The 72,089-nt window shown below is 37.5% G+C and overlaps 2 protein-coding genes across 2 annotated transcripts; both read left to right on the top strand.

The window, feature by feature from the left end:
- The first annotated feature begins 39,483 nt into the window (after positions 1 to 39,483).
- Positions 39,484 to 40,059, top strand: LOC132277562 (protein FAR1-RELATED SEQUENCE 5-like). Its single transcript, XM_059779409.1, has one exon. It carries the CDS (start codon positions 39,484 to 39,486, stop codon positions 40,057 to 40,059), a length of 576 nt encoding a protein of 191 aa, XP_059635392.1.
- Positions 40,060 to 40,345: 286 nt separating this feature from the next.
- LOC132277563 (protein FAR-RED IMPAIRED RESPONSE 1-like) lies at positions 40,346 to 45,186 on the top strand. Its single transcript, XM_059779410.1, has 5 exons — positions 40,346 to 41,329; positions 41,472 to 41,549; positions 41,662 to 41,775; positions 43,245 to 43,340; positions 45,061 to 45,186. Exons 1-5 carry the CDS (start codon positions 40,346 to 40,348, stop codon positions 45,184 to 45,186), a joined length of 1,398 nt encoding a protein of 465 aa, XP_059635393.1.
- The last annotated feature ends 26,903 nt before the right edge of the window (positions 45,187 to 72,089 follow it).

Below are 72,089 nucleotides of genomic sequence, written 5' to 3' on the forward strand. Positions count from 1 at the left end.
GAGAAGTATCAATAATGATCTAACAATAATGTCTTTTCCAAGACTATTCCTATTACCACTTATTAAAGCAATACGTACATGTACATTTATTAATAGGAAATATCAGAAACACATTTAATGAGCGCAAAATGTCAAATATATATAAGCATTGTTAAGCAATCCAGAATTAAAAAATAATCAATATTGACTACATTCAAGACCCATTCTTTCAACATGTTCCATAAATGTCTTGGGCGTTCGTTAATGGATTGCAATCATAAGTTGTGTGCTTATATATTCAATAGACATTTGTTGTTTCTAAACATCTTTTTTAATGATAAAGTATTTCAACTTTAGAATACCTATTATTTTTCATACAAGAAGATCAACAGTTACAGTATAAATTTCCAGCAATCTGAAATGGTCCCCATAACTGCAAGTCTTGAAATAAATTCTGCAACAATAAATTATAGTCTCAAAGCATGTTACAAATTAAAAATTCATAATAGACAAAGTAATAATAAAATACTTTACATTTTTTTTTTTTCCATAATATTGTTCCTCTAGCCAAAAGAAACAAATAACCAATTAAAAAAAAAAATTTGTTTTCGTAAGTATGAGCATATAATCTTTTATTCCATACAAATTTATATATACATCATACTCCACAATATATGCATAAGGAATATTTTTCGTTTCTTTACCTTCTAACTAACTCATTCTTTGGGATTGCATTAGGCTGAATTTATCCCCTTTTCTACATGGAACTATACTAGTTGAATAATGTTCTATATCAAATCTTTCTAGAACTCTTTCAATATATGCTTTCTGAGACAATTTTAAAAATCCATGTGATCTATCATGAAATATTTCTATTTCTATCACGTAGGATATCTCATCCATATATTTCATTTCAAAGTTCTTAAAGATAACTTTTAGTTTCATATAATAAACTAAGATCACTACTAGCAAATAAAATATCATCAATATATAGAATCAGAAATATAAACTTACTCCCACTAACCTTCTAGTATATACACTGATTAACAGTATTTTCCTTAAAATCAAGATAAATAATGGTATTATTAAACTTAATATACCATTGATAGAAAGCTTGTTTAAATCTATATATTGGCATCTTAAATTTACAGATCATGAATTCTTTACCCTCTAATGTGTAGCCTTCAGGTTGTTCCATATGGACTTTCTCTTATAAACTCCCATTCATAAAAGTTATATTCACATTCATTTAATGTAACTCTAAATCATAATAAGTTACTGATGCCATGATATTTTAAAAGATTCCTTCTTAGATCTTGGAGAGAATGTTTCTTTATAATATCTTCTTTCATGGCACTAATCCATTTAGTAAAATCATTACTGTTAATGGCTTGTGAATATGTAACCGGATCCGTATATATCTCACTATATATCAAAATCAGATTCTTGCAGATATATCACATAGTCATTCGGAATAGCAGATCTCCTTTCTCTTTGAGATCGTCTTAATGTTATTCCTTATGATTCTTCTACAATCTATTCATTGGTGATAATCTCATTATAGAGTTGTTGATCATTCAATTGTTTTTCGTTATTATACGGTTCAACAACTAAATGAACAATTATTTCCTTAGAAGTTATGGGTAAAGAGATTTGTTCCCTAACTTCTGGAATGATCAAATTCTTATTTTTATCACTCCCACTGATTTCACCATTCTTAATGAATCTGTCATTATCGGTTTCAATAATTATCGTACTATGTTTAGGATAGTAAAACTTGTACCCTTTAGATTACTTAACATCCACAACATTATGGATAACGAAGAATTACTTAACATACTCCTAACCATATCCAAAAGAGTACGATTATGCCTTTCAGCTACACGCTTCTGCTGTGGCATGCCTAACATAGTGTATTGAGCACAAATGCCATACATTTCAAGAAATTTAGCAAACGGTTAAAGTTTTAACCCGTTTCATTATAGTTTCCATAATATTCACCACCTCTATATGACCTTATGATTTTCACTTGTTTATCTAGTTACCTTTCAACCTTAATTATGTGTACTTCAAGAGTATCTACTACTTGAGATTTTTCATGCAACAAATAGATATATCCATAGCGTAAAAAAATTAACTATAAAGGCAATAAAATACTTTTCTCCACCAAAAAATGGAACATCAGAAGGTCTACAAATGTCTGTATAAATAATTTCAAGAAGCTCTATACTTATTGTGGCTCATTTCTTTATGTGTTTGGTTTGTTTACCTTTAATATAATTTACACACACACCAAAATTAGTAAAGTTTAGATTCAGAAGAATTACATCATTTACTAATTTTCCTAACATTTCACTAGATATTGACCTACTCTTTTATGCCACAAGAAAGATAAATTTTCTATTAATTGAGTTACACTTAATTCTAACATTATGATGCAAGATCAAAAAGTTTTTAATAAATAAACTATCAAATTTGTATCTGCAGAAATCATCAACAATAATACCATAGCTCACAAATTAGAATTTCTTGAATAAACATTATTATCAAATTTAAATGAAAAAAAGCATTAACAAAAAGTTTTGAAATAAAATCAAATTATATGAAATTGAATAAACATAAAAAGTTTAAAATAATTTAAATAAAATTCACTGTCTAACATTAAACATAATGTCACAATGGTTTCAACAAAACTTTTTTTCAATTATCATAAATAAGAAATTCTTATTTGAATTTATGGTTTAGGCCATAAGAAATTCTTGCATCTATTAGAAAAATAAATATTAGTATTTAAGTCAACCTATCATGTATTAGAAAGAATTTCAATAAGTAATTCGAAATATACAAAAACCAAAAACTTACTATTCTTTTTCAAATCATTCTTTATATTTCATGTAATCTTTCTAAAAGTATTTAATACATTAATAATACTTTTTCATTATTACATTCATTTCTTTTAGTAAATTGACCTAAATCTTTTAATTTTGGATGTTACTCACTTAATGCCTTTTTCAGGCTTATTCCCAAAATTTATTTATAACTTCTTGAGTCATCAGAAGAACATAATGATTACCTTGCTACTTAAATCTTGTCTCCTTCTAAATTAACATAATGGTCAATTAAATTACTTTCCACTTGTCTTAATAATGTTAACTATCTAAATGACCCATACTGAATAGACAAGAAATTGAGAATAAATTGAATAAGAAAATTCTCATTCACAATCATCCATAAGGTTCTCAATTTTGCAGCAACATTAGTCATCTAAAAAAAAAAACATACCCATACATGATAAGAATACCAACAAAATTGCATAGTAGTGATATAAATTAATAATTTTCGTTTTAAATTAAACATTCTTCTAGTCAAAATATTCCTTAGCACTATCACTATGGGAAAACAATTATTCATATAATTATAATGCTTAATCTGTTCGATCTCTTCTAAACTTTATGGAGAATCTTTTCTCCCTCACTGTCTTTATCAGAAATAATAGTAGGTTTCTCAATTTAAAATTTTAAATCAAGATTTAACACATCTAAATTTTAAACTTAACTTACTCAATCCATTATGAGAAGTTAGTCATATTGAGAATCAGAACAGATGTAGCATGTGCATTAAGAAATATAATAAAATAAATATAATAAGATAAAATGTTGACAACAATAATACTTTGACTTAACAACACGTTTATATAACTTAAAAATATAAATACAATGTATGACTATAGTATCCCTTTGGGTGGCAACTATAAAATACTAATAATGATGTTTATTTGTATTTATATGTATACCTTCGGTGATATATTATTTAATTAAACAGATAAGTTACCTTTGGATATCATATATCTACCTAATTAAAATAATACATGCAATCCCTTAATTTTCATTTAATCACTTGAAAATCAATTCCCTTTGGAGAATTATTTCTCATAATTAAATAAATTCAATATTCATGAATATCACAAAAATAATAAGCATCATAATTCATGAAATATTGCAATTATGTTTATTACTAAAATTAATATTCATCAACCATTATGGTTAGACCACTTTGGTAGCTACCAACCTTTACATAATATGAATATTAAATTAAATAATAACTAATTTATGATTAATTATGAATACTACAAAAATTAATATTCATCAATCATTATGATTGGGCCACTTTCGTAGCTACCAATCTTCACATAATTTGAATATTAAATTAGACAGTGATTAATTCATCATTAAGTTATATTTACTACTAAAATTAATATTCATCGACCATTATGGTTAGGCCACTTTGGTAGCTACTAACTCTCACATAATATGAATATTAAATTAGCTAGTAACTAATTAATCATCAATTTACCCATTTAACATTATACACACATACTTATAATTGTTGATTGAAGTTTAAGCAACTTCAATCTCAAAAACTTAATAGTCCGAAATTTTATAGAAAATATCTTTTTGTTTTTATATACATAATAAAATATATTATTTTTATTTTCAGACTTGAAGATCATAACTGAATCAATATAAAATTGATTCTCCATCATGTATGTATGGGTACAAAATAATTATTTATTATTTGCATGTCCATTAAAGTTAAATTAAATTTCTAAATTAACACATTATTCTAGAAATTTAAATTTTTAATAAAATAAATAAATACACGTATTTTGTGTAATCAATAATTTATTAAAATTTTCAAATAATTAATAAAATATAATCTATGTAATCATCAAACTGTAATTGATATAAAGTTTGATTTCATTAAAAAAATAACAAACAAAACAAACACTTTTCAATTCATATCATGTACGGAAATTGAGGCATTAAGCAAAACTAAATTCCTTTACAATAATTTACAGAAAAGATGTAAAAGCATATCAGTCAATCAATGGTGGACAAAACTGTATTAAAGGAATCAACTACATCAGCACATTTGGATACATACATATATATTATACAATAATTTAATTTAATTTTATTTATGCGACTTTAAAGGAAAATAATGATTCCTAAGCATTAGCTCTGATACTACATGTAAACCATGATAATTCGTGTTAAGCCATTAATCACAAATTTACATGAATCCCATATCTTAGAACTTTATGATTTTCACGTATCTATAATGCATAAATAAATGATTAGATATAAATACCTTGATACATGATATCAAACCTTGTTGAGATTAAATCCAACGTCTAGATTCTTTAACCACGAACTAATCTGCAACTCTGATCAACAGGCAAAGATGGAAACTGGTTTCTCTCTCTTGACCTTTTGCACACATAAAACTTTTACGTGTTGTATTATTAATCGTATATAATTGATGGAGTATATGCACTTTTATAAAGGTAGAGAGAGGACCAGTTTTCCTTTTAGTAACATAATTCTACTTTCCATCAAAATAAGGAATAATTTTAATCAAAAAAAAAAAAAAAAAAAAAAAGGGTAGTAAGGAATAGGAAAGGAAAACACTTCTCCAATAAGTAATTACAAAAAAGGTAATTATAAGTTGACCAAAAATAAATAATATTAATTAATATCCATTTACTTAGCCACTAAGTAATATGTCACATGTCCAAATCATGTGGGCCACAATTAAATAAATAATCTTAAAGTCTCTACATTCAAGCCCTAAATTTGTTTGGTCAGGACCCTAGCTCTACTGATTTTCTCTTCCATATGGTTCATCTTCAAAATTTGATTCTCTCATTCTTCTTGCCATGTGAGCTTTAAATAATTGATTTATTTAAATAACTAATTAATTCAATCAAGTTCAATTACATATCTCTCTCTAAATCATGACCTCAAAATCATCCAAAATAAGAACACCCAGCGATGGTAGTGGCATATCTGATTTTGCTCAAAATAGTTTGGTAGGACATTTGCTCCTACACTTAACCTGTGTATTAAGTCTTGTGTGTGCTCAATTTCCTTTTATTGCTTCTCCCATGCTGCATTTTGAGCTTCAATCCATGCTTCCTGTGCAATAATATTCTCAGAATAATTGCCCATGTATGTCCTGGATACACCCATGTTAGTTTCAACAATTTTTGTGCACAGCTGGTCAAGGAAAGCCTTGTCATGAGATATGATGCCATTGGCACATTGACCTTATTAAGATAACCTTCAAGCCACTCAATGGTATCAATATAAAGGTGATTTGTCGGTTCATCTAATAATAGCAAATCTAGGTCCTGCATGTAATCACATATATCAGTAATCAGTCATAGAGAAATTGCATTATTTTTCATAAATATAATCAACCAATATACAAAGTTAATGTATGAGGTAGTTGCCCAAATATTTATAGCATTATTTTCTATTTAACTGTGAAGTTTCCAAATTTCAGGATGTTTGAATTTTTTGAAATTTTGTTACCATAAGGGTATTTTCATCTTTTCACTTATCGACGGGATTGTGGTTGGGTCCAAGTGTAGTCTGTGCATCTTAATTTTCATGGGAGTGTAACATTTAAATTATGGTGTAATTTTATGTGTGTAGTGTAGACAATGGAATAAAGATAAAGTGAAAAGAAAAGAATTTCAAGTGGAGCCCACCACTAACTCAAAATAATAGCCTAGACTCTTTTTTTTCTCTCTCATTTTCTTTCTCTCTCCCCGCTGAACTCTCTCTGCTCTCTAATTTTCTTCATTTTCCATTTCTTTTAGAGACCAACCTTTGAATCAAGGTATCTCACTCATTGTTTGTCGGAATCAGGTGCCGTTTGAGGCAAAACGACGAGTGCGACAAGCTCTACGTACTAGTACCAACAATTTCCAGCTTTGAGCTCTCCTTGTAGTTCGAATTTGAGACCCATTTTCTAGGGTTTTGGTGCAATTTTGAGGTAGGGGCATGTTAATCCACTCCTTTCTTGTTCTATTGTGAATTATGACCCTATTGTGTGATAATATGCTTAATTTGAGAAAATACTTGCTTCCATAATATATAAATTATGTCTAGAGAATTTCATTACTTTGATTATAACTTGTATCATGTGAATAACATGTTTAGATGATGACCTTGTTGTGTTAAATGTGTTGATGATTTAATTCAGGATTTTGAACATGATAAATGCCTAAATGTGTAGTTTTGATGTATTGGAAAGTTTCTAAATGTTAAAATGTTGAATTTTTATGTCTACTTTGTGTTAAAATGCTAGATATGATGTATGAGAGCATGCTTATTTAAATGGTGCCAAATTTTCCCTTTATCATAATATTTTAATCATTTATACATTCATGCACATGTTATTGGGATGCATGAAAAGGGAAGAATTGGTCTTGAAATGAAAATGGGGGATTTGGGAGATGATAGTTTTTGTGAAATGGTTTTGATAAACCTGGTCGCTGCGGAGTTACCAACGGGCCGGAGGTTAATGTAGCCTAGAGGGAACTAGGGAGAGTACCTTAGCGTGGTTGAGCTATTCGGGCCCCTCGACGGCGCTGTGGAGTCACCAAAGGCCTAGGGACGGTAGCCAATCCTTCTCTCGTCGCGGCGGAGTTACCAAAGGGGGTTACATTAACATTTGGAAAGTGATGGTTTTGAGAAAGAAAATGGGGAGTGGCATTAGCATGTATTGCACTTCATTGCATTGCATTGATTGTGTTTGGAGTTGACTAGTATGTTGTATTGATTCCCTACGTTGCATGACCCCCATTTCCTATTGGCCTATACTTTGTTTGAATTCACTAGGACACAAGAATTGTGTCTTAAGTGTCACTTACTGAGCTTTACGCTCACCCTATCATATATATCTTTTTTTCAGGTCTTGGAAAAGAACCGGTGGACAACAACCCACCTCAACCATGAATGTTGCTAGAGGAACATTTTGTTACTTTTGTACTAGACTACACTTTTGTATACTCTCTATTTTTGTAAAACTTTGAGTTCTAGCAAAGTATACCTATTTTGTTAACTAAGGAAATGTACTTTGGATCATGACGATGAATTTCAAATAATGTAAATTGGGACTAAGTGAATTTCCTTTGATAAATGGACACGAACTTATCTTTTGTTTGATGTAAATGAAACTAATGGAATCATGGTATATATTTCCACGCAATTGTATTATGTAACGTTGCAAGACATGGACCTTAGATCTTAACCATGTATTTTGGGACTGTAATCATGATAATTTGGATTAATTAGTGTGTGGATGTTCCACCATAAGAGGAACTATCTTGAGATATAATGAACGGATGAATGGGATGCTGGAGTATATTATTTGTTTTGTGTATTGGGACAGGTTGTTGAAGGACCATTTTTAGGGGAGGTCATGTCGAAATTTTTGTGTAAATGGTTTCAGTTTAGGGTCGTTACATTAACAGCCTTTAACAATTTTCATTCAAATGGGTACATCCAACAAACTTGATTGCTACCATGGCTACAATGTTTAATCTCTACTAAGAAGGGAATTTGCATTAAGTTAAATGACAAGGGGATTAATCTCATTCGATTTTGCTTTGAAAACTTTGAAGACCTTTAAACCCTAACTCTCCATGTAGATTCAATCATTTGTCTGTATAGTTGCCTTCGAGATCGATTGATTTCGCCTCCGTCAATCGCCTCTATGTGTCGTCATCTTCTTCATGATTGCCTTCAATATGTTGTTCTTCGTCATCATAATTTCAATACCTCCGCTTATGCGCCTCTCACAGTTCGAACCCCTCCAAAAAGGTGTCGAACATTGAGGAAGTAGTTTGTAATGTATTTGATCTAAAAGCTTTTTGTGTTTTGTTGTATATATTAGGGTTTATAGGGAGTTATGGAATTCTGTTTTTGCGTGTTTAGTGTCCTAGTTTTGTTTTGTAATATATATATGTATATTAGTTATATATAGGTGATTCTGAATGAGTGGCTGTACTAGTAATTCGTATTCAAGTTCAATAATACTAGATTCAAGTAATGACTGAACATTGTTCTGGTGAACCTTAGGTGAGCTTAATCAAAAGTAAAGTTAAGGAATAGAACTGAATTTGAAGGAATTGCTTTTTATTTGCAAAATTTCAGGGGATTTTTATTGTACACTCTAATTTGAACTTATCTGAATAGCCCGATTCACTTATTATTTTGGACATGCATATGTTTTCAAGATTTAGAGTTAGTTTATCTTTCTCAAATTTCTATTTGACTTTCAGAATTTTCATTTGAACTTCAATTGAATTGATTAAAAGCGAGAATAATTACATTTGCTGATTCTATTCATAATAGTTTTCTATAATCAACCAAATTGAAATAGAAATTGTTGCTGAGGACGGGTAGTGACATTTCTCAAATTGTGTCGAGTGGTGGGGATTTTCATGTTCCAAAAAGTTGTCCGTTTTCTTTCACTACGTGCTATGTATATTATTTTAAATCCATACATTGTGTTGAGTGGTGGAGATTTTCATGTTCCAAGAAGTTGTCCCATGTTTTCTTTAGCAGACCATTTTAATTGACTCAACATTATAAATTTTTTTGTTTAGCAGTTGAAAGTGAATTAAGGAAATCAGAGACTATCTTTGGATCTACAAGATGGCAATGAACTAATTCTAATTGGTTTGAAACTTGGGACCAAAGTCACAACGACACTCTCGGACAGTATCTTGCTCTCCTCGATCAGCCTCCAGGTGAACTCGGAGTTCACACTCTCACTCTATTTCTTTAATTTTGATTTGGTGTTAGATTTGGCTGTTTGTCTTGCTTTGGTGTTCATGTCTGTTTGTCTTTCGACTTTGTGTTAATTTTCCTGTTCAATCACCTCAATCAGCTAATTAATCCTCTCTCTATATATAATATATATATGTATATTATCACCATGAGTTCTTTAAATCATTCAGAAATTATGCCAGCTGCTGTAGACCTAAGTGGAATAAATTCTGCCTGTTATTAGGAACATTGAGACAGGAATCCGCCCTTCCTCTCTCTCTATCTATATAACCGTAAGTATATAATATATAAATAGATTTTGGGTACATACTAATATAAATAGAAAATTAGTATGTACCCACAGTATTGGACAATTTTAGGGCAAATGTGGCTGTGGATGGGAACATTGTTAACTTGGGACTATGAGACACTGCAAGTTTTATTCTTACTCTGTATACTAATTTTATGAGTTTTTTCAAACTATGATTCTAATAAAATTGTTGTTGTTGTTGTTGTTGTTGTTTTTTTTTTTTTTTTTTTCAGATTTTCTAACTGGATTATGTCAATTTTGATATTTTTAAAGTAAGCTTACTGTTAAATGTGGTTTGCTGGTAGTGTGGCCTCTGACATCAATTAAGTTTTGTTGAGTTAAAGATAAAACTTGTCATGAATACCCCATCACATGCCTTTGAGCCTATATTAAGCATTCTTGGTAGTGTTTGTTCCGTCATATATCTCTATTATGATGAAATTTAATAGGACATGTATGTTTTAACTTGTCAAGCAAGGTTTTGCTAAGGCACTTTCAAGTTTCAATGAGTTCAAAAGAGTTCTGCAGAAAACAAAAGGACTTTAATGGATCACTTTTAATTTATTGGATTGATCATTCATTTTAGGTTTTGGGTAAAGCGTATTATTTAAACAACAGTATTTCTTTTTTCAGTAAGTAACAATAGCATTTCTTCCCACACTGGTATAATGATTATTCTCAGTATGTCGAAATTGCTTTTTTTATTCTCAAAATCATAAATTGCTTTGATTGCTTGATTTTAAAAGCCACAAATACTCTGAAAATGTTAATTAAACATGCACTTAATATTGCTGTCATTTAGGTTTACTGTTATTTCTAAATCACTCGCTCTTTTACCATTGAAGATTTAATCATTCTCAACTTTCCATATCTTTGGCAAGTAAGATAATACTACTAAGTTATAAATTCTTGGCAAGTAAGATAATACTACTAAGTTATAAATTCTGAGATGTTTTACTGTTGACATTCTATTTCTTTTTCTGATTGTTTTAATAATGTGATTTTCTCTGCTTTCTGTTTATTTTTCTGAATTACTTATCAAAAACTAAAAAGTTTATTATGCTCTCTCTTTTTATTCCTAGTTGATACTCACACACTCCCCTCAAGGAATTGTTTGCACCCAAGAGGATTCGAACCTTAGACTTGATGCTTCATTTTTTTGCTCTCTTTATTTTGGAATTCTTGTGAAAAAAGATGTTAGTTGTTTGGACTAGACATTTAATTCTCTATATAGCAGTTAGTAGTGTTTTAGACGCTAAAATTTAGGTGGCTGTTATAACTGCCTCTATAACCCAAAAAAAACTGTTGCAATGCATTTGTAATTTCATAGTGTTCATGTGCTTTTGCGTCCATTTCAATTGTTATATATCGATGATTCTAATTTCCCCTCCTGGTGCTCTTTCCCACTATTTGCTCTCAATTGGGACTTGCTACGTAAGTTTAAGGTGACGGGTAATGTGATGACCTATTTTAGTAGGTAGATTTTTTTAGTGACGTAATATTGAATATTAATGATACTTTTTCAGTCACAAATGCTCAATTTGTTGTAGCTTACCAATAGAGTAAGAAAAATTTGTAATCATAGTATAGAGATAGTAAAATAAATAAGAGTTCTTAAGAAAAGCATGTATTTTAAACATGTCTTGTATTTTAACAGACAATACTACAAATACATTGCCTAGAATGTGATACTTTGGTTAACCACTTAAAATTTCAATCTAAATGGCCCGCCCATTAACATCTGATGGACTAAAACAAATGATCATCAGATAGTGCTCAATGGTGAAACCACAATAGGACTCCTCACTGTGTGATTTCCATTCTCTTCAACCTAAACAAGCGAGCCAAATTCGACTGTGCCATTCTTTTCCTTTATGTACTTGATTGTCATATTGTAGCTCTGCTTCTCATACTTCTTAACAAAACTGATTTCCTCCGGCCAGACAAAGATGGTGGCATGCTCGGATGTTGTAACCTCAGCCTTGTAAATTGTCGGTCCATCCCCAACATTTGTCACAGCCCTCTGAAATGTTCGAGTGATCATTGTTGTTTTGTTGGTGTACAAAACAATAAATGATGGATAATTCAGATCGTCAGAAGGGTTTGAGCAATTGTAACTTCTTGATTTGACGATGGTTAAGATTTGTGTGCTTGTGAAATTCATGGAGCAGAGGAGATTCACATATTCATGTGGAGTGGTATCAAATATAATATCGGAGTCAAGTGCCTTGTCTGGATCAACCTGCCCTGCCCTGCCCCCATTTGTTAGAGGTGAGGCTATTTGGAGGTGCTGACCAAGGTCTCGAATATGATTCAGAGTGTTATATGGTGGATTCGTCGTGGTTATCATGGCGAACCTTATAGCAGCCGGACTACGTTTTGGATGCGCACCTTTGAGGAGAGCAGCCATGCCAGAAGTGTGAGGACAAGCCATGGATCTCCCTAAGCGAAAATTATAATCACTAGACAAATCGAAATTGAGACCAAGCCGCTAAGACTAGTGGCCTTGGTGCCATTAAATTCGGTTTTAGGATGCCCAGAGAGCTTTGTGCAGGACCCCCTGAAGTGTAGGAAGCAACAACAGGTGCAGGCTTTGTCCCCAAAATGGTTTATTGGAACTTTATGCTTGCCGTAAGCTTCTTAGACCTCTTGGCATAGTTGATCACTATCTCTATAGCTTTTGAGCCAATCACAACTCTTGGATAAGAAAATTCTTCCACCTCGGCTAATTGTGGATCATTGCAGATAAAGATGGCTGAGGTCGTCAAAGGCGCAATGTGACGGAGAGATTTTGCAATTCCCACATCACATACTAGGATGCCGTCATAAGGGGGATTAGACAACCACCCACTTGAATTGCAATGTGACAGTGTCTTGTTGTAAATGAGAGGCTGTTCATGAACCAAGGCACTTGCAGGGAACATAGTCCATCCAGTGATGGTTGACCCATTGCCAAGAGTCACAGTCCCGGCTAAAGAATGGTAAATTGAACTGGCACCGACGGTCAGGACCCAGGGGATTCTATTGTATAATGACCCAAGTGAGGGGCCGCTATTTCCTGCTGTAATAGACACACAGACACCCTTCTTCATGGCTCCATATGAAGATATGGCGAAAGGGTCCATTTCGATCGGTGTTGAGGGTGTTCTTCCTTTATATGAGGACCCTTTCGCCATATCTTCATATGGAGCCATGGAGAAGGGTGTCTGTGTATCTATTGCAATTGAAAATAGCGGCCCTTCACCTGGGTCATTATACAGTAGAATCCCCTTGGTCCTTACCGTTGGTGCCAATTCAATTGACCATTCTTTAGCCGAGACTGTGACTCTTGGCAATGGGCCAACCATCACTGGATGGACCATGCAAGTGCCTTGGGTAATGAACAGCTTCTCATTTACAACAAGACACTGTCACATTGCAATTCAAGTGGGTGGTGGTTTAATCCCCCTTATGATGGCATCCTAGTATGTGATGTGGACACTGCAAAATCTCTCTGTCACATTGCACCTTAGACGACCTCAGCCATCTTTATCTGCGATGATCCACGGTTAGCCGAGGTGGAAGAATTCTTGTCCAGGAGTTGTGATTGGCTCAAAAGCTGCAGAGGTAGTGATCGACGATGCTTAGAGGTCTAAGAAGCCTACGACAAGCATAAAGTTCCAACAAACTATTTTGTGGACAAAACCTGTTCCTTTTGTTGCTTCCTACACTTCAAGGGGTTCTGCACAGAGCTGTCCAGGAATCTTAAAGCCGGATTTAATGGCGCTAGGGCCACTAGTCTTAGCAGATTGGCCTCCTAATAAAATTGCAGCCCCAATTGGTCTCAATTTCGATTTGTCTAGTGATTATAATTTTCGATCTGGGACATCCATGGCTTGTCCTCGTGCTTCTGGTATGGCTGGTCTCCTCAAAGGTGCGCATCCAAAATGGAGTCTGATTGCTATAAGGTCCGCCACGATAACCACGACGAATCCACTATATAACACTCTGAATCATATTCTTGGTCAGCACCTCCAAATAGCCTCACCTCTAGCAATGGGGGCAGGGCAGGTTGATCCAAACAAGGCACTTGACTCCAGTCTTATATATGATGCCACTCCACAAGAATATGTGAATCAACACTACTCCATGAATTTCACAAGCACACAAATCTTAACCATTGTTAGATCAAGAAGTTACAATTGCTCCAACCCTTCTGACGATCTGAATTATCCATCATTTACTGTTTTATACACCAACAAAACAACAATGATCACTCGAACATTTCGGAGGACTGTGATAAATGTTGGGGATGGACCGACAGTTTACAAGGCTGAGGTTACAGCACCCGAGCATTTCACCATCTAGATGGAGGAAATCAGTTTTGTTAAGAAGTATGAGTAGCAGCGCTACAATCTGACAATCAAGTACATGAAAGAAAAGAATGGCACAGTCGAACCACTTGTTTGGGTTGAAGAGAATGGAAATCACACAGTGAGGAGTCCTATTGTGGTTTCACCAATGAGTGTTTGATGATCATTTGTTTTAGTCCTTTAGATGTTAGTGTGCGGGCCATTTAGATTGAAATTTTAAGTGGTTAACCGTGGTATCACATTCTAGGCAATGGATTTGTAGTGTTGTGTGTAAAAATACAAGACATATTTAAAGTACATGCTTTTCTCAAGTACTCTTATTTATTTTACCATCTCTATACTGTGATTACAGAATTTTTCCACTCTAATGGTACGCTACAACAAATTAGAGCATTTGTGACGGAAAAAGAGTCATTAATACTCAATATATTAAATTTGGAATTGAAATTAATTTATACATTGAACTAAATTTTTTCTAATTCCAAATCTTTTCTGATTCTGTGCTCCAAAAGCTAACATATGTCTTTCTCTACCAATGCTATTTTCCTATTGTTATTCTGATTGGGTCTCAATAGTACCCTATCATCACAAAAGCAACATGTCTTTTTCCTCTCTACCAATGCTATTTCCTTATTGCTATTCTCTTTGGGGGTCTCAATAGTAGTACCCTATCATCACAAATCTAAAGGTATTTGTTTCTTACTAAACTCATCATCAGTTGCCCACATTTAAGGATATATAACACAGTAATACAACATATTAACATGATTTATTCATATCAACCAATCAAGTAATAAGCATACAACTCCCCACCATTCTACAGCCTTTAAAATTCATGGAAATAGTTTCATTCAAGTTCTAAAATATCTTTTCATATGATTTTTCAAAAAAGAAAAAAAGAAAAGGAAATGATCTAAAAATCTGATTTGTAAAATATCTTTCCCAATGCATCATGAATTTGGAAAACCCCACCATTCTACAGCCTTTAAAATTCATGGAAATAGTTTCATTCAAGTTCTAAAATATCTTTTCATATGATTTTTCAAAAAAGAAAAAAAGAAAAGGAAATGATCAAAAAATCTGATTTGTAAAATATCTTTCCCAATGCATCATGAATTTGGAATGTTTTTCCCTCACCCTCGTTACCTGCAAAACAATTATGATATGCTGATTTCAACACCATATTTTACTTAAAATTTGGAAACATGAAAGTAGTAGTCTATCATGGCAATGAATTTAGCACCGCTTTCATAGCGTCCATGGGATCACAACAAAAGTTGGGGAAGATCAGTGCTACTCTTAGGGCTAGTTTGGTTCAATAGAATGGGAATGGAATGGTTATGCGTAATTATATATTTTTGATGTATATTTGGAAACCGAGGAGGAAATATCTAGAGAAGTATTTTTGCCTTTTATTGGATCAAGGTGACCTTAAGAAAGACGGAGTGTATTTACCAAAAAATACAAAATGAAAAAACGAAAAAACCATGAGAACATGTGTGCATGTGAGAACAAAATATAAATAGGTGATCCAAAACCAAAAATTGAAGCACCACAACCAAGCCACCTAGGTAATGCCCAAATATTTTATAAGCCCAAAGTACTTGAAGAACATGATAATTGAAGAGCTAGTTCTTATGATGCATCTACTTTTGTCTCCAAAAGTACATATATTTTAATGCCAAATTGATCAATAAGCTAAAATCCCATGTACTAATCTATGGTATTATCACTAGTTCTTGTGTTGTTTCTACTTTTGTCAGTCATAGCTAGTTTAAAGTTAACTGATCATGTGCTTGCTATTTGAAGAATTCTTGGTATGTCACAATTCTTCAAATATTCTGCTTTTATAATTTTTAAGTTAAATTTAAACTTTTAATTCAATTTCTATGTTTGGAAACCCTAGCCCTCTCATCGGGTATTTTTTTTTCTTCTGTGAATTGGCATATTTCCTTTTCACATTGCCGACGACCTATAGAGATGTAAGAGAGTAAAAATTGATTTCACAATGGAGAGATTCCGTTTAATGAATATGTAAATAACATTTCGTCTTCAATAATTGATGAGCACGACAACAATGGAACCATAAACATAACCTGCAGGAATTGTGGATTTTCAGGTCTTCCATTGCTGCTCATAACATCCTCAAGGACTGGGATCTCCCTCCCTCTTGCTATCATCCTCTGCCGCGGCAGCCGGACTGAAGATTCGAAGCCAAGGAGCTTGGATTGCCATAACCGTTATTGTTGGTCTTTTGTTGTCTTGAACCTCGGCCTTGGGCCGCCAAATTGTTGTTCCCCAACTTTGCTTGGGTTTGTTTGGGCCAAAGGCCTTATCTGTACAGTTCTCTTTTTAATTTATATATTAGTTTCACATCTCGAAAAAACAAGAAAAAGAAAAAGACATAAGCCCTATTTGGTAAGTGTTGTGTTATATTAGTTCTCTTTTTAATTTATACATTAGTTTCACATCTTAAAAAAAAAACTCTTTTGTTTTTTCTGGAAACAAAACAAGTTTGTTGTAGAGTGTTCTGAGTTGAAATCAGAAACATGTTTGGCAATGTCTTCCATTTCAAGAAATTTGAAAACAAAACATGTTTGGCAGAGTTCGACTGTTGCAAAAATTGCTGAAACAAAAACAAAAGACGTGTTTGACAAAGATTGTTTTTGATTTGTTTTTGAAAATTTAAAATATATTAATACATTATTATTTATATATAATAGTACATTTATTTCCATGTCTTCTTTTTTTTTTTTTTATCCCTAAAACACTTGAATAAAATTAAAAAATTTGATCTAAAGTTAAAAATGTGAGTATAATTGAATATGTGGTTTAAGACTATAATTGTCATTATTATTTTAAAATTGAATGTTGAATAATGTGGTTTAATACTATCATTGTCAATGTTTATATCAATGTGGTTAATAGCATCAGTTGAAATTGAATTGGACATTAACAATACGTGAAAATTCGACCAAAAATGGAAGTTAAGGGCAACTAAAAAATTTGCTTATTCCTGAAATCTTAAATCCCATTGGAATTGGACATTACAAATCAGTACAAATATAGATCCTGTTTATAACAATGAGTGACAATATAAAATCATGTAATTCTATTAAAATTGATTCCATCCCTATATGAAACCTATAAATAATGATCAATATGGTTTCATTAAAAATCATTCTATTTGAAACTATAGAACTTGTATATAATAATTCAATTAAAATTGAAAGCATTTATTATATTGAACCTGTGTGTAATGAACCATCTATCAATTGAAATTCATTTAACCACAATATACAAACTGTGTATAATGGAACAATCCAAACCAATATTAAAAGTGTACATAAAGTTGTCCCATCCCTCTATACATAGATCTTGAATTTTCTATTTCTCACGGGAGACAAAATGAAAAAATATTCATAACAAAGAGTGCTTTATGGAATAGAATTGACACCATGAAAAGCAACCAAGGCCCAAGTCCAGTCCATTCCAACATTTGTCAGAGCAAGATGGTCAGTACTGGAACACTTGTATGTAAAAACACAAGTGCAGTCCACTCCAAACAGCAATAATGGATATGATCCAAAAAAATGCTCGAATATTCCACTCGATCATAGTTTTTATGGCAGCTCTGCTACTTCCCTTCTTGCTCCCAACAATTTTTGGCTGCAATAATCACACAAAAATAACATTTAACAATATATTAATAAGCTCTATATTGATCTTTTAATGTATTGAGCCTGAACCTATCTTTCATACCAATGGCATGCAACAATCTAATTAATCTAATAGCTATTTGCCATTATCTGCGTTGCATTTGAAGAATGAAACCACGAGAAACACATGGACTCTAATCTATGAGCATTATATGAGAATTAAGCGATTTCAGAAATATGAGTACTTTTGGCCAATTGCTTTTCTTACCAGATTTGTTGTCATATTGGGGATAGATGACAAGAAAGCATTTTCTCTTCAATTAAACAACCAAACAGCTGGAAAGTTTCCCTCTAACAAAACCAAACAACAATCTGCCAAAAAAAGAAAAACCTAAGCCGAAATCAGTTTAATTTACCCTTTCTATCATCATCATCATCATAATTATTATCACAAGTTTATAAAAGTATAAATTATCTCAAAATTATTTTTTCATTCTGAATAGTTTAGAATTTTCAATTATTATTAGAGAATCTCCTGGTAAAGTAGTATAATATATAATTATACAGTAACCTCGCATGTAAAGATTGTTTTCCTCTCTTTTTTTTATTTGTTATTGGTGGAGGTTGGGAGGGAGGGGGAAAGAGGATGTTAAAATTTTGAGCATTATTAGTCATGACCCATCAGGTCCACAAGACAACGAAGACATAAACAAACACAAAAAACCTTTAAAGCCCATTGGGCTTTCTTCAAATCCTTGCTTTGAATTATTGCTCTATAATTTAGTTTTTTTTCTTTCTCGGAAGTTATGGCAACAGAAAAGTTTGAATATGTGCTTCCTAACTAACAAATAATCCAAAACATGTCTTCATGATGTTATTGAAATGAAAAAATACCTCGGCACAATAATTAAGGTGTCTATATTCAACAGAGAAATGAAAATAAAAATTTATGATGTTTCTAATTGATTGAAAATTAATAGCAACATGTGGAAGGGTTTGAAATGTTGGCATATGTAATGTTTGTTTGTGAGATAAATATATATATATATATATATATATATATATATATATATATATTAAAGTTATAAAGTTATTCCTTTTTCTCAAAAGTTGGTGAGCCCCACCAACATATTAACACACAAAAACCCATAAGGCCATTTCATGAGTCAACTGTTTCCTTTCTCTCTCTCTGCTGCATCCTTTCCCCTCTCGGCATCTCACTTTGTTTTTTTTTTTCTTTTTGCAATCTCAAAAGCTTGATCTAGCTTTAATCTTTTGTATTTTGGTAGAACATTGTGAAGCAAAGTTGTTGAGCTCGTCGAGGCCGTCAATTTGATAGGAGCCAATCATTATTTGGTGCACTCTAGAGAGTTCAAAATTCTAGGGTTCTTGGGCTCAAATTGGGGGTTTTCATCAATTTGAGGTAGGGGTGTTCTAATTTACAATTTCTTGGCCTTTGGTGAATTTTTCCCCTTAAATTTGATTCTAAACATGCTAAATTTTAATTACTTAGCTTGTTATTGTTGTAGTTCCTTGTAATTATAATGATAATTGTGCTCCTTGTGTTATTTGAGTTCATATAAATGAGCATGCTTAGTGTTTAATGTGTTGTATGTTTCCATGATTATTTATTTATTTATTGTCTTGAAAAAAAATTAATGCTATGGTTATAAATAAATAAAGGAAAGGAATGTTTAGAAATTTTCATTAAATTGTGACGATAATGTAAATGGAAATGTGTGAAAATATATAGTTAAATTAATGATTTGAAGCATGAAGTATTCATGCATCCATTGGGAAAGAGAAAGGAGGAAAAATAATTGTTAAAACAAATAAAAATTGTTTTGGGGAAAATATCTTCTAAAAGTGTTGTGAAAACCGGACGCCTAGGAGGCACCTAGTGGTCCGTGATGTTGGTGTAGTCTAGAAGGAAATGTAGTTGAGTTAACTAGGCCGGGTGCGACGCCTTGGAGGTGCCTTGTGGTCGTGGATAGTTAATCAACTTTCCTTTCGTGACGCCATGGAGGTGCCTTGGGTCGGACTACACTAACGGTTTGGTTGTTGAAACAGAATTGTTTCGGAAATGGGGAGTGACATTTGCATAACATTGCACATCATGACATCGTGGTAAATTTGTGATTGGTTGATATTTGTTATATACTTGTTATTGTGGTTGAGAATGGGTGTTTTCCGATGGCATGATCCTGTTCACTTTTTATCTATTCATTGTATGGATTCACGGGGACATAAGAAGTGTGTCTTAGACACTTCCTACTGAGCTTATGCTCACCCCCTTATTTTTAACATTTTTTCAGGATATGGAAAAAAGGTGGCGGACGACGGTCCACCATAGGTTTAGATGAGCTTGAAGACCCATTCTATTTTGTTATCTTTTGTATTAGACTCTAATATTTTGTAAATGTAATATTAACTACCTTGTGACACTTTAGTTTAATTAGTATAATGTTGTAAGCTATGGACTTTTAATTCTAGCTACATTTTATGGACTGTAATTTGATGTAACTTAAGTGGGTTCCATGTTTGGATGAGATGGAGGAACGGGACTTTTGTATGTATGTAACTATTTTGGGAATGTAGTATAATATTTGAATTGTGCGTTGGGACAGGATAAGTTAGATTTAAGGCCCAGTGAGGCCATTGCATTTATTTTTTATATTTCTACAGGTTGTTGAGGGACATTTCTGCGGAAGTCATGCCGAAATTTTTATAGATTTTATTATTATTTTAGTATCTTTTCGAGTCGTTACAAATTTGGTATCAGAGTGATGGTTCGAATACCAATAGGACGACGGGTAGAGGCCTACCTAGGATTGCATGGGGAGTTAAGTTATTTGCTTACTTGTTTAATTGCTTACGTAATTGCATGTTTATATGTTTATGTGTTAAGGTGTTTAATTATTTGAAAGGCATGCTTAATTGTTTAAATGCTTATATCATTACGTGTTAAGTGGTTAATGTTGTTGTATATTATTATGATTATGTTTATCCTTAGTTGGGTATTTTGGAAGTATGGAAAGTGTTTATGTGTTTCCATTCTTGTCAAATCATTCGTGTGAGGACTCCGTTCTCGTGCGTATTTTAGTGTCATCGTAATTGATCCGTTTCCTTTTCTTATAGCTTCATGGCAACACAAAGGGATCCCGGGGAAAGTTCTAGCTCCAATCCCGTGGAAAGGGATCAGGAGCAAGTTGAGGAAGATATCTTATTGCGTGATTTGGTCCCACCAAGAGAGGGACAAGCGAGGGGGACCATTGACCCACCTTTTTAGATAAATAGGGAGCAGTTGAGGTTAGCCGTTCAGGAGGCTATTTTTGATGCATATCGATCGACAGGTACGTCATCGTCACAGTTTGTGCCACCACCGGCACCACCACCACCACCTCCAAAGAAAAATGAGTTAGATGATACTCTTTACCACATTGCAAAGTTTGTGAAATTGATGCCAACTCTGTTTGAGGGCGGTCCAGATCCGCTTGTTGCGGATAGATTCATGGATAGGGTGGAGAAGCATATTAATGCTATGAATTTGGCAACGGACAAGTTAAAGATTACATTGGCTACTTACAATTTTGTGGGCGATGCTGAGATTTGGTGGAAGACCGTTTCTCACACCCATAATCTGGATACTATGACATATGCTACATTCAAGAAGTTGTATTATGAGAAGTACTTTCCAGCGCCTAAGCAGAGGGAACTAAAGAAGGAGTTTGATGGGTTAAAGCAAGGAAGTATGACAGTTACAGAGTATGAAAACAAGTTTACATCACTTTTGAGGTTTGCACCGGGAATTGCTAATGATGAAGAAGGAAAGATAGAGAAATTTGTTGATGGCCTTGATCTTTCCATTAGGCCAATTGTAGCTGCTTCAGAACTGACAGAGTATGCAAAAGCAGTGCGAAAGGCTTTAGTAGTTGAGGCTGAGAGTAAGGATAACAAGGCTATCAGGGAGTCCTACAAGCACAACAGGGGTATGAGTACTTTCTCCGAAGGTCAATCAAGTAAGAAGTAGAAGCATGAGCAGTCAGGGTTCAGAGGACAGCAGCCAGTCAGATCTGCACCCACAGCTTTAGTGTCCATGGGGTCTTCTAGACCGAATGTTACTTATTTCAGATGCGGGCAGTTGGGACATTACAAGTCCCAATGCACTCAGACACAAGTAGCTCAGATGATTTGTTTCAAGTGTGGGCAGCCAGGGCATCACAAGTCCGAGTGTACTCAGATTCAGGTGGCGTCTGGTGGATGTTTCAGGTGTGGCCAGCAGGGCCATAGGGTGAAAGATTGTCCACAGCGGGGCAGTAGTTTGGGCAGAGGTGGAGGTTCACAGCAGAGGCAGATGCAATCTGCCACAATTCAGTTTTCGACCACCACCACCACCTCAGCCGTCTCAGCCAACTTTGTCAGCCCAGAGTTCTTGACCTGGTAGGGGAGCTTCTTCGAGTGCACGTACTCAGCAGTCTGGCTATCAGGTAGGCAGTTCTCAGGGGCAGAGGACCCAGGGTCGCGTGTTTGCATTCACTCCAGCCGAGTCACCATCCAGTCCCTCAGTTGTCAGGGGTATGTTTCTTGTGTCCCATTCTTGGGCTCGTGTATTGGTTGATTCTGGTGCTTCTTATTCATTCATTGCTTCATCATTTGCACGGGCATTGGGTTTAGAGGTCAGTCAGTTAGACAGACCGCTTTGTGTTGACACGCCTATCGGGGGTTTAGTTGCTCTTAGTAGAGTTTGTAGGAGTTGTTCCATCACAATTGCTGGACGTGTTCTTGAGTTCGATCTCATCCTTCTCGAGATGACGGGATTTGACGTCATTCTTGGGATGGACTGGTTGTCATCCTTCAGAGCTGTCATTGATTGTTTCAGGGGCAGAGTTTCAGTGTGTACCCCGGATAAGGATTGTTTCTGCTTTGTGGGAGATCGGTGTGATCCTCTCACTCATTCATTTTATGGTGTTAGGGGTTGAGATCGGCAGACATTCTTCTTGGCTAGTCTTTTCGCCGATAATGACGTTGAGTTTTATGGGGTTGATTATCCAGCAGTTGTGCGTGATTTTCTGGATGTGTTTTCGGAGGACTTGACTGAGTTGCCTCCATACCGAGAAGTGGAATTTGCTATTGAATTGATGCCTGGTACCGCGCCAATCTCTATGGCACCGTATCGTATGGCACCGATTGAATTAGAAGAATTGAAGAAACAACTTGATGATTTAAGGATGAAAGGCTTTATCCGACCGAGTGTGTCACCATGGGGTGCACCGGTCTTGTTCGCTAAGAAGAAAGATGATTCTTTGAGGTTGTGCATTGATTACCGAAAGTTGAATCATGCCACCATCAAGAACAAGTATCCTTTACCAAGGATAGATGATTTATTTGATGAGTTGAGGGAGCCAGTTGTTTTTCGAAGATTGACTTGAGGTCAGGCTATTATCAGTTACGGGTTAGAGAGGAGGATATTCCAAAGACCGCGTTCCGTACACGGTATGGACATTATGAGTTTCTTGTTATGCCTTTTGGTTTAACCAATGTGCCGGCGGCATTCATGGATTTAATGAACCGTGTCTTCCACGATTACTTGGATCAGTTTGTGGTAGTTTTTGTGGATGATATTCTTGTGTATTCACGGACTCGGGAAGAGCACGAGGTCCATTTGGGTATAGTGTTGCAGATTCTACGGGAGCACCGTTTGTACGCCAAGTATGAAAAGTGTGAGTTTTGGCTACAAGAGGTGAAATTTTTGGGACATGTTGTCTCGGAAGGTGGGGTTTCAGTTGATCCTTCAAAAATAGAGGCAGTTTTGAGTTGGGAGCAACCCAAGAATGTCTTTGAGATCTGGAGTTTCCTTGGCCTAGCGGGTTATTATCAGAGATTTGTGAAGGATTTTTCCCATTTGGCAGCTCCTATGACCAGATTGACCAGGAAATGGATCAAGTTTGCATGGAATGAGGCATGTGAGTCATCTTTTCAAGAGTTGAAAACAAGGTTGACTACGGCTCCGGTGTTGGTGATACCTGAGCGTGGCTTGGGTTATGTGATCTATTGTGACGCCTCACGTGATGGTTTGGGTTGTGTACTGATGCAAGATGATAGAGTAGTAGCTTATGGGTCTCGACAGTTGAAGACTCACGAGCTTAACTACCCTACTCATGACTTAGAGTTAGCGGCAGTTATATTTGCTTTGAAGTGTTGGAGACGCTATTTGTATGGTGAGAGATTTGAGGTGTTCTCGGACCACAAGAGTCTCAAGTACCTTTTCTCCCAAAAGGACTTGAATAACAGACAGAGGCGATGGGTTGAATTCTTAGAAGATTATAACTTTGATTTGCAGTATCATCCTGGCAAGGCAAATGTGGTAGCTGATGCTTTAAGCCGGAAATCTCGTGGGACTTTGGCTAGTTTAGCCATTCGGAAATGGAAGATACTGGAAAATTTGGCTGAAATGGGATTATATTGTTTTGATGATGATGATGATGGCAGTGAGTCAGCATTCTTGTTTAGTCTCGTGGCTCAACCCACTCTTGTTAGATGGGTGATTGAGTCACAGAGACAGGATTCAGATTTGGATGCCATTTACACTTTGATCTCCAATGGCGAGATCGTGAAGGATTGGACATTACATGCAGATGGAGGTCTACGGTTTAGGGGTTTGTTGGTTGTTCCTACAGTTTGTCGTGAGGACGTCTTACGGGAGTTTCATACTTCCCGCTTTCCAGTTCATCCGGGTGGTACCAAAATATATCACAATTTGAGACGTCAGTATTGATGGAATGGAATGAAGAATGATGTTGCATAGTTTGTAGCTAAGTGCCTTACCTGTCAGCAGGTGAAGGCCGAGTACCAGAGACCAGCTGGTTTATTGCAGCCGTTGCCGGTAGCGCAGTGGAAATGGGAGGAGATTGCAATGGATTTTGTGACAGGTCTTCCAAGGTCACGGAGGGGAAATGAAGCCCTATGGGTCATTATCGATAGATTGACTAAGACGGCTCACTTTTTGCCTATCAAGGCAACAGATGACGCAGAGACACTCGGTGTACTTTATGTGAAAGAGATTGTGAGATTGCATGGAGTTCTAGTGGCTATTGTGTCGGATAGGGATGCTAAGTTCACCTCGAAGTTCTGGGAAGGACTTCAAGCAGCGTTTGGCTCAGCGCTGCACCTTAGTACTGCATTTCATCCACAGACGGATGGCCAGTCGGAGCGTACCATCCAGATCTTGGAGGATATGCTTCGAGCCTGTGTACTTGACTTGGGTGGTAGTTGGGAGGATCACCTTCCACTTATTGAGTTTGCCTACAACAATAGTTATCAGGCGAGTATTCAGATGGCTCCATTTGAGGCGTTGTATGGTAGACCTTGTAGGTCTCCTGTCTGTTGGACTGAGGTGGGCGAGACAACCGCCTTAGGACCCGACATTGTACTCGAGACTACCGAGAAGATTAAGCTGATCAGACAGAGATTGCTTACAGCTCAGAGCCGACAGAAGAGTTATGCAGATACGCGGAGACGACCGCTATCTTTTGAGGTGGGAGACCATGTTTTTCTTCGGGTTTCTCCAAGGAAGGGGTTGATGAGGTTCGGGAAGAGTGGCAAGTTGTCGCCACGATTTATTGGACCTTTTGAGATCTTGGACCGCGTAGGAGAGGTTGCCTACAGACTAGCATTGCCACCACAGATGGACAGGGTTCATAATGTCTTTCATATGTCGATGCTACGGAAGTACGAGCCAGATCTGTCTCATATTTTGAGCTGGGTTGTTGTGGACATTGATGAGGATGTTTCCTACGAAGAGGGACCAGTTCAGATTCTTGACACACAACAGAAGGTGTTGAGGAAAAAGACGATATCGTTGGTAAAGGTTCTTTGGAAGCATCATGGAGTTGAGAAGGCTACTTGGGAGCTTAAACAGGAGATTCGCTCCAAGTATCTAGAGTTGTTTTCTCCCTCAGGTATGGCCTAATTTTGGGGACGAAATCTTTTAAAGTAGGGGAGAATGTAATGTTTGTTTGTGAGATAAATATATATATATATATATATATATATATATATATATTAAAGTTATAAAGTTATTCCTTTTTCTCAAAAGTTGGTGGGCCCCATCAACATATTAACACACCAAAAGGCCATAAGGCCATTTCATGAGTCAACTGTTTCCTTTCTCTCTCTCTGCTGCATCCTTTCCCCTCTCAGCATCTCACTTTGTTTTTTTCCTTTTTGCAATCTCATAAGCTTGATCTAGCTTTAATCTTTTGGATTTTGGTAGAACATTATGAAGCAAAGTTGTTGAGCTCGTCGAGGCCGTCAATTTGATAGGAGCCAATCATCATTTGGTGCACTCTAGGGAGTTCAAAATTCTTGGGTTCTTGGGCTCAAATTGGGGGTTTTCATCAATTTGAGGTAGGGGTGTTCTAATTTACAATTTCTTGGCCTTTGGTGAATTTTTTCCCTTAAATTTGATTCTAAGCATGCTAAATTTTAATTACTTAGCTTGTTATTGTTGTAGTTCCTTATAATTATAATGATAATTGTGCTCCTTGTGTTATTTGAGTTCATATAAATGAGCATGCTTAGTGTTTAATGTATTGTATGTTTCCATAATTATTTATTTATTTATTGTCTTGAAGAAAAATAGATGCTATGGTTATAAATAAATAAAAGAAAGGAATGTTTAGAAATTTTCATTAAATTGTGATGATAATGTAAATGGAAATGTGTGAAAATATATAGTTAAATTAATGATTTGAAGTATGAAGTATTCATACATCCATTGGGAAAGAGAAAGGGGAAAAAATAATTGTTAGAACAAATAAAAATTGTTTTGGGAAAAATATTTTCTAAAAGTGTTGTGAAAATCGGACGCCTAGGAGGCGCCTAGTGGTCCGTGATGTTGGTGTAGTCTAGAAGGGAATGTAGTTGAGTTAACTAGGTCGGGTGGGACGCCTTGGAGGTGCCTTGTGGTCGTGAATAGTTAACCAACCTTCCTTTCGTGACGCCGTGGAGGTGCCTTGGGTCGGACTACACTAACGGTTTGGTTGTTGAAACGGAATTGTTTTGGAAATGGGGAGTGACATTTGCATAACATTGCACTTTATGACATCGTGGTAAATTTGTGATTGGTTGATATTTGTTATATACTTGTTATTGTGGTTGAGAATGGGTGTTTTCCGATGGCATGATCCTGTTCACTTTTTATCTATTCATTGTATGGATTCACGGGGACATAAGAAGTGTGTTTTAGACACTTCCTACTGAGCTTATGCTCACCCCCTTATTTTTAACATTTTTTCAGGATATGGAAAAGAGGTGGAGGACGACGGTCCACCACAGGTTTAGATGAGTTTGAAGACCCATTCTATTTTGTTATCTTTTGTATTAGGCTCTAATATTTTGTAAATGTAATATTAACTACCTTGTGACACTTTAGTTTAATTAGTATAATGTTGTAAGTTATGGACTTTTAATTCTAGCTACATTTTATGGACTGTAATTTGATGTAACTTAAGTGGTTCCATGTTTGGATGAGATGGAGGAACGAGACTTTTGTATGTATGTAACTATTTTGGGAATGTAGTATAATATTTGAATTATGCGTTGGGACATGATAAGTTAGATTTAAGGCCCAGTGAGGCCATTGCATTTATTTTTGTATTTCTATAGGTTGTTGAGGGATATTTTCTGCGGAAGTCATGCCGAAATTTTTTTTTATAGATTTTATTATTATTTTAGTATCTTTTCGAGTCGTTACAGCATATCACTAGCTCCCAAGCTTTAGATTATATCTCCTGCTACACAAATGTGCATTGTTCAAGTCCCACAAGAGGGAGATGAAGGGGAGGGCCACACATACATTATGTTTCTGTTGATAAAAATATTAAAATAAAATTCTAATTTATAGCTTTAATAAATGAGGCAACTCTAAGTATCATGATATATATGAATTTATTGATAATCTTAGAGAATACAACCAATAATAATAACATTGCTTATCCATCTAGGCATAGGATTAGAATAAGTAGCATTGCGCTTGAGACTCGAAGCAAACTGACGAAAAAAAAAAAAATTTAAATTCAATCCAACAATTGCATCGTCAAAGACAAACATAGAGTAATGAAGGGGGTAAAATTAACTTATTCTTTCACCTTACAAACATATTCTACCTTACTATGTCCTGCCTAAGTAGCACATCATGCTGGCAAGAAAGATTGGAAATAAACCTGACTTTTCACATGATTCTGCACACAGTAACATTATTATACATCATGAGATAACAAAATAATGTGTGCATTATTATTTTTATCCAAAATGTGGTAATTTAAAGGAGAGCTCGTGACAACTAGATTGACCTAGCATTAATAACAATATGTATCTAAGAGTGTTTCTGTTGGTGTGCGTGTGTGTATGTATATATGTGGATAATGTAGTTGTGTATAATAATGCGGAGGGACACAATGGCATCATCACATTATTATGTTGCTTGTAAAAAAATATTATATTATCTGAAACTGATCTATGATCTGAGAAGACAAACAACAATATGATTAATTAATTTGGGAATTAATAAGAAGTTAACCTGAAAGCCAAACAAGGAAACCCATCCATTGACTGCAGACTGTAAAAATTAGTCACAACCCCACCTTTTCTAGTATAAAACTTTGTCCAGATCCCAAAAATCCCAGAAGCCAAAGCCACCCATTGAAGACAAAGCTGGCACCGATTTCTTCAAGTTCCTCGAGTCCGGTAACCATCTATGGACAAAAATCGCTGAAATAAAAAAGATCATTAAAAACAATCAACAATCACAACCCATTTTTCAAAATCACTTTAATTCTCTTTTCAATAAGAAAACGGGTCTGGCACAGAAATCACCAAAAAATCAATCACAGCTATGGACCAAATCGAACGAAAACTGGAGTTCGTGGTCATTTTTCAGAAAAAAATGAAAAAAAAAAAAAAATAGTGTAACAAACGAGGCCAAAATTGCTCAAACCTGCCTTGTCCTTTGACGAACACAACAGAATAGCAAAAGGCACGGTGGCTGCGAACAATCGGGTTTATGGGTATGAATTTTACGATTGGGTTTGGCTGCTGTGATTTGTTGTTGCAGAAATTTCCGGCCATTGTCTGCAAATTACAGTCGTTGCCTTCATTTTATTCTCATCCACCTCTGGAATCATCACAGAAACGCCGACGTAATCAGTTGTCGGAACAAACTCATTGCCGGTTATACCAATCAACCTTGGTCACTGTCAACATCACCCTCTCAACTCGATGCTCGCTGAAATATACAGACAAATGCTCTAGGTCTCCACCATGCCAAATCTCCATTGAAGACCAGCAAGAGAGCATCAACAACTCAAAAACGACAAAGCAACATAGAGACTTCAGTCAAACCCAAATGGGAAAAGCTTCAAGCGTTGTCAAACCAACAATGGTCCACTACTCATCGGTGAAGGCGTGCCTGTTTGGATCAACACCGCCGTCGTCCGCGGCGTACGAATCGGAGGAGTGAGGAATTGATGGAGTCACGGTAGTGCAGGGATGGGTTAATTTGTCCATTGATAAGCGATTTAGGTATTGAATTCAAGCATTAACGGGTTTAAAAGAAGAACGAAGGAATGGATGATGAAATCGATTAAGGTAATTTTTCTCTGTCACAATTAACAAATGGATTGTCACAATATATAATCTGAGATGCAGTTTAAGGTGACGGTACTGTTGCTAATGGATTGTCGTAATATAGAATCTGCAACGCAGTTTAAGGTGCTAATGGATTGTCACAATATAGAATCCGCAACGCAGTTTAAGGTGACGGGTAGTGTGATGACCTATTTTCATAGGTAGAACTTTTTAGTGACATAATATTGAGTATTAATAACACTTTTTTCGTTACAATTGCTCTAATTTGTTGTAGCGTATCATTAGAGTAGGAAAATTCTGTAATCACAGTACAGAGATGATAAAATAAATAAGAGTACTTGAGAAAAGCATGTACTTTAAATATGTCTTGTATTTTATTAGATAGCACTACAAATACATTGCCTAGAATGTGATACTTTGGTTAACCACTTAAATTTCAATCTAAATGCCCTGCACATTAACATCTGAGAGACTAAAACAAATGATCATCAAACAGTGCTCATTGGTGAATCCACAATAGGACTCCTCATTGTGTGATTTCCATTCTCTTCTACCCAAACAAGCGAACCAAATTCGACTGTGCCATTCTTTTCCTTCATGTACTTGATTGTAGCTCTGCTTTTCATACTTCTTAACAAAACTAATTTCCTCTGGCTAGACAAAGATGGTGGAATGCTCGGGTGCTGTAACCTTAGCCTTGTAAGTTGTCGGTCCATCCCCAACATTTGTCACAGTCCTCTAGAATGTTCGAGTGATCATTGTTGTTTTGCTGGTGTACAAAACAATAAATGATGGATAATTCAAATCCTCAGAAGGGTTGGAGCAATTGTAACTTCTTGATCAGACAATGGCTCCATATGAAGATATGGCGAAAGGGTCCTCACATAACGGAAGAACACCCTCAACGCCTATCGAAATGGACATCACGGTCAACCCCATCAACCACAACATGGTCCATACCAGCGAGGTAATCGGAAGTGTAGCAGTCTTCAATTTCGTTCAAACCAACCTTGTACATGTCCACCCAAGCACGTGGTGCAATCCCTCTTGCAGTCCCCGAAGCATAACCAAAGTAGGATACGCCTTCGACATAGTTTCCGGCAACTATAGAGGAAGTGTGTCCCATGACCATAGTGTCCCTTGTCGAGTTCATGCTATTGGTAGCGTTAGGATGTGATGCCATGAAGCCCTTGTTGAAGTATCTAACTCCAATAAGCTTGGAGTCGCATAATGAAGAATTGAAATCTCGACCTCCTTGGCACATCCCCTTCCATCTTTTGGGCCCTTTGGTCATTCCATCGTCATTGAAGCTCCGGCTCTCAGGCCACACGCCAGAGTCAATGACATCTTAACCATAACTTGAAGCCGGCCATAGTTCGACCACAGGATCGAGGGAGAGGAAAACAGAGGTGTGAGTGGTGTGAAGAGTCACAGTTTTGTCAGCAAAAGCTGAGACAAAACCGGGATACTTTCTTAGGGAGTTGAGCTCATCTGGGAGAGCAAAGCACTGAAGCCGGTGAAAGCAGTGTCATAGGCGCAGAGGCACAGATAAGCTGATTTTGGGTGTTGGCCGTGTACCAGTGGTGTGGCTAGGAAAGACCTTCGGCATAGACGATGGACACATGGACAATATAAGTCGATCTCTCTATTGCATTTGAGTGAAAAGAAGTAGCAGAAAGAACGAAGATGAAGTGGAGAAGATGAGCACTATTGAGGAGATGAACAAGAGCTGGAAATCCCATTCTTACACTGCTTGGAAGGAGGTGAACAAGAGTTGGAAGACCAATCGCAGTAATGGCATACAAAATGCACTCCTATTTAGCTGTATATATAGTCCCAACAATTGGCTGTAATCGTATCGAGCGGAGCTGAGCTCAGACAACTTGATTGAGCTTGTTTACTTCTCTATATAAAGTGTGTGTCCACAGGTTAAAACAGTCACAAATCACTCCAGATATATTATAGTATTTCAAGGGTTACTTTTACTTCTCTGATTATAATATTTATTTATTTATTATTATGGTTATAGTTTTACCTTCAAAAAATATGTTTTAATGTCCGTTTCTGTACAATTGTATTTTACTCTCTCTTTATTTATTATTTTTTTTTTTCAAGGATTTCAAATATTATAAAACTTGGTAGTTAGAATTGATGGATAGTGAGCTTGACACAATACTAAGAGAAAAAGTTATTGTCAAGGCTGATAATATATTTCGAAAAAAATTACTTATATAATTGAAGGCCATGTGCTATGCAGCAACTTTTTTTTAGGACAGTAGTAGTAGTAGCATTTGTTACTTATTCCCTAAAATAGCTGCTGTCAAGGTAGATTTTTAATTGTATCACAACTGTAGATTGAAGAAGACTCTCCTTCAACAACCCCCTATTAACTTTTGATGTTAAAAAAAGGAAAATCAAATTAATTACTGAAGATTGAAGAAGACTCTCTCAGAGGGGGTTGTTGAAGGAGAGAGTCTTCTTCAATCTTCAGTTGTGAACTTGTGCTACAATTAAAAATCTACCTTGGCAGCAGCTATTTTTTGGAATAAGTAACAAAAGCCATAGAACACGGCCTTCAATTATATAAGTAATTTTTTTCAAAATATATTATCAACCATAACTAGTTGGCAATAACTCTCTCTTAGTATTCTGCCAATTCTATTCCAGCTCACACACTATCCAACAATTCTAACTACCAAGCTTTAAAAGTTTTACAATAGTTGAAATCCTCAAAAAAAAAAAAAAAAATTTAATAAAATAAATAAAATAAGAGAAAGTGAAATACAACTATAGGACATTAAACCATATTTTTTGAAGGTAAAACTATTACCATAATTGAAAAAAAGAAAAAAAAGAAGAAGCTATAATCAGAGAAGTAAAAAAAAACCCTTAAAATACTATATTTCTGGAGTGATTTGCGACTGTTTTAACCCGTGGACACACAAAAACACACTTTATACACATAATCAGAGAAGTAAACGCGCTCAATCGAGCTGTCTGAGCTCGGCTTGGCTCGATACGATTACAGCCAATTGTTTGGACTATATATACAGCTAAGAGTGCATTTTGTATGTCATTTCTAAGATTGGTCTTCCAACTCTTGTTCACCTCCTTCTTCCAAGCACTGTAAGAATGGGATTTCCAGCTCTTATTCATCTCCTCACTAGTGCTCATCTTCTCCACTTGATCTTCTTTCTTTTTGCTACTTCTTTTCACTCAAATGCAATAGATAAATCGACCTATATTGTCCATATGGACAAGTTGTACATGCCTAAACTCTTTCCTAGCCACCACCACTGATACACGTCCATCCTTGACTCCACAGCACCAAAATCCACCTAAAATAAGCTTATCTCCGCCTATAACACTGTTTTCACCGGTTTCAGTGCTTTGCTCTCCCAAGGTGACTTAATTCCCTAAGAAAGTTTCCTGGTTTTGTCTCAGCTTATTGTCACACCCCGCAACCAAGAGGCTATGCCACGCAGGCGCCACGCAGACGCCCAGCAGACGATGACATGGAGCCTGCATGGACTGGAGCTTTCTAGACCTCTCTACACAAGTATGGAACTTTCCAGTCTTCCATGTCAGCATGCTCAAGCCTTATCATGAAGACACGGAAGACCTTACTCGGGGCATATCGCATAGGGCACCCATGGCCGTTGTTACATCTTTTGACAAGGAAGTTAATTGTATCCTTGCAGATCATGTGATGAGCAGGAGAGGCGTGCCCAAATATACAGAGTATTTAGTGAAGTGGAAGAACCTGCCAGATAGTGAGGCGAGCTGGGAGCATGAGGATACACTATGGCAGTTCGCGGAGCATATCCAGCGGTTCAAGCAAGAAGACGCGACGAGGGCGTCGCGAGCTTAGGTGGGGGAGAATGTTACACCCCGCAACCAAGAGGCTATGCCACGTAGGCGCCACGCAGACGCCCAGCAGACGATGATATGGAGCCTGTATGGACTGGAGCTTTCTAGACTTCTCTACACAAGTATGGAACTTTCCAGAATTCTCTAGATTAGTGTGGAGTTGTCTAGCCTTTTCTAGACTTGTCTAGAGTTGTATAGAATTCTCTAGAATTCTCTAGACTTGTCTTGTACATAGTAGATAGTTCTAGAGTTGTGTAGATATTTCTGGAGGATTCTAGACACTAAATCTAGGCCACACATTTGTACACATCTAGAATGTTCTTGTAAGGCCAAAGGCCTATAAATAGGAGGTGGGAGTTCATTTGCTCTTCACCAAGCAACCAAGTTGTAATCTCTCCTCTCAAGCAATACAAGTTCTATACATTTCCAAACTCTCTTGCTCACTTGCCTAACCTCTTCCTACACACCAAAGTAAGCAAAACACTTGTCTAGCCTTAGTCTTCACTAAGCTAGCACACTCGGGTAGGCTGACTTAGCGCTTCAGGGGGGCTTGAAAGTGTCTAAGGCCGCACGGTAGCTTGAAAAGGTTCAAGTCCGTGACATTATGCTGACAAAACTGACTCTTCACACCTCCCACACCGTTGTTTCCTCTCCCCTCAATCCTGTGGCCGAACTATTGCCAGCTTCGAGTTATGGTCAAGATGTCATCGTTGGTGTCATTGACTCGGCGTGTGGCTTGAGAGCCGGAGCTTCAATGACGATGGAATGACCAAAGTGCCCAAAAGACGAAAGGGGACGTGCCAAGGAGGTCGAGATTTCAATTCTTCATTATGTAACACCAAGTTTATTAGAGTTAGATACTTCGAAAAGGGCTTCATAGCATCACATCCTAATGCTACCAATAGCATGAACTCGGCAAGGGGCACTATGGGTCATGGGACACACACTTCCTCTACGACCAAGCTGCATACTTAGAGCCCCTCCACGACCTCCAGACTCATGTAGCTTCAGCTACGATGGGTTCTCCACCGGAATTGTGACTGTAATTAGTCAAGGGCTCTTTTAATTTGGGGCCTTTTTTGGTATGGGTTTATAGTTGTGGTTTAAGCCTAACCTTTGGTTAGTATTGGGTTGGGTCCTTACTTGTTCTCCCATTCACATGGACTTCCATCTTTTGGGCTGAAAATCATATTTACATTAATAGAATTAACATTTACCCTTAAGAAAAAAAAAAAAAAAAAAACAAAAAAAAACATTGTAACCTAATGGTATTTCCTCGCTTTCCGGTCCTCGTAGAGACAAATTAGGTATGTGAGTTTCTTATCAAGTTAAAAAAAGTAAGAGCATTGAATGAAAAATATATATATATATATATATATATATATATATATATATATATATATATATATCATTACCAACATGCCAGTGGCCTAGCGGTATCAGTTTCTTACTTCCCAAAGGGAGGTCAGGAGTTTAAGTCTCAGAAGAGACGTGTGTGTGAGTACCAACTAGGAAAGAAAAAAGTCATTTCTCAAAAGTGTTGTAAGAATAGAATTTTAAGTGCTGAACTACTGCTTAAAAATTTATACCATTTTGAGTGACAAGTTCTTTCAAATGATTTACTAATTGCATAGTCAAATACACTTAATTAAATAAGGACTTAAATTTTTATAATTAAGTGTAGAAAACGAATATAAAACAACACCTAACGCTTTGTTTGGAATGCTGGATTTGATGGAATTTGGATTTGGAAACAGGATTTGCCTTGTTTGGAACTACAAAATTACAAATGGAATTTGATAATTATAGGATTTCAAATACCTTTTTAATTGCGTTTCAAATCCAGTCTAAAAGGCCAGGATTTGATGGTATAAATATTCATTAATTATATATTTCCTTAATTAACCCTCCAACATCTTCTTGTTATTAAACCCTTCTTCCTATTAAACTCTATCCTATTAAATATCTACTACCATATCTCATTCTCTATAATAATACCATTATTTTAATGTGTGTGTGTGTGTGTGTGTATATATATATATATATATTTTTCCTTTGAGTGTTGAGAAATGGATTTCTCAAAATTACCAAAGGTCGATGTTTCACAGATTGATCTACCACCACTTTTGTATTCTTGTACTTCAAAGATGTACACTACAGAATTTTATAACCAAAAGTCATACTTCAATCTTTCATAATTCACACCACTTTTGTATTTGAAAAATCTATATAAAATACAGAATTGCTCCAATCCTCCATAGTTCACACCAATTTTTTTTTTTTTTTTTTGTTTAGTATACTTTAATATCTTAAATTACGTAACTACGTTTAACAGATTGAGATTGATTTACCACCAGTATTCTTGAATTTGAAAAATCTACAATACAAAATTTTATAACTAAAAGTCTGTTAAAATTTACTTATAACAAAAAGTCATAGAAGCAGAATTTTATAACCAAAAGTCATATTATCCAATTCTTCAGAATTCATAGATAAGTCATTTATATATATAAAAGCTAATATTGCCAATATTATCTTTAATAATTGATAAGTGCTTAAATGTTGCACATTTCAGCACCTAAGTTAGGGTATTTTAGTCTTTGCATTTATCTTATTTTTATGTTTTATTCCTAATTTATGTTTATGTCTATTTCAGGGCAATAGTGTTGTTGATGAATAAATAAGTTTTATACTTGAATTCCTTGTACGTTGATTCTTGTGATGTCTATACATATGGCTAATTAGTTGTATTTGTATTCCAATTTGATGGAAATTGCTTTTACTAGATGGATGGTACTACACAAATAGGTCAATTCATTTTCTAATTAGTTTAATTTCTTACTTAGTTAGTTCAATTTAAATTTAATTAGTTTAATTGCAATTAATTCCTAGGTAAGTAGACCATCCATGCCTGTGTTTGAATTCCATGCTTATTGTCACAAATACATTATCTTTTAGATTAATGTAGGCTAGAATTGTAACTTGAATTGATGGATCATTCTTTGGATTGGTGAATTGCACTACTTTTAGTTTATTTGTTATTAGGTAGGCAATTCAAGGTTGAAACTGATACTTCATACTTTTCTTTGTAAGTATTAGCTACATTAGAATTACATTTAATTCTTTCTACAATTAGTTGAAAGTAAGTGAGTTAGGGAATGTGCTTAGTGGTGAATCCTACACCCTAAGTCTCTTTCCAATCTTTTAAAATCTATTATTTTATTGCAATCATTTAGCTTTAAATTAGTTCTAATCACAAAACAAAATCTCTTTTCAGCAATCATATAGGTACTAAAGTAGAATTCAATTCCAAAAACCAAGTTTGTTTAGATCTCTTGGGACGATCCTGCTCGCTTCATACTCCATAGTATAAGTGTTTAGTGATTTTATAAATTATAAAATATGGTGTCTACTTGACATTATTTCAAAACCTAAAGTGTTGTGCATTATTTTGTGCACACGCTTGGTCACACCAATAATTGTTTTGTATATATATATATATATAAATAAATTTCATGTTACAGAGTTTTATCACGTAATCATTCCTGTTATTTGTCTTTAACTTTGGAGTATATTTTACAATAAAATAAATCCAATTTGTGTTATATTATTTTTATTCAAAATCCCATTTTAAATCCAATTTGTTCCAAACATATAAATAGAATTTCATTTTAATTCCAATTCCTATTCTAATTCAGATTCCTTTTCCAAATCCTAAAATAATTTATTCCAAACAAAGCATAAGAGTATTTTTTACAACAGTTGTGGAATTCCATATTTTGTAAAGACGATTGTTTTTCACACATGTATTTTTTTAGTGATATTCTAATTGCATTGTCAAATGCACTTAATTGAATAAATTTTTTTTTTTTTTTTTTCCAAGGCAAGAAACATACCCATACCATACACTTACTTTTGCTTCTACAAAAACTTAAACCCTCTCGATCGTCTACTTTTGAAGGCGAGAACGTACCAATAGATTATTCAACCTTGATAATTGAATAGACACTTAATTTTCATAATTAACTACTGAAAAAGATTATATAACAACACTTGTGGAGTTGGGGTGTTTTTAAATGTGATTGTCACTTCATAAAAAATAAAAAATAATAAAGTAGGTGAAGTGTATGTTTATGGGGACCAGGATCAGCTCAAGTCCCACAGTACCCCATTTCCTCCATTTTGGGTCAATGAACAGTGTTAACCATGTTTGGGTAAAAAAATATATTTTTGGAATACAGAATTTGGTGTGTGTATATATATATAAATAATATATATATATACTGTTGAAGAATACCCTTTTTGTTCCCTCCCTCACTTCTTCTTCCTCTTCCCTCCCTCATTTCTTCTTCCTCTTCCCTCCCTCATTTCAGGCGTCATTTGAAATAGAAATAAAATACCGCCCTACACTTCTTCTGTCCCAAAATATGAATGAAGTCATTTTAAAAATTTATTTCTTTCCAAATAGAATCCGAAAGTAGCGATTGTTGTGTGAATTAACCTAAAATATGGATGCTACAAATTGTTTCCAAATAGAAGCAGCGCTTCTGTTAGTGGCAATAAAATTGCAGATTTCCTTCAAAAAAGAAGCAGCAGTGTATTTCGAAAGCTAAGCAGGAGTGTATTTCCAAATCGAAGTAGGAGATCGTCTTATTTCCAACCTTAAACAGGTACGATTCATAATTTTGAGATTTGATTTTGAAGGAAATCATCTTATTTCTATAAGAACTGAATGGCAGAAACAAATATATATAGACACAATTTTGGTAAAAAACCCAGAAATAGAAAATTAGAGATGGATTTGAATTAATGGCTTTTTCATTATGCAGTTATTAGGGGTATGAGTGTTTGTTTGTGAGGATAAAAAATGAGAGGATTTGTAGGGTACATGAGTGGCCGAAAAAAAGTGTTTCAGAGTGTTACAATGTTAAGAAAATGTTTGGTCATTGGGGTTGCATCGCAACATTTTCCTAAGTTTCATCCCAAGTTTTTGCTATTAAGCATCTCAAATTCTTCCTTATGTACATTCCAAAATATTTGTATAGTAAATCACAACATTTTCCTAACGTACATCCGAAAATTTTCGTAATATAAATCCCAAACTATTTGTAAAGTATATCCCAAATTTTTCCTTATGTGAATTCCAAAGGTTTCATAAATCACATCCCAACTTCTTGAAAACGTTCATCCCAAATTTTTCCTAAGGTGATTCCCAACTATTTCGTAAGGTGAATCCCAACTGTTTGGTAACGTAAATCCCAAATTTTGCGTAACATTAATCCCAACATTTTCAGAAAGTGTATGTGAAATTAGCATCAGTTGGTTGGACATATAAGTTCTATTGTGGCAACAATGATTTTTATCGTTGTTTGTCTGGGATATACTTGAAATGAAATGAATGTGTTAGGAACCTAATACGGTTCAGAACCCTATCAGAATGAGATATATGTCAAATTTCATTTCTCATACATGTGAAAAGGTTTTTTTTATTTGATTGGGCATACATGTGAAAAGGTTTTGTATTTGAGCCATTGAGATGGAGCATACTTGGGATGTAGAAGTAAAATTATTTTTTGTTAATTCAATATTTTGTGCATATGTGAGAAAAGGTTTTGTATTTGAGGCGTTCAAATGGAAGGTGAAGTAAATAATATTGAAGACACAACAAACAGACGAAAAGTTCCTGTTGTAGAACCGGAAGTGATTAAATGGAAACCAAGGTATAAAATGGAGTTTGATAGTGAGGAAGAGGCATAAATTTTTGACAATGCATATGGTGGTCGAATTGGTTTTAGCATTCGGAAGGAGTATGACAATAAAGTTAATGGAAGAATTACATCAAGGGCGTTAGTTTGTAGCAAAGAAGGTGTGAAGGGGACTGACAAACGAGATGTATTTAGAAAGACTTCCCGGGTGAAACACGAACCAATTGCAGTGCACGTATGGTTATTAGATATGACAAGACAAAGGCAAAGTACTTAGTTTCTAAATTTGTAGAAAGTCACAACCATCCATTCATAATTGCTAAATGTAGCCACATGATGCCGTCCCAGCGACGAATTTCCTCAGTCCAGGCCATCGATGTTGAGTTGGCTTCGGATTCAGGAGTTCCAGCTTATAATGCATATGAGTTGATGGGAACACAGTCCGGTGGCAAAAAATCAGTTGGGTACTTGAAAGTGGATCTTAAAAATTATTTAAGGACGCGAAAACAAAAGGAGCTTCTTTGTGGAGAGGCGGCATGGCTTGTGGATTATTTTGAGACGCGTGGTTGTGAAGATCCTTCATTCTTTTATTCCTTGCAACTAGATACTGAGCAAATGATTACGAATATATTCTGGTCAGATTGTAGAATGATCATTGATTATGGCCAGTTTGGAGATGTTATCAGTTTCGACACAACATACAAAGTGGTACATGGCAACAGACGATTTGTAATTTTCTTGGGTATGAATCATCACCGGGAGACCGCTATGTTTGGAGTAGCCTTAATGTATGATGAGACAGCGGATTCGTTTGTCTGGTTATTTGAAACGTTCTTAAAAGCGATGGGCGGAAAAGCGCCAAAGACGATTATTACGGATCAAGACGCTGCAATGGCGAAGGCATTAAAGTAGGTGAATAACTTTCATGCATCTCCATTCTTGTCACTTTCATGCTGAAACAATCGTATTATTTTAGTCGTATTTTTAGGATTTACAGTATTGCAACACGGGTATTAAGTTAATTAATCGTGCAGGTCATACCGGTGACGAAGCATCATTTATGTGTTTGGCACTTAATGAATAATGTGCAGAAGAACTTACTATTTTTGTTTAAATGCGTTGAAGGAATAAAGAAGGTCATCTCAAAATTAATGTTTGAAATTGAGGAGGAGGATGATTTTATCAGGAATGGGATTTAATGATTGCAGAGTATAGTGTTGTTGGTAATAAATGGCTTTCCACTTTGTTAGATTTGAGACATAAATGGGCCTTGGCATTTGTCAAGCACGATTGGTCTGTAAGAATGAGTAGCACACAATTGAGTGAAAGCTTCAATGGTCAATGGAAGTATTACCTTTCCAGACAACTCATTCTACCAGAATTCTTTACACACTTTGACAGATTGTTGTCGGACAAGCGGTACAAGGAGTATGAAGCTGAGTATGGCTTGGTGGAGAGGCAACCAGAACTAAAAATAAAGTGCCACATATTACGTCAAGCGGGGAAGGTGTACACCAAGGCAATATTTAAGCTTTTTCAGGAGGAGTTTTTAGCTGCTCTTGCAAGTCAGTCTGTTATTAGTTGCAGTGACTTGGATAACAATGGACACCGTGTTTATAAAGTTGCAAGTGAGGATGTGGTGCAACGTCGTGTGTGCAAGACATTTAAAGATGAATTGTCATGCTCATGTTGTAAATTTGAAAGAGATGGTTATTTGTGTAGGCACAGTCTGAAAATCCTTAAAGAGTGCATGTTTGTGAATGAGTTGCCTTCCCGATATATAATAAAAAGGTGGACTAGAAATGCTAGAGATGGTAGGATGGAGGAAATTGTTTCCACCGACGTGAATCTGGATCCTCAATTTGAGATAAGGCGATGGCATAGGACGCTTTGTCGTATACTGACTAAAATATCTTTTATTGCATCGCACGATCCCGAAGGATATAATGAACTATTAGAAAAGGCGTTAGACTGGAAAAGAACAATACAAATAACTTGTTGTCTTAGGTTTGCAGAGAAAATTTTAAGGGGTAAGGGAAAAATAAGGGTGAAAAGCAACAGTGGAATAATTTCCATGTCCTTGAAAGTTAAAGATACCTCTAAAGGACGATTTAAGAGGCTGAAACCAGCCATAGAGTTAAATAATGGGAAAAGGAAGAAGTCAACGAAAGCAACAGGGCAAGTATACGTTACTGTCGCACGCACTACTATTTCATTGTTTAACTATTTGAACATGCGAACAAAATAAATTTGATTTGATAACATTATATCCTTCATTATAAAACACTCGTGAGTGGAGGAAAGTAAATTTTTTTATGTTTTAGATATCAAATGAAGCCATTATTTTGGGAGACGTCGGTGGTAGCAATAGTCCGTCAACCCCGACCTACGTGTTAGTGAATGTGAGTATTATTGCAAGTATATTATATATAAGCAGTCACTATTCATGATAGTTGGTTAACATGTTCATTATGTTTAAAATTACATTGACAGTGTTTATATAAAATATTTTAGGGTGTAGAAATTCCCGTCGAATTTTTGAATGAAGAATCTTACGTAACACCACCAGCTATATTCCACAACAAACAGCTTAATATTGGTGAACCATGTACTTCATCAAATAACCATGTAAGTGTGTTAATTAAGATGCATTATTTTCTCTATTTGTCCAAATGGACCAATTTCAGGTATACATCTAAACAATATATTACAACTGATCTACATCAAACTCTGCCCAGACTAGGCAACATCAGAAAAAGTCACATGGGACATATCCTACACCAAACTCTGCCCAGACCAGGCAACATCAGCAAAAGTCACACTAAAACCTAATGCAAAACACTAATGTAGATTAGTTAGAATATTATCCATTTTTCGTTGACCTGCAACAATAAATTCCCCAAAACTCTTGATCGAAAACTGTATGTGATAAAAAAATTGACATCATTTTACCATCACACCAAGGACGAAGAAAAATGTTGATGTTAGTTCCTTTTCCAATAACATACTTACAGTTGATCTTTATAAAGTCCCCCAAATAGCAACTATAGTCTTCCATGTAGAAGTATCTGAAACCTTTGGAATGACTTGCCAAAAAGATGTATTCCTTAGGTAACATGAACAACCCAACCATCGAATTCCTATCGTTGGACAGTAAATAATCCGAAGCTAATACACAGTTTTCAGATAAATCAATATCTAAAATTCTTCTTTTCACCCCCAAACCACTTTCTTGTTGAGGAGCAGCAAGCTTCGTCCATTTAAAATTCCTCTTATCTTCATAATATCTTTATTGTGCCCCAAAATGAAGTTCCACATTGTTTTTCATATGCCCATAATGATGTATAAAATTCCCTTCTGCATCCTGAATGACAGTGATATTGGTTCTAGCCGTATGCTCTTTAATTTGCTGATGCAAAAACTTTCTGTACCTATCTTGGTCCTTCATCCATCTAATTCTTCTCTTGTGAGACAGAAGAATTGCTTCATTAGAGCTAGCACATTCAAATTTGTGTCTAATATCCTACTCCTCAATGAAAACATCATTTATAGGATTCTCGGCTAAAGTTAATTATAGTTGATCAAGAGACTTGTTAATACAAATAACCTTCTTAAAAACAGACCTAAACTTTACAAATCAGGCAATTTTGTACACCCTTGTAACCAATGTAAAATAGTATAGCACCTTTTGGATTAGATTCCCACCCATGACTATGAATCAGAGATAATGTTGCCAACCAGTGCTTGTTTATTCTAAACCAACGAAAGGCTTTAGACCATCACCAATGTGCAAAGGAATTTTCACTTTAAGTCCCTTATGATCTGAAATGAATGTTGTGGAGTAAGAATAATATGTGAACTTGGAAATACATTATCCTAATCTTGGTTCATAAGACCTTGATCCAGTGTTGTATAAACTCTTGTCTGACTAAACCTTTTAGTGCCTCATGTAAATTATCCATTATCCACTAGAATATCAGATAAACAAAGCTGATGAATGCTGTGGTTAAAATCATATAGCAATGAATTATAGGGGTTGCCTAATGCCTCCTTTCGTCTTACCTTAATATGTATTGTCAACAATATAATTGGTTCAGGCTGATATTGGCGATCCAGCCATGTTGTCATGTCAACTGTTCAATACGCCCTCTTCATATGATGAATCAAGTGCTCCACGTTTGGGAGGTGATGAGGTAATCATTTATTCCTTCTCCACTAATGTTTTTGTCATTGTTCTCATTATAAATGTGATGATAGATAACTGTTTACAAAAATTATTTGGATTACATTTGTTGTCCTTGTGGTTAATTAAAGACACCTGGGCAAGCAAATGTGACGCTAACATCTCGAATGGCAATGACGTCGGGGATGAATCATCCAATTCAACATCGACTCTTTGAATATTGAGAAGAAACTTGTCATGTAATTGACTTATCATTGATTGTGTGTATCCTTGTAACCTTTTGGACTTCTTGTACAAAGTTTATGGCCTACTTCAGTTGCCCTTGTTACCTTTAGCTATCATGTAATTTATCTTGTATTCATTGTTTGCATGCTTGTAACATTTTTCATATGTTAAGTATCACCGTCTTTTGTAAATTCACTGTTTGAACATTACAAAATGTATGTCTTATTTTGGGTGTGACTATGTCTTGGAAGGCAGAAATACAAAGGAGGTTCACTGCCAAATTGGATAGAGTGTTCGTTCAGAAATATTAATGTAACCCAAGCTATTTAAAGTATAAAAAATGTACCAATGGAACACTGAGACCAAAAATGGATGGCTTAGGTGTTGGAATATGTTGACCCTTTGTCCTGGGTTCGAGTCTCAGTATAAATGAGTGGCAAGTTTAGAAAAGAGGTATTCTAAAATACCTCCTTTTTCATGTAATGAATTTTTTTGATGGCCTGTTCTACAAAACATTACAAGGTAGGAAAACAATAAAATAATGTGTAGAAAATATTCTTATATTGTTTGACCTACACGGATCAAAGACATCAATCAATATAATATGTAAATATAATCCCAACACAATAATAAATGTGTAGTGGGGTAGTTGAATATTAATTCATGGATCAGAAATATTAATGTAACTCAAGCTACTTAAAGCATAAAAAATATACCAATGAAACTTCGAGTCCCATTATCATCGAGTTCTGTACAATAAGAGGTATTTCAAAATACCTCATTTTTCTGTTTTTTTGAAAAAAATTTATTTTTATACAAAACATTACAAGGTAGGACAAAAATAAAGTAATATGTAGAAAACATTCCTACATTGTTTTACTTACATGGATTAAACAAATGTTGAATCATTTATGTTGGCAATTATAAGTGGACAATAACAAATGATTGTACAAAAGTTCAGTCCAATTTTAACACTCAACTTTGCACAAGTTTCACTATGCAACTTGGAAGGATAAAAAAATGTACCATCCACACACGTACGTACATAATACCTCAAGAAATTTGTACATTAAATCGCAATACATACATATATAAAATCCCAATACTTATAGTACATAAAATCACAACACATACGTACATAAAATCAATATAATATGTAAATAGAATCCCAACAGAATAATAAATGTGTACTGGGGTAGTTGAATATTAATTGAACTATGGATTAGAATCACAAATAGCTTCAACAACCACTCCCACCCACAGCGCCACCACTTGTACTATAAATATATGTCAATAGAAGTGTTAGAAGCACCCACAAGAAAATGTCTTCCTCTAGGCCAACCAATGGTGTGCTACCAAACCATAGAAGACGCACAGTCAGCCCCAATTACCCCACCTTCGGACACATTTTTGTGCGTCAACCACCCTCTATTGTAGATCCTCCCCCTACCCTGTAATACCTTATTATGCGTTTAGATAAGTTCGGGAGTGACTTGACTCGCTAGTCGAGTATTGTGAAGAGACTGGATCGGCGCATGAAGAGGCTTGAAGCACTATGGAATGATGGGTATGACAACCAGGTCTTGGAAGTTCTCAACTCCTCTGACGCCAAAAGCGATGACAGAACCTGAGGAAGGACGACTGTGTTTGGAGGCGGCTGGTTGTAAAGGACCCCTTATCAATATGCGAAAGTTTGCTATGAAGGAGTATTTGGAAGGTTCTCTATTTTGCTGTGTTGGGTTTGGACCTTCTATGTATGTATATATGATGGTGTGTTTTTTGTATGTTTTTGGTGTAAGAATTATGTGTATGATGTATGATATTAAATGATATATGAAGCCATATATATTTAGGAATGAACATTACTTGTTATGCAATGTGAACATTACTATATGAAGCCATTTTAATATGAAGCCATATATATGTATAAATTCATGTTACTATATATATGCATAGGGGCAGTGTGAAAAAAAAATGATGAATAAGAATAATATTAGACAAGTGATGAGGAAAAAGGAAAGAAAAATTACATATGTATGATGGCTTAAATTGTCACTAAACTACCATAAATGGGGAGTTAAATGGTGACAATTTGATAGTTAAATTGATAGGAAATGGTTGTCCATTTGTAGTAACTCCAAAATATCTCTCATTAAACCCGTCATAATTGTAGTCTCTCTCATTAAGCTATAAATATGAAGGTATATATATGCATGGGGGCGTAGGGTGAACATGACAGACTAGTTAAGCCATAAATATCAAGGCAGATATATGATCGACCAAATTTAAACACTCACCTTTGCACAAGAGTCTGTATGGTACTTAAATGATAAAAAATGTACCAATCGAATACTGAGACCAACAATAGACTATTGGTTTAGGACTAGGGATGGCAACGGGGGCGGGTTTAAGCGAGTGTACCCTCCCCCGCCCCCGATTAAAAACCCCGCCCCCGCCCTCGTCCCCGTCCCAAACCGCAAAAAAGGGGGAATTTTTCACCCCATCCCTGTAACCGTTTAACATTTTTACCCCCGCGGGTACCCGGCCCGCCCCGTTTAAGACCACAATTTATTTATTGTTGAAATATATTGCAATACTGTTTGTTCTCTCTTCTTCAATTCTTCACCATTGCAACTTTCCTTTTAATCAAATTCATTTGTTACTTTAATATTGTTATATAGGGTACTTAATATATAGTGGTAAATATATATACTATTGAAATAAAAGTACTTAAGTAATTTGCCTATGGTTTTGATTAGTTGAAATCATCCTTACCCAAAACCGCCTAAAATGGTACGGTGCGGGCCGGGTAACCACGTGGGCAGGTAAAATTTTCATACTTAGGTAGGACAAAAATATGAACCAGGATCACCTCTAGTCCCACCATAGCCTATTTTTAATTCATGTGGCCAATTCTCCTCCACTTATTCCAAAATGGTAGAAATGGCACACTATTTGACTAGAGGTGATTTTCACCCCAAAAATAAACCAATGTGTAGAAAACATTCCTACATTGTTTTACCTACATGGATCAAAGACATGAATCACTGAACCTTTGCCCTGGGTTCCAGTCTCTCTGTCCTTGGCTGCCAACCTCTAAAAAGAGGTATTATAAAATACGTCCTTCTTGTTGAATTTTTTTGGTTAATGAAAGGCAAAGATATAAGTTCATAAACTTATATAACTCATATCAATTTAAAAAAATATATCCGAAATTATTTTCTTCAAATTTAGATATAAAATGTTATGAAATATAAAATAAAGAGTATATATATTTAAGAAAAATTAACTAACAAGGCAACTACTTCATTCTGCATGAAATTATACATATGTATTGTACACAACATCCCAATAAGTACGTAACAAAATAGAATAAGTACATACATAAAATCTCAACTACTACAAACATAAAATCAATTTAATTTGTAATATCAATCCCAAGAACTGGGTAGTTGAATATTTATTCATGGATTGGCTTATAAACATAAATCGGTTCAACCACCAGTCCCACCCACAGTGCTACGACTTGTTCTATAAATATATGTGCTGAGTAGTGTTCGAAGCACCCATGAACATCATGTCTTCCTCTAGGCCAAGTAACAATGGTACACTACCAAACCACAGACCAAGCAGACCCAGCCCCAATTACCACACTTTCACTCCTTTCTCTGTTCGTTAATGAAGATGCAAGAAATTCATACTCCCTTTCTCTCTCTAGAATTCTTACATTTCAACCAAAAAATATCTCCCCTTTTCTTTCCATTACTTCTCCTATTTATAGATATTTACAAATGTTGACGGACTGCTGGATCTGGGCCTGTTCCTCCATAAGTCCTGGTCACCTTTGATGGGCTTATTCGCGTTCAGCCCATATGGCAGTGTCTTTTTATGGGCCTGACCCATCTATACGGACCGGATGTCGTGTTTGCAAGTCATATCCGGCCCATGTCATCTCGGGCCTCCTCAACTGCCCCCATAATTACCCCTTATTTAATAAGGGGGTAATTATTGATGGCGTCTCATCATGACATTGACGGCTCGAGAAACCCACATGGGGGAACGGACAGTCAGATCCAGAATCAATGTTCCGGGGCTCGATGAATTTCTCGCCTTCCTGACGCTTCGGCCCTCGGGTCCCCCTCGCCTTTATAAGGCTCTAGAATACCACTTTATGCCTTTTTACCGTCTCCATCATCAGTCAAATCTCTCTCTTTTTAGAACAGTGCTAAGCTTTTTCTGGTGAAATCCTTCAAGAGTCATTCTTCCAGCGATCTTGCAGTGCTCTTTGTTGCTCTCTACCTCAGAGGTTAGTTTTGTTCCTTTTTACTTTCGGCAGGCTTCTTTTTACCCTTTTAGATCCTTCAATCACTTCCACCATGGTTGTAGATCTAGATGTTCTTCGTATGAGACTTAGACTTCCTGACAACATCCAAATTAGGGTTTGCCCTAAGGATGTTAATATTATGACCGGTGCCGGCCTCCTCCCCGACGAAGTTTTATTTTCAAACCTTCAACTGAATGTCGTTAGGTTCCCTCTGCATCCTTTCTTTAATTATGTCTTCAATAGACTAGGGATATCCCCCCTGCAGGTAAACCCCAATTTCTTTAGAATCATATCCGTTATGCTACTGTTGATTCGTGACAGAAGTCTAGAACTTGACCTCATAGATCTTCTTCTATGTTATAAGGTCAGTAAGATCCGAATTAACGAGCCCTTCTACCACCTCTACCTGATCGAGAAGATGTCCATATGCACGGACACAATCAAATCTAAAAAGGGTTGGAGGGATAACATTATGGGTATTAGTGGGGCTTGGTCTTCGCCTGCTGCAGAGGATTATCCAATCACAAGCGCCTTTGGCGTCTGTTCTGTTTCCTCATATAAGAAATTCAAATCTCACAAAAATGATTGTCCCTGCGAAACATGTGTTCCTCGCTTTTGTACTTTCTTATGCCGCTCCTTAGGAATACCTTGTGATGACTTGAGCTACAGTGTTTGTAGGGATAGGAGTAATTACTTGAAGAAATACGTTCTGAACGATATTCCTTCCTGCTCAGACCTCCTCACTTCAGACAACCTTCTAGCGCTCTCAACCCTCGGCTATACCATGAGCAGGCTTCAGATTCCATCTTTTGGCAGGAAGAAAAATACTCCCCCAGCCACTTCTGCTGCTGGGGCAACCTCCTCTCCTGCATCAGCCTCTTCCTCAGCCACCATTTCTGACACCATCCCGAGCACGGTGGCTATTGACTCTGTTGTCAGCACCCCTGCTACCATCCCGAGCGCATCTCCACAAATCACTACAGCCCCTGCTGCCGCTGGGGGCGCTCGGGACAAAGAACGAGGCAAAAGGCCTCATCCTGACAGTGGAGTCGACCCTGAGGAGGAACCTCTTATAAGAAGGACCCGGGTCTCTGGGCCGGGTGCTCTCTTGCACCGCCCAGTCAGAGCTCCTGCCCCCTCCGGGCCTGTTGCAGCTGGTGCCTCTGCTTCTACTTCAGGCTCCCCTTCTCTTCCCACTTTACTACCATGGGCTCCTCGGTACACCCGAACGGATGGGACGTTCGTGAAGCCGAACGAGACCATGCTAAAGGATGGCCAGACCGCCATGGCGTATTATAGGAGCATGTGGACTCCGAAAGACCTTGAGGCGGCGAAAGGTCTATCCCAGAAGGATGTGTTCAGCCGCTTTCCCCAGTCTGCCATGGAGGTGACTTTTATTTTCCAACTCATGAACCCTCTCATATTATTTGGTCTTACCTTCGTCCGACCAGACTATCGGTTTAACCATTATTAATGTATATCTATGCAGACTTTGTTCAGAATGATGGCTATGCAGAAGCAGGTTGAAATGGGGAACGCCAGGGCTCGTAAGTTTTCTGATAGCCTGGAGGTGGCCAATAAGGAAAACGACCTTCTCGCCAGCAAGAATACCGAGGTGTTGGCTCGGCTTGAAAAAACCGAACAAGAAAGAGATGTCTTGAAGAAAGAAAACGACTCTCTTCAGGATGAGAAGGATGCCCTCCAGCTTGAAAAGAGTGTCTGGCAGACTGAGCGTGATTCAATCAGAGACGAAAAGGCAGAGCTTCAGCGCCTTCTGGCTGATGAACAGTCTGCTCGGATGGCTTTTGAGAAGAGAGCTCTGGACGATCGTACTGCTCTGATTGATACCATCAGCGGAGTGAACGGTAGGATGCTGGCTCTTTATGCTCGGTTCTCAAGGGTCGGCGCTCTTAGATATGCTCAAGGATTCCGAGAAGGTTTTTCCGACCGAGTTCCGGATGAGGGACAGACCAGCTCAACTCCAGATGAGGTCGATAAGGATTTAGGGATTGACCCTCTGGGGGTCTATGTTGACCCAGAACCCACCGAAGCGGAGCACATATTTGATGAGTTCTAGGACATTGCTTCCTCTAGGATCTCTACAGCTCCTCCTACCGCTCTGCCTCTAACCGCTCCTCAATCGTCAACTGTGGTACCTCCCATAGCCACTGCTGACGTTGGCCCCCAGCAGAATGACTCTGTTATTCACCTTGATTCCCCACCTCGTGAGGGTGAGATGGTTGATGGGACCGAGGAGGCGGGTCGGCACAATCAGGAGGCTGTCGGTACTGAGGCAGCTAGCTAGGACTCTTCGGGACTCTTCGATTCCATACTTTTTTGTAACAATGTAACTTCAATATTTCATTTTTTGTAAACCCAATGCTTATTATGAATGAGATGACAGAACTCTTTTTCTCTTTTTCCTTTGTGTTGCGCTCTGTTCAAACCCCTTTTCAATATATATATACCTTTTCTCTCTTTTTTTTCTTTATTAACTTTGTCGTGTGCTTGTTTATGGCAAGTGCTTGGCGTTCGGCTAGCAGTGCCAGCTGCCACTTATCGTGCTCAAGTGCCTGGCGCTCAGCTAGAATGCCACTTGCCACTTGGCTTTTTATTTTTTAGCAAGTGTCTGGCGTTCGGTTTATGGTGCCAGCTGCCACTTATCTTGTTTAAGTGCCTGGTGCTCGGCTAGAATGCCACTTGCCACTTGGCTTTCCATTTTTGAGCAAGTGTCTGGCGTTCGGCTTATGGTGCCAGCTGCCACTTATCTTGCTTAAGTGCCTGGCGCTCGGCTAGAATGCCACTTGGCACTTGGCTTTCCATTTTTTAGCAAGTGTCTGGCGTTCGGCTTATGGTGCCAGCTGCCACTTATCTTGCTTAAGTGCCTGGCACTCGGCTAGAATGCCACTTGCCACTTGGCTTTTCATTTTTTAGCAAGTGTCTGGCGTTCGGCTTATGGTGCCAGCTGCCACTTATCTTGCTTAAGTGCCTGGCGCTCGGCTAGAATGCCACTTGCCACTTGGCTTTTCATTTTTTAGCAAGTGTCTGGCGTTCGGCTTATGGTGCCAGCTGCCACTTATCTTGCTTAAGTGCCTGGCGCTCGGCTAGAATGCCACTTGCCACTTGGCTTTCCATTTTTTAGCAAGTGTCTGGCGTTCGGCTTATGGTACTAGCTGCCACTTATCTTGCTTAAGTGCCTGGCGCTCGGCTAGCATGCCACTTGCCACTTGGCTTTTCATTTTTTAGCAAGTGTCTGGCGTTCGGCTTATGGTGCCAGCTGCCACTTATCTTGCTTAAGTGCCTGGCGCTCGGCTAGAATGCCACTTGCCACTTGGCTTTCCAATTTTTAGCAAGTGTCTGGCGTTCGGCTTATGGTGCCAGCTGCCACTTATCTTGCTTAAGTGCCTGGCGCTCGGCTAGAATGCCACTTGCCACTTGGCTTTCCATTTTTTAGCAAGTGTCTGGCGTTCGACTTATGGTGCCAGCTGCCACTTATCTTGCTTAAGTGCCTTTTTTTTTTAAAAAAAAAAAAACCCTTTTTAAAAAGGAAAGCTTATTTTTATAAATTTCAGGAATTTGCACATTCACACGTACTTGATTGAAAACATACGACACCCAATAAAGCTGAAACTTAGCTTTTATTGATAGTACCTCTTCAAAGATGTTGCATTCCAGGGCTTGTTGACCAACCTTCCCGCCATAGTCTCTAATGTATATACCCCCTTCCCTATGACTTCTGCAATTCTGTATGGGCCTTCCCAGGGTGGCATCATTTTTTTGACTATCCCCACCTTTCTTTTCAGAACCAGATCACCAGGGGCAAAATCTCTGTGTTTCACTTTTTTGTTGTGACTATTCGCCAACACTTGCTGGTATGATGCTAACTTTATTGCTGCAGCGTCCCTCTTTTCGTCTATCATATCGAGGTTCAATCTTAACATTCTGTCGTTCTGGTTTCGACTCCATGCTAAGCTTCTGCTAGTTGGGACCAAGTGCTCAACCGGTATAACCGCCTCGGTACCATACGCCATTGCAAACGGGCTTTCCCCAGTCGGCCGCCTCGGGGTGGTTCTGTAAGCCCATAGAACGTTCGGGAGCTCATCCAACCACTTCCCTTTATGGTCCTCCAGCTTCTTCTTAATGCAGGCGAAAATTGTTCTGTTTGTAATTTCTGCTTGTCCATTGGCCTGGGGATGACTTACTGCAGCTAACTTCTGATTAATTCCATATTCCTCCAGCAGCTCTCTTACTTGCTTGCTGTCGAGGTTCGTGCCATTATCCATGACTATCGACCTCGGAATGCCAAAACGGTAGATAATATTGCTCCAAATAAATCGTCTCATATGAGTCTGAGTCACGCTTGGATATGGTTCTGCTTCCACCCACTTAGTGAAGTAATCCGTGGCCAGTAGCACATACTTGTTCTGAGCTCTTGCCGTTGGCAGAGGACCGACCACATCCATCCCCCATTGCGCGAAAGGCCATGGTGAGGCCATTACGTGCAATTCCTTAGGTGGTTGGTGGATCAATGGCCCATATCGTTGGCATTTATCGCACCTTCGAGAGAACTCCTCCGCATCTCTTGACATGTTCGGCCAAAAATACCCTTGGGTCATTGCTTTATGCGCTAACGATCTTCCCCCAGAATGATTGCCACATACACCTTCATGAATAGCTCGCAGCACCTGCTGCGACTCTGCGGGGGTGACACACTTCAAGTATGGGCCAGAGTAGGACCTTCTATACAGCTGGTTATGCACGATGGCGTATTTTGCAGCATTCTTCTTGATTTTCCTAGCTTCATCCCTTTGCATAGGCAAAACACCATCTCGAATATAAGTGATGATGGGGTCAATCCAACTTGGTTCATACGGTATGACATTGACTTGCCAAGGGTCAGAGTCCAGAGGTTCTTCGAAAATAGATGGCTGGGTCAATATTCCTATTGGAATCACCCTCGCCAACATCTCGCCAGAACTCGAAGCACTACACGCTAACCGGTCCGCATCTGCGTTCTGTTCCCTCGGTAACTGTATGAATTCAATCTTTGCAAAGTCCTTGGCTTTATGCAGAACGGCAGAACGATATGCCTCCATCGTGTCATCCTTGGTCGCGTACTCACCACTTACTTGCCGCACAATCAACTGCGAGTCACTATAAACAGTCAAACTTTTGACCTGTAGCTCTCTGGCCAACTTTAACCCATTCAGCAACGCCTCGTATTCCGCTTCATTATTGGTGGCTCGGAACTTAAGGCTGAGTGCTTGACTCAAAGAAGTACCCTCTGGGGTTTGCAGTTTAACCCCAATTCCAGCCCCCATCTGGTTAGAGGAGCCATCCACATAAAGTTTCCAAGAGCCGCATCTAAGGTCTTCTTCCGTATCCTCGGAATCACATTCTAGCAGGAAATCGGCTACCGCTTGCCCTTTGACAGCTGTTCTCGGCTCATACGTTATGTCAAATGAACTTAACTCTATGGCCCACTTTGTCATTCTGCCTGAGAGCTCTGGCTTGTGCATAAGCATTCTGATTGGAAAAGTTGTTAGAACAGCTATAGGGTGGGATTCGAAATAATGCCTCAACTTTCTTTTTGCATTTACAAGTGCAAGTATCACCCGTTCGGCCTTTGAGTATCTTTGTTCTGCCTCTGTCATTGTTTTGCTTACATAAAATACCGGGTGTTGCACCCCTTCCTTACAACGAATCAGAACGGCACTTGTCGCGACACCAGATACTCCAAGATATAGAAATAACTTTTCTTTTGGATCCGGGGCTGACAGGACTGGTGGATTCTGCATATATTCCTTCAAATGGGTCAATGCTTGTCGTTGCTCATCCCCCCAGACCTGTCTTCCATGACTCCGAATCGTGTCAAAGAACGGCTTGCAGCGATCTGACAATTTTGAAATGAATCGACTTATTGCAGCTATTCGTCCTGTGAGGGCTTGCACCTCTCTGATCATCTTTGGCTCGGCATTCTTAATCAAAGCCTCTGCTTGAGCGGGGCTAACTTCGATGCCTCTGCGGTTGACCACGTGTCCCAAAAACTGACCGGAACTCACACCGAACGAGCACTTGGTTGGATTGAGCCTTATCCCATATCGCCTCAGTACATCAAATACATCTTGCAGATGTTTCAGATGATCATCCTTCTTCCTACTCTTTACCACCATATCATCAATATAGGCTTCCACAATCTTTCCTATTTGATCCTTGAAAATTTTGCTAACAAGTCTTTGATAAGTTGCTCCCGTATTCTTTAGTCCGAAAGGCATAACTTTGTAGCAGTATGTTCCTCGCTCGGTTACAAAAAAAGTTTTTTCTTCATCTGCGGGGTCCATAGGGATCTGATTATAACCTGAATAAGCATCCAGAAAGGTTAAACGCTCATACCCGGTGGTGGCATCCACCATTTGATCAATCTTAGGCAGCGGGAAGCTATCCTTCGGACAAGCTTTGTTCAAATTGGTGAAATCAATGCATACTCGCCATTTCCCATTCTTTTTCTGCACGACAACGACGTTGGACAACCAATCAGGGTAGTGTACTTCTCTGATAAATCCCGCATCAAGCAGCCTATCAACTTCTTCCGCTATGATTTGATTGCGTTCTGGAGTAAATCTTCGTTGCTTATGTTTCACTGGTTTGAAATTGGGATTGACATTCAGGGAATGACAGGATACGGAGGGATTAATTCCAGGCATGTCTAGGTGACTCCATGCAAATACATCGGCATTGTGAGACAAGAAGTCCACTAGCTCTTGCTGCTCTTCTCTGGTCAGTCTTATTCCTACTCTGGTAGTTCGTTCTGGCTTGGACTGATCGATCTGCACATCCAGAAGGGGCTCTTCGGTCAAGTCAACTGACTCCTCCACCCTGTTCTGCTTGGGCGGAGGTTTCTGTAATTGCTATCTGGGGCTTGCCGGTCGGACGGACGCCTTCCCTTTCCCAGCATACTTTAGTGTGACGAAATAACACTCTTTGGCTGCAACCTGATCCCCCCGAATGTCTATCACTTTATCTCCATCGGGTCCGAGGCACCTCATGACCTGATGCAGAGTTGAGGGTACACCTTGGACTCTGTGAATCCATCCTCTTCCCATCAGGAGATTATACGAGGGGTGAATTTCTACAACCACAAAAGTTTCCATAAGAGCTTGTTCTGCAGCTTGAACTTCTACTTCCACCATTCCGACGGGCTCCACCCTCTTGCCATCGAACCCTAACAGGGGATTTCCAGTGGGCTTGAGCCTCTCTGGTTTAATCTCGAGCCGATCAAATGTGTCCCTCGGCATGACATTCGCACTGCTCCCGGGATCGATCAGAACTCTGCGCACCAAGCAGTCCGCCACTGTCAAATTGACTACCAACGGGTCTTCATGGGGGACTTGAACACGCTGTAGGTCTGTCCTGTCGAACTTTATCTGCATCGACGTGATATGCTAGTGCTGCTGACCCTTTTCTTCATCTGCGCCTGCCGTAGGCGCGCTCGGAGTAGCTCATCTGACTCTTCGCTAGGCTCGGGTCGACCGTGGATAGCATTGATTATACGAACTGGTTGTGAATTATGGGAGCTTTGTTTATGACTCCTTTTTATTTGTTCCACCGGTCGATTCTGCTCTATTGCCGAGCCTTGAACATAACTCGCGAACTCCCCTCTAGCTATCAACATCTCCACTTGCCTTCTCAAATTCCTGCATTCGTTAGTCTGATGACCGAAATCAGAATGGAAAGCACAATGTTTAGTCTGATCCTTCTGTTCGAGGGGTTGCCTAATTGGCAGTGGTGGATGAAACTTATCTTTGTTCTTCTGATATAGCCTCGCCAGAGTGACCTTCAGCGGAGTAATCAGCTCTTCCTCCCTGGACCTCTTTTCTGCCTTCCAGGAGGTCTGACGTTGTGGCTGAGCCTGCTTCTGCCTGATCTTTGCCTTGGACTTTTCCTCGGTCGACACGAGCGACGCTGTCCGAGCATTGGCTGCCTCCTCTTCTTCTAGGCGCACAAAGCCATCGGCTCTTTCATTGAGTTCATCCATAGTCGTCGGCGTGTTCACTACCAGACTGGTGTGAAACGGAGTTCCACGTGTCATGGCTAACTTGAAGGCTTGAACTGCTGTAGAAGGGTGGCATTCGATCACCATACTCTTAGTGAGATTAAACCTGGTGAGAAAAGCCTGGAGACGTTCATCTTTGTGCTGTCTCATTGTGAATAGGCTCGAGATGTCCTTCGGCGGACGCTTGTTCCCATAGTACTTGCTTATGAACCGATCGCACAGGTTTCTAAAGCTACCAATGGAGCTCCTAGGCAAGTTCTTGAACCAGCTGAGCGCCGGTCCAGCTAGGCTTGTAGGGAAACATTTGCACATTAAAGAGTCGTTTTCCGTATTCAGGGCCATTTTCAACTGGATATGGTACACATGATCGATCGGATCGGTTGTTCCATCAAATAGAATAAAGACTGGCATAGCAAACTTCCTTGGATGCGGGGCATTCAGGATCTCGTCGGTGAATGGTGAATCAACCGTCCGAGCTGCGGATCGGAGAGCTTCATTCTCTCTCTGGAGTCCAGCGGTAGCTCTGTGAGCTACGGTTCTGCCCTCCGAACTGCGATGAGTGATTGTAGCCATGGAGGGCCGGTAAGATGGATCGAATGACCGTTCCTCTATAAACTCTCTTTGCCAAGGCGACACTACTCGGCGGCGATCAACCTCTATCACTTCCTCTCGGTTGAACCTTTCCCGATGCGGATCGAAGGTCATGGCTTCATTCTGTCTAATCTGCTCATGTCGCGGATCAACGTGAGTCGATCCTTCGTGATCCTCAAATCGACGAACATTTGGCGGCAAATTGTCCATCATCCTTTCATCACGGTGGTGAGCTAACTGATTGTTCTCGTCCTGCTCGCCTTGATGCGTGATATTAGATTGAACACCTCCTTCACCGACCGGAAGTGGATGCGAAACCGCAGGTATTTGCTGATGTTGCATTCCAGCCTTCAATTCTGCATTCTCTTTTTTGAGAGCTTCGATCAAGTTCATCAACTCCTCAAGCTTCGTTTGCTGGATAGCCTCCATCGGATTGGAGCTTTCACCTATCATTATTCCTGAACGGAGTAAAGGCATTAATCTCAGATTCGTGAGTAGATCTGAGCTTCGTGAGTGCGAATTTTTCAGATCTGGTTTCGAATTCTCCGAATTATGCTTACGGTTGACGAGATCTGAATTGTCCGAATTCTAAATCCGTCAGATCCTGCCACAATCGAGCAAATCGTTGTTGCGTTGTTCTGAAGCCACTTCCGCCAAAGCAGCAGGAACTAAGATTCTTCCAGAGTAGGTCACAATTGCTCAGATCTAGATCCAACTCCCAAAGATTGAGTTTCGTTTCCACGAATTGGTCTGAATCCACACGATATTGATCAGTGATCAATCAATCTTCAATGCTTCCCATAGACGGCGCCAATTAAAGATGCAAGAAATTCATACTCCCTTTCTCTCTCTAGAATTCTTACATTTCAACCAAAAAATATCTCCCCTTTTCTTTCCATTACTTCTCCTATTTATAGATATTTACAAATGTTGACGGACTGCTGGATCTGGGCCTGTTCCTCCATAAGTCCTGGTCACCTTTGATGGGCTTATTCGCGTTCGGCCCATATGGCAGTGTCTTTTTATGGGCCTGACCCATCTATACGGACCGGATGTCATGTTTGCAAGTCATATCCGGCCCATGTCATCTCGGGCCTCCTCAGTTAAGCACCCACTGGTTCAGATCCTCCCCCTACGCTGTAATACCTGATCATGCGAATTGACAATTATGGAACTGACCTCACTTGCCTTTGGAGCTTGGTGATGAGGGTGGAACGGCGCTTGAGGAGGCTTGAAGCGCTGTGGAATGACGAGTCTGACGACGACATGGTCATCAAAGTTCTCAACTCTTCTGATGCCACAAGTGACGATGGAACTTGAGGAATGACGAAGGATTTCATAGCACCTTTTCTGCCTGGTTGTGAAGGAATGTTTTGGAGGAGGGTGGGTGTCCTTTTGTATGTGCAGAAGTTAGGTGTCACGTAGTTTTTGGAAGGTTTACAACCTGTGTTGCTGGGTTGGGTTTGGACCTTGTATGTTTGTTTCTATTATGGTGTTTTCTTTTGTGTGTAAGAAATATATGTGTATGATGTGTGATGTTCAATGAAATATGAAGCCATATATATTTTAAAGTTGACGTAAAAATAGATATATATGCATGGGGGCAGTGTTCTGTCGTCCAAGAGGAAAAAGGAAAGAAATATGTAATCAGTACCAGATGCCTTAAATTGTGACGAAACTACCATAAATGGGGTGTTAAATGACGACTACTTCCGACTTAAATGGATCCAAAATGAGTGTCAATTCACAGTGACCCCAAATCCCGGCCCATTAGGGTACAACAGTTCAGAAGGACATTTGACAATTTATTGAAGTATTAATTAGGATTACTACTAATTAGGTAATCTTTTGTGGATTGATTGATGAGGTCCGGGTCTTTATTTGGACTATTAATTCCTATTAACTATGATAAGCAATAAATATGATTCATAAACAATATATCTAAGTCGGTTATTTTTATTGTGTTTGGTAAATTAAAGGCAAGAATATAAGTTCATTGTCCAACTTTGTATAAGTATCTGGGAAATTATGTGTTTCAAATATAGATTGAAATTATTAAATCATATATAATTTAGACTATATATTTATGACATATGACACCAACAAGACAAGTATATAAATCTGGCTCACACATATATATTGTGCATTACATCCTAATAAATACGTACATTTATTAATATAATTCATAGTAAGTATCCCAACAAAATCCTAGGCCAAATCCCTTGAAGGTAACCAACAAAAATTTGCAACATATATAGATCCGTCTGTAATGAAAACTGTAGACATATAGTAGTCTGCTTAATACATCATAATTCCCAACAACCCCAACAACATTTCACTTCCTTTTAGAAGCACTACTCCTTTTTGTGGAATTTCAAAGTCATCATCTCCGGAGTCGAAAAAATCTGACAAATCGGAATCCAATTTTAGCTCCGGGTCAATCATAATTTGCTCAACCCCTTCATCCGGATCCTCGTATATGTTCATCGCCTTTATCAGTTCCTTCGTCTTATGCCATCTTACATTTAAGTGACGAATCTCACGTTTAAGTTGGACAATAACAGATTCCATATCTGCGGCATTCGACTCTTGTATTTCAAGATGTCGTGCTCTAAGAATGGTAACCCCGAGTCATCTGCACTCTGCCACAATCACAGTCCTTGCACCCACTAACTCCTTATACCTGATACGTTGTTGAGGTTGAACTGGTTGATTGACGTTTACTGCTTTGACTTGAGAGTTTGACGTGGACCCAAGCTCGTGCATGTGCCATCCATGAACTGCTTCAACGGCCTCTGCATGGCTATGGTAAGGATAATACTTGCCCTTAGGAAACCCTCGCGTCTATGCTATGGCTTTGGCCCGGTTCGTGTATATCCCTACTTTCCTATTTACAAAAACAGCGTAATATCGACGTCCAGCCATTGATGTGGACAAACTTGGTGTATGGGTTTCGTTGGATTGGCCCTAGGGTACTATATATATAGCACGCGCTTACAATATATATAGCACTTGATAAACCATTTACTTCTTTACTGCATTCATTGGTTAGGTCTGGATCACGTTGGGTTTATTGAACTATGAATTCCAAGATATACTTTCATTTCTTTAGTACATATAGCAATACATATAGCACTGAAATATGGATATGCCGAGTTTGGTAGGTTTGGAACTTTATGTTTAGGTGTGGCTTATTTAGAACTTATTGAACTTTTAATTCTTTTCAACTACCTTTACTTCTTTAGTACATATCGCATTATGTATCGTAGCAATGAATTTTGGACATGCCCACTTTTGTACGTTTCGATTGGTTGATTAGCCGTGGGTCATTCAGAATTTATTAAAGTCTTAATCCCTTTCAACTACTTTCACTTCTTTCGTACACTTGCCACAATATATAGTAGTTAATATTGTATATGCACTTTTCAGTATTATGAAATACTTTGACTTCTTTCTTTATTAGAATAATATACCATATATATATATATGTGTGTGTGTGTGTGTGTAGTAGTAGTAGTAGTGAATATAAAAAAATAATAATATTATATGAAACGTTGTTTTAAAACCTATTTCAATAGATGTCCTATTAATAAGGAACCACCGCGTAGTTTGACTTCTTCAGAAGCCATGCAGTAGCAGTTAATTTTGTAATTGCCGATTGATGAAGGTATGAAACGTTGTTTACAAATATATTTAAATAGGTGTTGTATTAATAACAACCCACCCACAATTACAAAAAAAAAATTGCAAACTTTTAAGTTTACAGAGCAGTGATTCAATGGATAAAGAAACGCAATATTGGATTGACGATGTCATTCGCAGAGTTGATGCTTTATGCTTCAACCATTTGAAGGACAAGCATGAGTGGTTAGTTCTTATTTTTTAGTACCCATGCATGACATAATATGTATTTCAATAAAGGTTTGGACTCAAATTTACATATCATGCTAAAGGGAAATGGAACAACTTGGAAATGCGCCGTGGACGCTGACATGGGAAGGTTACGGTGTAGCAGAGCATGTACTTGGAAGTGATGGGCCAGAATATGTAATCAAAGATAGGTGTACGTACATACAACATAGCTTTCAATGCATGAATTATGATGCAAGGTTTATAAGAGGAGTGATACGTGTCATAAGATTTTATTATTTATATATTTATAAATCAAACTTCTGTACAATAATATCTTGCCAACTTTAATTAAGACTATATCACAGGTGGATTGGATTGTCTTCAACAAACGTACAGGCATGGCATTCCTGCCACAATATGGGTTTGAGTCGCTATATGCCATGTGCATTGCATTACTCTTTTGTGATGATGATGACAAGGAGGCTAGAATTGAGTTATTAACTTTGTTATGGAGACATGAGCATTTACGGACAACATTGAAGACTGCCCAAAAAAAAATACTGACATTAATTCAGAAACAAGACTGTGGGAATGCTAGATTTTTTGAATATGTTCCTCAATATTGTCCGCAAGGGAACCACATTAACTGGCGATGCTGGATTTTGAACGAGGATGTCATAAGTTGCCATCGTTGTTGGTGTGATTTAAAAGTCATGTTGTTATAAGAAAAACTTTCAACAAATTACATTGCAGGCTTATTTTAAATGTCATGTTATGTACGTAATGGTTGGGATGTTTTTTACGTAAAGATTGTACTTTTATGTACTTAAGTATTGGGGTTTAGGATACGAATATTATGGGATTTAATGTAGGTAAATGTTGGGATAATATATACGAATTATGTCGATAATTTTTCTTTCATATTTGTTTCCTACATATTTTATTGGACAATATTAGAGTAAAATTTTTGAATTTCAAAATTTGAAAAACTTACCGTTTCTGTACTTTGATTGGCAATACTATTTATAGAGTCCTATAAATCATGACTTCCCAAATTTACTTCATATAAATTAGGATCCTATTCCTCTCCTATTTGGAGATGGACTCCTATGTTTGGTAAACCAGCAGGTGATAAGCGCCGAATATTGTATATTCAAGCGCCCTAAATTGCATTAGTTAAGTCCATCGTTTGATTATTTAAGTAGATTATCTTCATTTGTGTGTATGTATATATTTTCAGGTCCATTTGCCAAAAAAGGAGCAAAATCAAGGCTTTGTGGAGTTTTGGCCATCAAAAGGCACAATTCTGAATTTCTGGCAGCAGTGGAGTCAGGACTTTGCTCACCATTTTGACCTTGCAAACTCGAGAAATGGACTTCCATTATAAAATGGCATATTTAGAGCTCTGAATCAGCTTTCCAAATCTTCAAGCAGTTCATCATTCGGAGCTCAGACCAGAGAGTTATGGCCTTGTTACCAGAGGTGCGCAGAACTGCCTGGCAGCAATGAAATTCTGCCTTGATCTTCATTTTCGACCAATCATCCTTGAGAATTGGATCTCCACCAAAACATGAAGTTTTTAGAGCTCTGAATTAGCTTTCCAAATCTTCAAACGGTTCATCATTTGGAGTTTAGAGTACAAAGTTATGGCCGTTTTACCAAAGTAGGTCCGGGATGAGCAAACCAAGCATAGGGCATTCTGGCCAATTTTCGAGTGCTCGAGGCCTAATTTCGAGTGCTCGAAATTAGGGCAGATTGCTTCACGAGATCAGCAGTGGAGTTAGGACTTTGCTCGCCATTTTGACCCAGAAAGCTCGAGAACTGGACTTCCATCATAACATGAAAGATTTAGAGCTCTGAATTAGCTTTCTAAATCTTCAAACGGTTCATCATTCGGAGCTCGGAACAGAGAGTTATGGCCTTGTTACCAGAGGTGCGCAGAACTGCCTGACAGCACTGAAGTACTGCCTTTCTCCCCATTTTCGACCAACCAGACTTGAGATTTGGGTCTTCATCAAAACATGAAGTTTTTAAAGCTCTGAATTGGCTCTCCAAATCTTTAAACGGTTCGTCATTCGGAGTTCGGAGCGTAAAGTTATGGCTGTTTAACCAAAGTAGGTCTGGGCGGAGCAAGTGAAGCATGGGCATTTTTACACTAAATTCGAGCGCTCGAGGCCTTGCTTAGAGTGCTCGAATTTGGGGCAGAATTGCCTTCGGGAATTCTCATTTTGGCAGCCACTTGTGCATTGGTTTCCTCATTTTCTACTTACTTCTTTATGAGGTGGTTGGGGATGTTTTTTGGAGGAGAGAGAGAGCTTTGTTGAAGGAGATAAGGCAAGGAAGGCCACACATATCATGATCCCATATCTTTAGCAAGAGAGAGGAGAGAGAAGAGAGCAAGGAGAAGGGTGTTCTTGAGTGCTACAGTAGGAGCTCGAAAATGGAGATGAGGATGATGCTTCTTCCTTCTTCTAGCTCACCAATGGGCAACTAAACCTCATCTAGGGAGGTGATGAAACCCCTCCCTTGTAAGCATGTGTTAGTATAGTTTATTTTTGGGGATTACAATGTATTTTTGATAGTCTTTCCATGGTCAAGAGCCTCATTTTTGTTGTAATGAATGTTGAATGTTTTAAATGATTATTGTGAGTTATTCATCTTGTCTTGGATGGTTGCATTTCTTAATCATATTGCTTGCACTTCCATGGTGACAATGGAAGTTAGATCATGGAATGGTTTTAATGGCATGGAGTTGGAGAACCTAGATAGTTCATGGCTTAGGGTTTCCCCTTTGATGGGCTATACTTGATTCTTAGCTTTATGTGCATTCACCATTTAAATTAGGGCTTGATAATCCTTGGCTTAGTAAGCTTGTTCTAAGCTACATTTTAGTTTAGGTAGTTGATCATGTGAACCTTTGATGGTTTATTCTTGCCTTTCTAATTAAATGAACTTCTTAAGGATATTATAGCAACCTAGTATTGTTATGTATCATGACTATCATATATGTTGTTTTCCCCTTAAATTAATCTTAACCTAGCATGTGTGTAGGGATGGAGGTGGATTCATTTCCCTAGCCTTCTTTACTTGTACTTCACTCCCTTGAATTCTTGCAATTTATTGTTTTATGCATTTTTAATTTCCTAGCTTAAGTGACATCCAACAAAACCTCTATACACCCTTCATCATTCTAAGAATGATTCTAGACATTTAGGTTGTATTAGACTAGCGCAGTCCCTGTGGTTCGACTTACCCGACCAATAGCCCTATTTTACAATGATTCGTGCTATTGCGAAGGTTGATGTTAATTGACCAACCGATCAGCAGGTGTTCTTTAAATTCCCATAACTGAAGTTCGTCAATGGCCACCTACACCAACAGTCGTGGAACTCGCAGATCAGTCCAGTCACCTAATGTTCAGAACACAGTAAGGGATTCCCTCTCTTCATTTATGAAATATATTTACTTAATTCAAATAATTTTTACTTCCACCATGATAAAATTGGATTATTGCAAGTATTTCTTGGAAGAAGATTTAGTGAAGCCGTATTAATATGTTCATTTCCCTTTATTCAGCCTACATTTGCATCAGGCACAGGGCAATCGACTTACCTGACATAAGGTATATGAATACACTTTGTTGGTGTCAAGAGACGGCAGATGTCAAAATTGCAGAAAAACAAAATGCTAACAAAGGAAAGTTATATTATGTATGTTCAAAAGCACAACATGAACGTTGCGGATTCTGGGAATGGTACCATCATATTTCTTCTACCAGATTTGGTCAATTTTCAACTTTATTTGCTAGTGAACCACAACACGTACCATCCGACCAGTCCATGGGAGATCGCATTAATTTGGTGGATGAAGTTGAGGAACTTAAAGCTGAAACAGGCGACCTTGCTTCAACTGTGAGACTCATCCAAGCAAGTAATGCATTGGTTAAGTTGCTGGCAATGTCAACCCTAGTTATGATTATCTTATGCTTTTTGTTAATTGTATCTATTTTACTTCGTATGTAAGGTTTCAGTTCTAAGGTCTGATCCGTCTTTGTAGTTATGAACCAACTTTTGTCTTATGCTTCTTGAAACACTGCAAATTTCATATCCGCATGGTTAGGTGTTTATGTAATGATGATAATGTTTGGATTTACAGTACCAAATGTTTGGATGTGTAGTGAGTATAATGTTCGGATCTATAGTACCAAATGTTTGGATTCATATTACTTAATTATTGCGATATTAATTAGAAAAATATTGGGATTTAAAATAGAAAAATTATGCGATTTATTGTTTGAATATGTTGGGATTTAATATATAAACATTTTTAGATGTTAATAAGGAAATTTTTGGGATTTATAACAGGAAAATGTTCTAATTTTTCCTACCAATAGTTTGGGCTACAATGAATATAAGAATATTGGAAATTTACATACTTAAATGTTGGGATTTAAAATACGAAAATGTTGGGATTTAAAATAACAAAATGTAGGGATTTCAAATATGAAAATATTATGATTTAAAGTTGGAAATTGTTGGTATTTAAGATAGCAAAATATTGGGATTTAAAGCAGAAAAATTTGGGATTTAAAGTAGCAAGATGTTGGGATTTGTAGTAGCAAAATATTGGGATTTAAATTAGCAAATTGTTAGGATTTAATGTAGCAAAATATTGGGATTTGAAGTACCAAATTGTTGTGAATTAAATTAGCAAAATATTGGGATTTACAAGAGCAAAATGTTGGGATTTAAGCTAGCAAAATTTTGGGATTTAAAGTTGCAAAAAGCATATTGATTGTGTATGAGGAGTATGGTGACGAGAAGTGGTAGGCACGGTGTGTGCAGTTCTAATTTAAATGCTAATGTGACAAGTAATGTGCATGGTATATGTAAACATGTTTCGTGAAGTGTTGTGGGCTTCATTTATTTTGTATACATATATGTCTATATCTTTATGTGGTTATGCGAATAAGCATTGGGATGGTTGCTAGTACGGTGGGTACTTGTTACGGCATTGAGGGTTGTGTAAGTTTTGACTTGAGTAGGCAAGGGTCTCGGTTGCTCCAGTGTTGTTGGGTGTCAGTTCTTATTGAACAAAGGGCTTGGTCTTTTAGCTCGTGGATTGAGCTACTTGTTGTGTAGTCACTTAAGTTTTTTTTTTTTTTTTTTTTTTTTTTTTTTTTTTTTTGTGGTGCTTAAAGCATAGCTTTAGGACGGGTTCATATTTCATGGCAAGGTGGCCTTATTATGTGTGAGTTTCATGTATTGGTGTATGGGTTCTAGTGACCGTGGAGGTCAGTTTTTGCGACTTAGGTCATGGTTTGGTGTAGAGGTTCTTTTCGAACTGGTCATGGTAGGTGTGACGAGGGTTGTTTAAGTCACAAATGTAGTCAATGGATTGTAAATGTGTATTTCGAGCATTTTAGAATGGCTTAAGGAAGTGCATTGGTTTTGATGATCATAGGAACTTGTTGGATCCTGTAGGTCTATGTTGATTTAGGACCGGTTACTGAATGTAGATCATTTCATGGTCTTGTAGGAGTTTATTTTAGAGACTGGTTTGTCAAGGAGTGATTCTCATTTCAGAGAGTTACAGGAGTGTGCTATGGGTAATCGACTCTCGGTGAGTCGGTTGCATGGCTCGGTTGATGAGCGGGGTTCTAGGTTGGCGCGGCTGTCTAGAAAGTCTTAAGGTGGTGTATAGTGGTATGTTTTAGCTGTATAGTGCAGGATTGCACAATAAGGCAGTTGCATGAGGTCATTGAAGTGCTCGGTCATTTGCGGATAAAGTGATTGTTGGTAAATATTGTGTTACTGGGTGCATTGTGTTTTAGAAGTTGAAAGTTGTGGGCTGGAGTTATATTTCAAGTTGTATCTGACATATTAGGAGATAGTGCTTGGTGATTGAGGATCCGAAAAGGTAGACTGATGATAAGAATGATTGGAACGAGGTTGATCTTGTAGGTTTATTTGGTAGGCCATTTGACTTTTGTCAGGGCCAAGGGTATTATGAGGAACAGTATGGAGGAAGAGGTAATGATGTTAAACCTAGGGTGTGGAGATTTTTTATTTTTATTTATTTATTTATTTTTTTACATTTAGGCACGTAGATCGCCTTAGAAAGAGTGGATTGAGTTATCGGTTAAGCGTTAATGGACATTTGAGGAAGAACCACTTGGTAGTGGCTTGATGGTCTAGTGAGATGAGAGGTACGAGTTGTCCTTCGGGAAGAAGGGTAATAGAGGTGTTATAGTGAGATGTTTAGTGTTGATGAGTAGGACGGTTTAAGGTATGAACCGAATGTGGTTTGGGGATTATGAATTATTTGTTGTATGTTGTCAGGTAGGTGATGGAGTTGTGCACCAGTTGAGGCGATTGTAGTCGGCTTAGTCTTTAGAGTCAGTAAAGACGATGTTGCCATATAGACACCATTTTCTTGTGGCGAGTAGTGGGTTGTTGTGACTAAGGTCACGGGTCCTGTGTGCATAGTGTTCAAGGTAGTGTCGCCTTGAAAGGTGAAAGTGGAATGGGTGGTAAAATGTCATTTTACGGCTTAGAGGTTGTTATTTGGGAGTGACGGTTTCCAGATGGAATGGGATGCGGTGTCCGAAGGGCTGTGTTTATTTCTAGTGTTTATGTGTTGTGAGCATTGGTACTCTTGTCTGGTTGGTTTTGGTTGGCATGAGTATCGCGGTGTAGCGTATGCAAGGTTCCGTGTTAGTAGTATTTGACGGTTCATTGGTGGCAAGGTCACCTAGATTTGTATCCGTAGTTCCGTATGTGTTTCCAGTTGGTTCTCCTCCTTATGTGTAAGGAGTTCATTTCATCTCAAGTGAGATCAGGTGTCCATGGTTAGACGATTAGTAAGTAGTGTGTGATAGGGTGTTGGGGGCATTCAGGTGCGAGTCGTCAGTCTCTTGTGAGAGTGGAGTTCGTTACCCTCTCTGTTTGTTCTAGTCCTTGCAAGGGTGTCGTTTGTCATGAGTCTTGTTCTCCATTTAAGAGTTGCGTGCGTCCGTGGATGGACAGACTTGTGTGTGGTTTATTGCGTTGTTAGAGTTCGTCGGTAAAGGTCCTGGTTAAAGGGGTCGACTTACTTCTACGGAGGGAGGTGGAGTATTTGGATTTTGTGGTGCTTGTTGTGGGAGTGGTCTTGATCGGTGGAATGTAAGGCACGGGTTGCTGAATAGGGGTTGCGTTTTCGGTGTTTTGTGCTAGTGGTGATGGCTTGGGAATGTGTCATAAATGATAGATTGAGGGCGATTAGGTGATGTGATGTGAGTCATGTACTCGGGTGTTTCTATAGACGTTTGATTCGGGCAATGTCTTGAGGACAAGTGTTGATGTTGCCCTAGAACTACGTGATTAGAGAAAGTGAATGTGGAATTTCGTTGAAGAATAATAGGAATGATTGATTTTGGTTTTGAGGTTTCAAGCATGGGATGGTTGTATTGTGTGTTTTGATGCGGTCAGAATTGAATCGAATGATGTTATGGAGTTGTTTACCTCGTATGGGTATTATGAGAAGATTAGAAAGCTTTGATGCTGATCGATGATTGAGACATTTGGTGCTTTATCGTTTTTGTTTGTTATGGTTATGTGATTGAGATATGATTGGGATTATGAGAATAGGTATATGACTATATAGTTGTTGAGGTTACGTAGAATGATGGATTGATAGTGAGTGGATCTCATTGTTGTTTTGTGGACTATGTGAAATTGTAATTGAGGTATGGACCTGAGGACAAGAACGACGTTAGTGCTGAGGCCAGATCGAGGATGAGGATGGCCTTGCCTGGCCAACCATTTCTCTTGAATCAATCCCTCTTTAGCACGATGTCGGGTCATAGGTCAATGATTGTTTTAAATTGTCACGAATAGTTAGAGTATGATATTGGGCATGTGTCAGTGTGGTGGAATGGATTCAGGTGGGTTGTCTCAGATGACGAGGTGTGTTAGGTGGGACTAAGTGTCCAATCTGTTTGATAATTAAAGATCTTATTTTGAGGATTTGTGCCCTGGGTGCAGTGTAGTGCGTTTTACTGATTTGGTGACTAATGCTTATGTAGTTATTGGGGGATTCATTGTTTAATCGTTTTGAAGTTGTGGGTGTAATGGTTATCGTATAGTACGATTAGTAGTTGTTTGTGCGATTGTGTGATGATGTAGCTACATGTTATATACTGAGTGCTTGGTTTGACGGGGATGTATAGTATTGGAATTTTGTGTGTCCTTTGAAGAATGAGTTGAGGTTGGATGTTGTCTTATTCTGTGGTTTGATGACTGTTCTTTTCTCGGGCCTTGGAGCTTTTCGTGAATGTGTCAAGTAGGTTGATGTCCATTCTGAGCCAGACTCAAGGTCTATTCGATGTCGAAGGCAATAATGTCGATGGGTTCATAATCTCGGAGTTTTGTAAGGTGTTCTTGGAGAGTGTATGGCTGTGGGCCTTTTTCTTAAAGAGGGTAGATTATGATGTTTCCATTTTTTGCCATTTTTCCATTTTTTGAAATTTTTTTCGTTGCGAGGGCATTTTCGTCTTTTACCGTTTTGCGTATCAGACACTGTGAAGTGTGCCGGTTGTGTCTGAGATTTTATTGGGGTATTTCATTGAGTTCAGGACTCTTTGAAATGCAAGGTTGTCATTTTTGCATTTTTTTCGCTTTTTGGGCCGGATGGTCCTATATGGGATCCGCTACCAGAATTGTTGCACATGGGAATTTTAGTTGGGTCCATTTACATTATATTTATTTTATTTATTGTGTCTAAAGTGATTGTGAATTAAATGTGTATAGATGTATGCGTGTGGTGTAAAACGAAAATAAAAGAAAGAAAGGAAAATAAATTATTTTGAGGTGGGGCCCACTACCACTTTAAGTGGTCAAGAGATCACATTGATCTCACATTTCTCTTCTTCACATTCTCTCTCCTGCTGGTTCCTCTCTCTCACTCTCTCACTTTCCTTTTTCTTTTTTCTTTTTACTTCAAACTTTAAACATAGATTCCTCCTTCATTACTTGGAATTTTTGGAAGCCGTTGCAGCAATTCGAAGAGCACAACGAGATCTTCACATCTATATATGCAATTTTAGTTCTAGTGCACTTTAAGGATTCCGGTTTTGAGACCTATTTTGGAGGTTTTTCATCCTCCTTGAGGTAGGGGTCTCTAATTCATGTTTTCTTGTACCTATGTGAGTTGATCTCTTGATAATTGTTGTTAGCATGTTTAATTGGTGTTGATTATCTCTAAATGATTTAATTATGGTGTACAAAGCTCTTGATATTATGTATTAATTGATGTGTATGAAAAACATGCTTAAGTGTTGATTTCCTATGCCTATTGTCTAATTGCTAGAATGATGTATGTAAACATGTAAAAAATTTTAGAATTTCTTGTGAAGCATGCCTTATTTAAATTGTTTGCCTTGAAAATGATATAATTGTTGTAATAGAAAGTTTATGCTTATATGTGTTAATGGTATTATGTGAGAAGCATGCCTAAATGTTAATTTCCATGTCATGGTATTTATTATTTTCCTAGAAATTTCTATGAAGAAGCATATTAAATTGTGAAGTGTAAATTTCCTCTATTTTCATATTATTGGAAAAATGCATGGCATGCATCCATAGCATTGGGCATGAAAGAAAAGGGGAAAGTGTTTTGAAATGAAAGTGAAAGGGATTTTTGGGAAGGAATTTTGATAAAATGGTTTTTGAGAAAACTCGGTCGCTGCGAAGTTACCAAAGAGCCACGGTGTTAATATAAACTAGAGGGAACTGGGGAAATTACCGCAGCGTGGTTGACCTAGCTAGGCCCCAAGTGACGCCGCGGAGGTACCAAGGGTTAGGGATAATAGCCAATCCTTTTCTCGTGTCGTTGCAGAGTCACCAACGGACGGGTTATATTAACAGTTTGAAAAGTGATGGATGAATTTAAAAATAGGGAATGATATACATGGCATTGCATCTATGGCACGACATTTTCTTGCTTTGAACTTGAAAATTAATTTTGTGTTTTCCCCGGCTTGGTATGATCCCGCTCCCTATTGCCCTATTCATTGTTTAGATTCACGGGGTCACAAGAGGTGTGTCTTAGGCACCACCTATTGAGCTTTATGCTCACCCTATTATTTTAACATTTTTCAGGACATGGGAAATAAGTGGCAGATGATGTTCCACCACATTCCTAATTTGGATTAGAAGATCATTTTGTTATTTTTGTATCTAAGTCTCACTATTTTTGTAAAACTTAGTATATTGTATTCTGTACGGAGACTTATGGACTCTTTTTATTGTAATTATATTCATGGACTGTAAGTAGATGTAATTGGAGTAAAATTCTAATATGTGAGCATGGGACTATGTATAAGACAAGTACTCCTTTATTCTGGATGAATGTGATGATGATGATGGGCTATTTTGAGGATGTTGTTGTTTTGGGAATGTTTTATATTATTTGCATTGTGTGCTGGTGATGAGTACTGAAAAGTGCGTATTTAAACCCCTTAAGCTTAGGCATTCTAGTACCTTTATCTATCTTACTTTACCGTTTTAGATTGATTTCATATTATTTCCATTTTCAGGCACTTATCCCGAAAATAAGCTAACTTAGCCAAATAAGAGCTTAATTGAAGCAATTTTGGGATTAATCAAAGAAAGGAGCAAAATAGAGAAACAAGGAAGCAAATGAAGCCAAAGGTGGTAAGCAGCAAAGTTCGATCGATTGAACAATGATCAATCTCAGCACTTCAAGATAGATCCAAGCCTTGACCCAAAAGCACTTAAGTCCAAAAGTTCGATCGATCCAACATCATTCTTCGATCGATCGAACACCTTTGTCCTTATCCAAATGATTGATCTTATCCATAGCTGTCCACCCACTAACCACCTTTTGTTCTTTTCCCAAAAATATCTCCCAAAATATCTCGGATTTGTCTTTTCCCAAAAAACTTAGCCAGTTGGATCGATCCAGCCTTAGTTTAATCGATCTCAGCCAGTTCGATCGATCTAAGTCCAAGGTTCGATCGATCAAACTCCCTCCAAGTGCAAAAACTTAAAATTCCAGCTCATTGAAAGTTGTCCTTTATCCAATCATTGGAGAATATTGTGTGCACGACCCTAGCTCATTTGGGGAGTGATTTTAACCTACCTATATAAGGATAAGGATTGCTTTTTAGTGAGGATATAGATAAATAGGGGAGCCAACATTATTTTATATATCATCTCTTAGAGAAGAAGCTTAGAGGAGGAAGAGGCTAGAGACACCATTGGAGACTCTTCATCAACAAGGATTAGATTTCAACCATAGAGTTAGCTCTTGAGGGTTGGAGCATTATCACCATGAGTGGCTAGATATCCTCTTGGGGCTAGAGTTAGCCCTAAGCATGCTTTCTATATCTTAATCTTGTGTATTATTGAGGGATTAGTGTTGTAATTAATGTTTTGACACTTTTATACATATAGATCTTGTTTATTCAATGATTTATGTGGTTTAATGCTTCCAATCAATCATTTCATTCTATCCATATGTCTATGTATGCTAGAATAGATGTTCACGTGTTTACTCTATTTCTTGTGTAATTAATGCATGTCTATGTGTATTAATCCTATGGATTTAGGGATTGTCAAAACATTGTGCTTAAAAGATTGCTCTTGTGATTTTCTAGATGGTCCATGCTTACTTCTTGATGGATTATGCCTCTCCCTTAGCTTAGTTAG

This window comes from Cornus florida, unplaced genomic scaffold, assembly GCF_030987335.1.
Source record: "Cornus florida cultivar Cherokee Brave unplaced genomic scaffold, ASM3098733v1 CherokeeBrave_3.0.0_Hap2_Chr10, whole genome shotgun sequence".
In the NCBI taxonomy this organism is placed as follows: domain Eukaryota; kingdom Viridiplantae; phylum Streptophyta; class Magnoliopsida; order Cornales; family Cornaceae; genus Cornus; species Cornus florida.

What these genes read in the sequence shown, in the direction of transcription:
- LOC132277562 (XM_059779409.1), top strand. Translation starts at nt 39,484, where the DNA reads ATGCCGTCCCAGCGACGAATTTCCTCAGTCCAGGCCATCGATGTTGAG.
- LOC132277563 (XM_059779410.1), top strand. Translation starts at nt 40,346, where the DNA reads ATGATTGCAGAGTATAGTGTTGTTGGTAATAAATGGCTTTCCACTTTG. An exon ending in CGACCTACGTGTTAGTGAAT is followed by an intron (nt 41,550 to 41,661) that starts GTGAGTATTATT and finishes AAAATATTTTAG; the next exon opens with GGTGTAGAAATTCCCGTCGA. An exon ending in CACGTTTGGGAGGTGATGAG is followed by an intron (nt 43,341 to 45,060) that starts GTAATCATTTAT and finishes TTGACTCGCTAG; the next exon opens with TCGAGTATTGTGAAGAGACT.